Source organism: Ceratotherium simum, chromosome 17 (assembly GCF_057802395.1).
Source record: "Ceratotherium simum simum isolate JZ-2026a chromosome 17, ASM5780239v1, whole genome shotgun sequence".
Lineage (NCBI taxonomy): Eukaryota > Metazoa > Chordata > Mammalia > Perissodactyla > Rhinocerotidae > Ceratotherium > Ceratotherium simum.
The window spans coordinates 44328422-44400510 of record NC_141916.1 but is presented as its reverse complement, the minus strand read 5'-3'; the positions used below and the strand labels follow the sequence as shown (position 1 = coordinate 44400510).

The 72089-nt window shown below is 38.2% G+C and overlaps 1 protein-coding gene across 2 annotated transcripts; it reads left to right on the top strand.

Annotated features, from left to right (window-relative positions):
* Window positions 1-36588: 36588 nt before the first annotated feature.
* MGST1 (microsomal glutathione S-transferase 1) lies at window positions 36589-61475 on the top strand. Of its 2 annotated transcripts, XM_014791347.2 has the most exons (5): window positions 36591-36783; window positions 36906-36970; window positions 42539-42686; window positions 44871-44965; window positions 59866-61475. In XM_014791347.2, the coding sequence occupies exons 3-5, from the start codon at window positions 42561-42563 to the stop codon at window positions 60110-60112; spliced, it is 468 nt and encodes a 155-aa protein (XP_014646833.1). In that variant the 5' UTR covers window positions 36591-36783; window positions 36906-36970; window positions 42539-42560; the 3' UTR covers window positions 60113-61475. The 2 variants fall into 2 exon arrangements, with proteins under 2 accessions (XP_087298826.1, XP_014646833.1); XM_087442700.1 differs by lacking the exon at window positions 36906-36970 and having other exon boundaries at window positions 36589-36783.
* Window positions 61476-72089: the final 10614 nt, after the last annotated feature.

Sequence of the window (72089 nt, the reverse complement as noted above, 5' to 3'; positions counted from 1 at the left end):
GTCCTTCTGATAATAACCTTTCTGACAGGTGTGAAGTGATATCTCAATGTGGTTTTGATTTGCATTTCCCTGATGATTAGTGATATTGAGCATTTTTTCATGTGTCTGCTTGCCATCTGCATGTCTTCTTTGGAAAAATGTCTGTTCAGATCCTCTGTCTGATTTGTAATTGGATTTTTTGTTTTTTTGCTATTGAGTTGTATGTGTTCTTTATATAGTTTGGATATTAACCCCTTATTGGATATATCATTTGCAAATACGTTCTCCCATTCAGTAGGTTGCATTTTCCTTTTGTTGATGGTTTCCTTCACTGTGCAAAAGCTTTTTAGTTTAATGTAGTTCCATTTGTTTATTTTTGCTTTTGTTGCCCTTGTCTGAGGAGACAGATTTGAAAAAATATGTCTAAGACTTCTGCCAAAGAGCTTGCTGCCTATGTTTTCTTCTAGGGGTTTTATGGTTTTAGGTCTTACATTTAGCTCTCTTTAATCTATTTTGAGTTTATTTTTGTATATAGTGTAAAAAAGTGGTCCAGTTTCATTCTTTTGCGTATACTGCCTGGTTTTCCCAACACTGTTTATTGAAGAGACAGTCTTTTCCCCTTTGGATATTCTTGGCTCCTTTGTCACAAATTAATTGACGATATAAGCATAAGTTTGTTTCTGGGCTTTCTCTTCTGTTCTGTTGATCTATGCATCTGTTTTTGTGCCAGTAACGTACAGTTTTGATTACCATAGCTTTGCAGTATAGTTTGAAATCAAGGAACATGATACCTCCAGCTTTGCTCTTCTTTCTCAAGACTGCTTTAGCTATTTGGAGTTTTTTGTGGTTCCATACAAATTTTAGAATTACTTGTTCTAGTTCTGTGAAAAATGCCATTGGTATTTTGGTAGGAATTGCATTGAATCTGTAGATCGCTTTGGGTAGTATGGACATTTTAACAATACTGATATTTAACAATATTGGTATTGATATTAATGGTATCCGTTTCCATTTATTTGTGTTATCTTCCATGTGTTTCATCAATGTTTTATAGTTTTCAAAGCACAGGTCTTTCACCTCCTTGGTTAAATTTATTCCTAGGTATTTTGTTCTTGTTGATGCAATTAACATTGTTAATTGCTATGGGATTTTGTTTAAATCTCTTTCTTATTCTTCATTATTAGTGTATAGAAATGCAACAGATTTGTGCATGTTGATTTTGTATCCTGCAACTTTAGTGATTTCATTTATTACTTCTAATACTTTTTGGTAGAGTCTTTGTGATTTTCTAGATGTAGTGTTATGTTATCTGCAAATAGTGACAGTTTTACTTCTTCTTTTCCAATTTGGATGCCTTTTGTTTCTTTTTCTTGTTTGATTGCTGTGGCTAGGACTTGCAATAGTATGTTGAATAAAAATAGAAAGAGTGGGACTCCTTGCTGTGTTCCTGATCTTAGAGGAAAAGCTTTCAGCTTTTCACCATTGAGTATGATGTTAACTGTGGGTTTGTCATATGCAGCCTTTATTCTGTTGAGGTATGTTCCCTCTGTACCCATTTTGTTGAAAGTTTCTATCATAAAAGGATGTTGAATTTTGTCAAATTTTTTTCTACCTCTATTGACATAATGATATGATTTTTATCCTTCCTTTTGTTAATATAGTGAATCATGCTGATTGACTTGTGGATATTGAACCATCCCTGCATCCCTGGGATAAATCCCACTTGATCGTGGTGTATGATCCTTTTAATGTATTGTCGAATTTGGTTTGCTAATATTTTGTTGAGGATTTTGCGTCTATGTTCATCAGGCATCTTGGCCTGTAATTTTCTTTTTTTGTAATGTCTTTGTCTGGTTTTGGTATCAGGGTATTGCTGGCCTTGCAAAATGAGTTTGGAAGCATTCCTTTCTCTTCAATTTTTTGGAATAGTTTGAGAAGTATAGGTATTAACTCTTTTTTAAATATTTGGTAAAATTCACTTGTGAGGCCATCTGGTCGTAGACTCTTGTTTGTCGGGAGTTTTTTGATTACTGATTGAATTTTGTTACATTAATAATCAGTCTGTTCAGATTTTCTATTACTTCCTGATTCAGTCTTGGAAGATTGTATATTTCTAGGAATTTACCTGTTTCTTCTAGTTTGTCCAATTTGTTGGCGTATAATTGTTTGTAGTTATCTCTTTTGTGATTCTGTGATGTCAGTTGTAACAGCTCCTCTTTCATTTCTGATTTTAGTTATTTGGGCCTTTTCTCTTTTTTTCTTGATGAGTCTGGCTAAAGGTTTATCAATTTTGTCTATCTTTTCAACAAACCAGGTTTGGTTTCATTGGTTTCATTTCTATCGCCTTTTTAGTCTCTATTTTATTTCTTTCCACTCTGATGTTTAATATTTCCTTCCTTCTGCTAACTTTGGGCTTTGTTTATTCTGCATTTTCTAGTTTCTTTAGTTGTAAGGTTAGATTGTTTGTTTCAGATTTTTTTGTTTTGTTTTCTGAAGTAGGCCTGTATCACTATAAACTTCCTTCTTATAACTATTTTTGCTGCTTCCCATAGATTCTGAAAGGTTGTGTTTCCATTTTCATTTGTCTTAAAGTAGTTTTTGATTTCCTCTTTGATTTCTTTGTTGATCCATTGGTTGTTTAGTAGCATATTGATTAGCATCCATGTGTTTGTGTTTTTTCCAGTTTTCTTCCTGTAATTGATTTCTAGTTTCATACTGTTGTGGTTGGAAAAGATGCTTGATATGATTTCAATCTTCTTAAATTTAGTGAGATTTATTTTGTGGCCTAACATGTGATCTATCCTGGAAAATGTTTCATGTGCTCTTGAAAGACTGTGTATTCTGCTGTTTTTGGATGGAATGTTCTGTATATATCTCTTAAGTTCTTCTGGTCTAATGTGCCATTTAAGGCCAATGTTTCCTTATTGATTTTCTGTCTGGATGATCTATCTATTGATGTAAGTGAGTGTTAAAGTCCCCTACTATTATTGTATTACTGTCAATTTCTCCTTTTATGTCTGGTAATATTTGCTCTATCTATTTAGGTGCTTTTATGTTGGATGTATAGATATTTACAAGTGTTTTATCCTATTGTTGAATTTATCCCTTTATCATGTAATGCCCTTCTTTGTCTCTTGCTACAGTCTTTGTTTTAAAGTCTATTTTGTCTGATATAAGTATTGCTACTCCAGATTTCTTTTCATTTCCATTTGCATAGAAAATCTTCTTCTATTCCTTTACTTTTGGTCTTTGTGTCTTTAGATCTGAAGTAAGTCTCTTGTAGGCAGCACATAGACAGGTCTTATTTTTTATCTATTCAGCTACCCTATGTTTTTTGATAGGATCATTTAGTTCATTTACATTTAAAGTAATTATTGATATGTATGTACTTATTGCCACTTTGTTAATCATTTTCTGGTTGTTTTTGTAGTTCTCTGTTCCTTTCTTCTTCTCTTGGTCACTTCCTTTTTGATTTGATGACTTTCTTTAGTGTTATGTTTGTATTCCTTTCTCTTTATTTTTTTGATCTATTAAAAGTTTTTGGTTTGTGGTTACCAGGAGGTTCACATATAATGACCTATGTATATAGCAGTCTATTTTAAGTTGATAGTCACTTAAGTTTGAGCTTACTATATGTTTGTCGTTACCAGTGAGATTTTTTCTTTCATAATTTTCTTATTTGTAGTTATGGACATTTTTTCCATTTGAAGAAGTCCCTTTAGCATTTCTTGTAAGGCTGGTTTAGTGATGCTAAACTACTTTAGCTTTTGCTTGTTTGGGAAACTCTTTATCTCTCCTTCAATTCTGAATGATAACTTTGCTGGGTAGAGTATTCTTGGTTATATGTTTTTTTTATTTCAGCACTTTGAATATGTCATTCCCCTCCCTTCTGGCCTGTAAAGTTTCTGCTGAAAAATCAGCTAATAGTTTGATGGGGGCTCCTTACATGTAACTAGTTGTTTTTCTCTTGCTGCTTTTAAGATTCTCTCTTTATCTTTAACTGTTGAAATTTTAATTATAATGTGTCTTGGTGTAAGTCTCTTTGGGTTCATCTTATTTGGGACTCTCCATGCTTCTGTCTTGGATGCCTGTTTCCTTAACCACGTTGGGGAAGTTTTTAGCCTTTATTTCTTCAAATAGGTTTTCTGTCCCTTTCTTTCTCTCTTCTCCTTCTGGGACCCCTATAATGTGAATATTAGTATGCTTGATGTTGTCCTTGAGGTCCCTTAAGCTATCCTCATTTTTAAATGTATTTTTCCTTTTTGCTCTTCCGATTGTGTGATTACCACTATCCTGTCTTCCAGATTGCTGATCTTTTCTTCTGCATCATCTAATCTGCTGTTGATTCCCTCTAGTGTGTTTTTCGTTTCAGTTATTGTATTCTTCAGCTCTGATGGGTTCTCTTTTATATTTTCTATCTCTTTGCTGAAGTTCTCACTGTGTTCATTCATTCTTCTCCCAAGTTTGGTGAGCATCTCTACAACCACTACTTTAAATTCTTTAGCCGGTAGATTGCTTATCTCCATTTTATTTAGTTCATCTTCTGAGGTTTTATGTTGTTCTTTTGTTTGGAACATATTCCTTTGTCTCCTCATTTTGCCCAACTCTCTGTGTTTGTTTTTATGCATTAGGCATATCATCTACATCTCCTGATCTTGAAGAGGTGGCCTTATGTAGAGGTGTCCTGTGGCGCCTAGTAGCACAATCCTCCCTGGTCACCAGAGCCAGGTGCTCCAAGTGTGTCCCCTGTGTAGGCTGTGTGGGCCCTCCTATTGTGCCTGGGCTGCAATTACTGCTGGCATGCTCACATGTGGGGCTAGCCCCCTGGGCTGGAAGATGCTTTGGAGGGGCTCTAGTGCCAGAAGGGGGTGGGTGGGAGCTGCTTTGGAGGGGTGTTGGACAGGGTGGGTCCACAGGGGAACACTGAAGTTTGGCCAACAGTGTTAGCAAGGTAGACAGAGAGTGTGAGAAATGGTCCTTGGCAGAGCCAGGCCAGCTAGATAGAAGGAGAGTGAAAAAAAATGGCATCTGCCAGTTCTTCTGTACCCAGAGAGAGTTCTAACAGATCCCTGCCGCTCCCCACACACCCTAAAGTCAGTCAGTAATCTCCTTCACTTCACTCCAGGCACTTTTCAAACTGCTGCCTCCGCAAGGCGACTCGGAGTGAGTGAGTTTGTGCGTGCATCCTTTAAGACCAGAGTCTTGGTTTCGTATAGCCCTCCAGCTCTCCTGGATATAAGTCCCTCTGGTTTTCAAAGTCAGTTGTTATGGGGGCTCATCTTCCCAGTGCAGTTTTCCCAGGCTGGGGAGCCCAATGTGGAGCTCTGGCCTCTTGCTCATCCAGGAGGACCTTTGCAGTTGTGATATCCTTCTCCCTTCTAGGTCGCTGCACTGGAGGTGCGGGTCCTGACTAGACTACATTTGTGACCCTCCTACTCATCTCCATGTGGCTTTTTCTTTATATCTTTAGTTTCTTTATATTCTTAGTGATATCCTCCTAGTCTTCAGGTTGTTCTCAGCATTGGCTGTACTATGTGTAGTTGCAGTTTTTGTGTGTCTGTGGGAGGAGGTAAGCGAAGGACCTTTGTACTCTGCCACTTTCATCTCAGCCCTCCCTGGGGGTAACAATTTAAATCATTACCAGCAGTGTGTTAGAGACTCTCACATTGTTTTTGATTTAATTTTAATTTTTAATCTATAATCATTTTAATTTTCACAAAATTAATTTATCATTTCTCACTGTGGCTTTCATTTGTATTTTTCTGATAACCAATATGGATAGGCATCTTTTCATATGCTTAGATCTATTTGTGTTGCCTTTGTTGTGAAATGCCCGTTCACATTTTTGTTCGTTTTTCTATTGGGTTGTGTTTTTCGTATTGATTCTACATATAAATCTTTTGTTAAATATATGTATAGCAAAGTCTCTCACTCTGTGATTTGTCTTTTTAACTCTTTATGTCTTTTGACAAATACAAGTTTTAGTTTTAATGTAGTGAGATATTTTACTTTATGGTGTGCTGGGTTTATTATTGGTTAAGAAGTCTTCTGTACTTGGAGGTTGTGAAGATATTCTGTATTTTATTCTATAATTTCATTGTTTTACCTTTCATATTTATCTTAAATCTACGACTAGTAATTGATTTTTGGATATGATATGGGTTAAAAATCAAACATTTAATTTCCTTGTAGATAACCAATTATCCCAGACCCACTGATTGAATAACTATTATTCCCCTCACTGATCTCTAATTTGTGCTCCATATTATATGTGTGGGTTTATTTTAGAACTCTTTATTCTTTCCCATTATTCTGCATATCTAACCCATTCAAATACCACTTTGTCTTATAGCTTTAATAAAAATGTTAGTGTCAGATAGGACAAATCTCTCAGTCTCCTTGTTCTTCTTATTGAAGATTATCTTGGGTAGTCTTGTTTCTTTGTCATTCTGTCTCAATTTCAGAATCAGATTGTCATGTTGTTCCATTTTACTTGTAGATTCCATTGTTTTTATAGATTAATCTGGGAGAGCATTTGAGCATTAGTTCTTCATTCATTTCTAAGTTTACTTAAGCAACCTTTCTTTTATATAAGTTTCTCATAAGCCTGACTTTTATACTTTCTTATTTTATATCGGTTGTAATTTTGGTCCAACATTAAACAGAGAAATTAAAGAGGTAATTGTTAAAGAATTGTTTTAAAAAAGAAGAAGAGAGTTTTTGTTGTTGCTTAAAGGATAAATTTATACGCTCAGAAAAAAGAATACCTTAGATGGAAACAATGAAAGTGCAAGTCATAAAAGATAAACATGAGGAGCAAAGCATGTGCCTGATCTCCTTGAAGAGTGAAGTAAGGAAGTGGAGGCCATGCTAGCTACCACCTGGCCCAGATTGGCATAGGATGGCTCAGCTGCATTCTGGAACATTCCCTGAGGGAAAAAGCACAGGATTCTGAGGTAAATCTTGAGGGGGGGGAAGAATGAGTTCATTATGTAAATAATAGTTGCAAGCCAGATGTTCATAGCTTGGGTATACCTTACTTGCCTAAGGCAGTTGTACAATGCATTTTGAGCAAGTTTTCATATCCTCAGGGGCCTTGCTATCAAATTCCAAAATTACTCCCTCTCTTCAGACAGCTTTCCTCACAACTGCTGAAAAAAAAAGCTGTTAGGAAGCTCTCACATTGAGGAAATTTTGGTAAATTGAGGAAATTTTGGTAAAGTGTGTTACAGGCAAACAGGAAGAGAGTGGAAATTAAGCAATTCAGATAATTACTGTCATGAATGCTGGATGGTGTAAAAAAGAGAAAAGATTTTGCTTTTCACTGTGTATACTGAAGTACATAAAATGAAAAAAGAATGCCATGGAACTAATTTTTTAAAAACTAAGCAGACTTTTCGCTACTCAGATCCCATAAAAATCAAAAGGACGAATATGACCTAAGCTTTCTTTACTGAAGCAAATTTTCACAACCTGGTATTTAAATTGAGCTTTGGGGCACTCAAATAATCCCACAGGCATGTAAAATCTGATACTATATCTGCATCTGAGTATTCTGCTCTGGGATTTGGAATCCCAATTGGCAACCTGGGAAAACCACGTTACTTACACTTGCTCAAATAGTCTCTAATTAGTTCTTCTGACCCTCTTGTATACTAATAAATGGCCCATTACAGAACATTAAAACTGAATTCTTTCCATTAAAAATGATTTTCTTGTTAGTGAACATGATCTAGATTTAATGTATGATGTTAGTTAACATTAGATGGTTCTAATGTACAGTGAATGCTTTCCAGGATGAAGTGATTGTAGCACTAATTAGGCTTTACGGTTCAGTAAGTTAGCTGAGAGGGGCTTGAGTCTTCCTGCAGTGGTCTAAATATTGCTTATATTCTTAGTTTGTTTTTGGTCTATTACTTTTTGATCTAAAGAGCTAAAAACACTAATGTGAAATTGTATAATAAGCCTTGGAAAATTATGAGCCTAAAGAGACTTTTAGATCACCTCCTCAGGTCAATTTTCAAGTTTTATTTGGTTAGTGGTGTGAATAGGCTGATGCAATAGAAACTTCTTTTGGAATTCTGGCACACTCCTCATGCCATCCAAGGCTCCTTTGGCACCTAGTGCAGTGTCACACATGGTAGGTATCCAATGACTACATGTTAGATTCATGTTGTAAAATGCTTCTGAGTGACTGGGAATCAAAATTTCTGAAATTTTCATCTAATAAATCAATAAACACATATTAATTGAGCATCTCTATGTGCCCAGGATTGTGCATATCCATCTCTAAGGAAAATTTAAAATATTCATTAAATATGGCTTTGTGAAACAATATCATGAGGATTATTTTAGATAATTATAACCTATCTTAGATCACGAATATCCCAGAAAATCAGGCTATAGGCTCACTAACTGCAGGCTGTTTGGAATATTGAGTAGGAGGCCAGGGAAAGTTTTGATACAACCACCACATTTTTTTTCCTGAGTTGATATGGTGGGAATTTTATTTATAGAACTAATATTTATCGAGCATCTGTTGTGTGCCAGGTGCTAGGCCCTAGGCACACAGATAAAGCATGATGGTTGCCATTCAGAGGAGCATGGTCAAACGAGAAAGAGAGAGACATGCAAACAAATATCGTGGTAGAATGGAATAAGCATCATGACAGCTGTTACAGCAAGTTTAGACTGACTGACCCCATCTCCCGCTGAGCTGGGCTATGCCTATCCAGACGGAGAGGCAAGAATCTTTATGACTCAATAGCTATAGCAGGTGAGGCTGAAGAAATTGGTGAAGGATGTTGAATAAATAGGAACATGTACAGGTGAGAGGAAGTAGATGGAGGTAAGAGGAGATATTTGTTGAATGACGTGAAGTCTGGTGGAGCTTCGGGGACTTTGTGGGTACCAGTATTGCAAGAGCTTCCCAAATGCTCTTCTAATATTCAGCCTGAGCTCATAATTATCAAGTGAATCTTCTTTAAGATACAGCACATTTATGCCCTCCTCTCAAAGATCTCCTCATTTTTTAAGAAAATAAGCGCAGACCCCTTAATTTGACATTCAAGATCTTCTACAGTTTGGCCCCAACATACAATTTTGACTTACAAAAATAGCATTTTTATATGTTTTAACCACATGACTTTGTCTCTCCCTACTCTTCCACAAATGTACTTGACTTTAGTCAAGCTTGACTCCTTTATTGCCTCTGTGCCATTTTCAAAAATGCTACTCATTGCTAAAAGCCTTTTCTAATACTGCTTCTCTGTGAAGCTCTTCCTGGTCCTCCTTCACCCCCATCCACAGTATGATTTCTTCCTTACCTGAACACACACTGTAATTTGTCTCTCTATAGTGTCTTCTGTCTTATAGTTATTTATGTTCATATGTTTTCAACTTCCTTGATTATAAGAGATTCTTATTGTACTCAACTTTTGGTTTGTATTCTCACTTCTCTTACAGCAACTACATAATGTGAGACAATAAATAACAGTTACGAAGAACAAAATTGAGTGCTTGATGGAGTTGATAGTGAAAGACTTGAAAATCCAAGGCAGAATGAAACGTAAGAGAGACGTTGAGTTGTCATCTCTGGAGGACTGATTGAAGAATCTCTCTCTCTCATTCTCTCTGTCCTGTGTGTATGTGTATTTGAGGGTCTTCTAAACATTTAAATCGAGATCCGGAAGCCTCTCCTAAAAGTATTAATAACTGTGATTATGCAAAACCATTATAACTTCCCTATTTATTGTGTAATGTAATTGACAGCCTCATTTAAATATTGTGAATACTGCAAAATGTCTTTGTGGCGGATTCCAATGTACAATTTTCCCCACAATTTCAATTAATGAATACAAAGTATTTTCAATACCAGCGATTTCTGAGAATGAATTTGACCCTAAAGATTTTTGTCCCCTACTTGCATAATAGAAATTTTACAAAAAAATACTATCTTTTTTTTAAAGAAAATTAGTTAGGAGTGGAGCAAGAATATTTGTGGATACAAGTAGAAAATTTGAATTCAGTGCTTGTATAATGAAAGATAAGTATGAAAAAAGTAAAAGGAAAGATGAGTATGAAATAAAACACCACATACCTAACGTTCAAATAAATGATGCTAATCTACATTTGCTAATGTATTTCCAGCTACAGCTAGTTTACCACTCAGAGTGCTTGTCTCATACCTACAGGAGGTAAGCATTTTTCAGATGTGGAAACTGAGACCTAGAGAGATCATGTAATATCCTCCAATTTTCTTTCTTGCTCTAATTTTGCTCTCTGTCCCCACACCATTTAAAGAAAAAAATCCTTATGAATGAGGAACTCATTACTCTGTACTATTCATATATTTCATACTCCTGCTGTATTTTATTTGTCAATCTTTGAACCCCAGATCCTATTCTAAAAGTGAATTGTTCAGATGCAGACACTCCTATCTAATAGTTAGGCAAAATTCCTTTTGTTATTATCCCTTCCTTTTTCTGCTGTTCCATCTACCAGCGTTAAAATATTGCTACTGATCTTCATTTGATGTAAGCCTTATATCTGTATTATTATTATTATTCCTGTTTTTCTGATAAGAAGTATGAGGCCCAGAAAATTTATGAGACTTCCCCAAAGTCACTGGGATTCTGGGATTACAGATTAAATTGCACCCCCCCAAATTCAAATGGTGGGGTCCTGACTCCTAGTACCTCCAAATGTGACCTTATTTGGAAATATGGTCATTGCAGATGTAATTAGTTAAGTTGAGATGAGGTCATACCGAAGTAGAGTCGGCCCCTAATCTAATATGATTAGTGTCCTTTTAAAGGGGGAAATTTGCAGACAGACACACATACAGGAAAAATGTCATGTGAAAATGAAGGCAGAGATTGGGATGATGCTTCCATAAACCAAGGAATTCCAAAGATTGCCAACAAACCACCAGAAGCAAGGGAGAGGCATGGCACAGATTCTACCTCACAATACTCAGAAGGAACCAACCCTGCCAACACCTTGATTGTGGACTTCTAGCTTCCAGAACTGTGAGACAATAAATTTCTGTTGTTTAAGGTACCTAGTTGATGGTGCTTTGTTATGGTAGCCCTGGCAAACTACTACAGAGTCCAACCCAGACTACTGAGGTCCTGTGCTCTTTCTACTACATCACAGCTGCATTTTCTGAATAGATGTCACTTTGACTTGTGTCTTAAGGTCTAGGTTAAGTTATTGGGAAAAACAGAAGAGAAAGTGACTACTTCTGTCTGGTGTCCTAGAAGGTTTTATTAAGAAGCTATCATTTGTTAAAGGCCTTGATCAAAGAGTTGAAGTCCATCAGCTATAGGCAGATTGGTGAGGAGGAAGAATTCCACGTAGAAGGAATAACATATCTTGCACTCAAAGATAGAAAAGGGGGAGCACAGTAGATCAGAAAAAAAGATAGGGAAAGTAGATAGATTAGGAAAGAGCCCTAAGTAGGCTGCAAGGCATGTAGAAGTTTTAACATTTTAGAAAAATTGTAGGAAATTGACATGTTTTAATAAAAACAATTCTGACCACAAGGATAGACTTGAGGGGAGGTCATAGGAGGCTGTTGCAATGGTTATCGTACTAGACCCAGGTTATGCATCATCCCCCGTGCACTTAGCTCCACCTGTCCCCCAACCCAGGCCTCAGCTATTTGCACCTCTTCCTGGTCCGAGCAGCCCTAACAATGTTGCTAACCAGGCTCATGAGCCTCTACCACAGCCACAACCATCTCATCTCCCAACACCACCAATTGTCTCAGCCTCTTCTGGGGCAAGGACGTCCTCTGGCACAACCTTCATAGCACCTGTCATAGTGGAAACCAACTGTACATGGAGGCTTTGGCTTTCCCAGCAGCTGCCCAGAGGGGCCATGTGAATGCTCACCAGAAAGTGTCTACCTTAGCAGAGGCCATACATACCTATTTTGTGGCTATCATCCAGCACTGGTCCTTGATATCCCAGTACTTCGCTAATGGGCCTGTAGACAGAACGGCCATAGTGGCAGTGATGGAGTCTAAAAATGAGTTCAACAACAGGGCCTTCCTCTTACTAAGGCTAATCTAGCAAACAGCACTGTTAAACGCACAATTCAGCAGGAGCTATGACTAATACTTAGCCCTTATATGCCACCAGTTCTTGGAGCCAGCCACATGGTGGCAGGTCAATTACATTGAACCCCTTCCATCTTAGAGAAAACAGTAATTCATCCTTACTAGAACTGATAATAGATTGAAGCATATGAATTTGTCGATATATGACCATTTTTGTTCCACATAAATGACAATTTTCTGTGATTCAACAAAATATATTATTCTGGATGAGAACAATACTGCCTCAATCCCAAACATGTCTACGTCCTAATCCCTGAAACTTGTGAATATGTTAGGTTACATGGCAAATGGGAATAAAGGTTGCAGACGAAATTAAAGTTCCTAATCAACTGACCTTAAGATAAAGAGACTATGCTGGATTTTCTGGGTGGGCCTAATAAAGGTCCTTAGAAGTAGAAGAGAGAATTGGAAGAGAGAACCGGAGAGATGGCAGTGTGAGAAGGACTCAGCTCCACTGATGGCTTGGAAGATGGAAAAAGGGGACCATGAGCCAAGGAATGTGTCAGCCTCTAGAAACTGGAAAAGGCAAGGAAATAGATTCTCCAGTAGAGCTTCCAGAAAGGAACACACCCTGCCAACACCTTGATCTCAGCCCATTGAGATCCATGTTGGACTTCTGATCTACAGAATGTAAGATCATTAATCTGTGTTGTTTTAAGCCACTGAGTAGTGGTGATGTGTTATAGCTGCAATAGAAAATTAATATGGTGGGTTTGTTTTTCCTGTTTGCAGTGCTCCTGCCAGCAACACCTTCCAATCCTTTACAGAAAGCCAGGCTTGTCCTTCGACATAGCATCCCGTACAATATTGCCTTGGGCTAAGAAAGCCATTGTTAGGGAAACGAGGTAAAACATTGGGCTCACTCCCATGAAATTCATGTGTGTGCCTCATAACTTGTAAGTAGGCAGCTTGGTAAAACTTGGAATAGTCTGTTGAAGGCTCATTTAAGCACCAGCTTAGGAGTAGCCTTTGAGGGGGTAAGGCAGTATGTTTATTGCACTGACAATGAGTATTTGAAGCCGTGTCCCTGACAGAAAAAACATTTAGGATGAAGAATAAAAGGATAGAAGTAAGATTTGTCTATTTTCACTACACTTCCATTCTCCCATTTACTTCTTAGCCTAGAAAATTTAGAATCTGCGAGGTTAGAACTGAAAGCGATATATACTGCTTGGCCCTTATGGAGTTTCTGTGTCAGCAGATCAGCAGGCAAAAAGGAGTTACTCTACAGGCCAATTGACCCTGACTACTCTGGGGAGCCAGGGCTTCTACTACAAAATTAGAGCTGGAAGGAACATGTCTGGAACTGAGGGATTCATTGGGTCTTCCCTTGGTGCTTCTGTGCCCTCTGATAGTTGTGAACAGGCTATTGTAGCAATCACAACCTGACAAGGAAACTGCAGCTCAGATCCTTCCAGAATGAAGGTCTAGGTCATCTACTAGGTAAGAAATACAGACCAGCTGGAGTTCTGGCCACAAGTGGTGAAATCTAAAATGGGTAGGAGAAGAGAGGTATGATAAATGTCGACATGGCTATAGGATCAGCTAAAGCAGCAGGGAATGTAGCTTGGGTTGCTAACCCTCTTTAAGTGCTTTTAGGAGATGGCAACTGGCACAATCTTGGATGACTGGCTTTGTACCTCTCCTCTGGGGAAGAAGTGAAGGCATCTTATTTACATATAAGATCTGTATATTATTAGCAGTTGTGAGCAGGCCTAAGTGAACTCTATCAGGACTCAATTTGTGTCATTCCACCTCAGCTCGCCTCCCTACCCCAACCTCAGTGATTTGCCTTCCTTTCTGTCCAGATTGGTCCCAGCAACTGCTCACACCATGCTGTGCTGCAGTCTCAGTTACCTCATCTCCTAATACCTCCAAGTGTTTATACCTTCCCCAGGAGGTGAGGGCCGGGCTGCAGCACAACCTTCATGCCACACACTGCGGTGGGGGAGCCACAGTAGCTTTAGTACTTAGGTCCTACTTGAGTTGATACCTAGGGGCTCCAACTTCTCCAGAGGCTGTCCAGAGGGACCCAGTAACCAACATGGAATTGTGGGAAAGTTAAAGCCCCAAGGGGTGCTCTTTGACCAATAAAAGATGGAGGACAGGACCAGCAGATAATCTGCTTACCCTCCCTCTCCCGTAGATTCTTTCTATGAGTGCTTTCATTCTGCCTTGTGGAACTGAAGAATTGCCTAGATTACCCCGAGAAGCTGTGCCAGTTCAGCAGCGGATCATCTTGTATTTGCTTTTCCTTCTTCCATGCCTCACTTTTCCTTTCCCCTCACTCTTCTCCTCAATGAAATGTTAGCACTTTGGCTTTGCCTTAAACTCAGATTTTTGGAAAACCTGGGCTGAGATATTGCACTTGATACGTTGAAGACTTGAACTACATGAGTCACATTGCAGGTGGTAAAGAGGAGTAGATGTGTGAGATAATTAGGGAGAAGAACCTGCTGTATTTGCTATCGCGTTAGATTGGAAGTGGAGAGCTGAGTGAGGGTAAGGGAGGCAATGATGAAAACTTTGAAGTTTATAGCATTGGCAGTTGCTGAAATGATGCATTAACTGAGATTTCAAATATTAAACGTTTGGAGAGAAGGTAATGAGCTGAATTTTGAATATATTCTGCTTGAGGTAGCTGTGGGACATCCAGGTGTTGAAGTCCAGGAGGAAGTTGGAAATGTGTTTTTGGAGCTAAGGCTGTGGCTTTAGTAAATGAAAGGTTGAGGTCAGCTCGCTACAGTGTAAATTTTTTATACCCACAGATTTTTACAGCCACATTTCTGGCAGACATGTAGGTGTGTTTCAGCAGTGAATATAACACCTTTTGGAAAATAAATCATCCAATAGCATTTATTTGAATGTCCCTTGCCCTAAAACATTTTAACACTCCTGTCATTTATTTCTTCCAAATCATCTATCATTTATCCTTTCCTGGCTAAAGCCACATTTATCCACAGGGCTGGCTATGATGTGCTGTCAGAGGTACCAGAAAGGCTGCTCTGTTTCAGGAAGTAGCTCTTCTGCTGCCTTGCTCAAGTTTGATTTTCACAATTAGTGGTTCTACTATTGAAATGAAAGATGTAACTCATCAAAACTTGGTAGGTAACATTAGTGGGTTTGGAGAGACTGAGAGTAATAGATACTCCCTAAGGGAAGATATTTATTGTAAGGAGAGGTGAATGTGTATGTATATGTGTGTATGTGTGTGTGTGTGTGTGTGCGTGTGTAAGAGAGATTGAGAGAGAAGGAGAGAGTGTGTTAGGGGTGTCATCAATAGTTAAATAGTGGTTCTATTTAGGCTCTGTGTCAAGTCACCTGGGTTAGATCCCAGCTGTGTTCTGCCTGGTTCCATCATCTTGGAAAAGTTATTTCACTGAGATTCCATTTCACTGCATCAATAAAATTGGGCATAATCATAGTAAATGCTTGTAGGGCTGTTATGTGAATTAAATGAGAAAATGGATGAAGGGCACTTAATTTATAGTCAGCTCTCAAAAATTATTAATATTTTTTAAAGTATGGATTGTGAAGCCAAAGACAAATATTAGCTACTTTATAATTCCGTCTGGAAAAGGCTTTTTTGATCATATATAATTATTTTGTTAGTAAATTTAGATTTGGGGTCCAATTTTTTTCTCTTAATTCATTTACTATATAATTTAAACAAACAGGTTGGTTTCAAGAGCCACCTTCCTCATGCCCATGAAAGTCTCATCGACCTGCCTCACTTCTTGGTTCACTGGAAAAGCAACTTCTCAGTGTTATGGTGCTCATCCATTTACCTGGAAGGGGTACTGTATGCCATATCCGTAAAATACACCTTAAATTGTCTACCTCTCATCATCTACATGGCCTTGACAACAGCAGTGATTTCTTAATGAGAATCCAACTTTCGTTGTTTTCCACTACAATCTGTTCTCCTCTCAACACAGAGACCATATTGAGAACCCTTCAGTTGATTTCTGTTTTGATTAGAGTAAAATCCAAACTCCTAACCATGGTCTCCAAGGCCTCCCATTAGCAGATTCCTGCCACGTCTCTCACCTTATTTTATACCAGCTATAGGGCTTCATTCTATTTCTCAAAATATCAAGCCCTTTTGCTTCTTTCTTGGTTGCTTTCTTTCTTAAACCTTTTCACTAGTCTCACTGGCCTGAAATGCTCTCTTGCAGCTCATAATATGTCCCAAATTTGTGTTCACAAATGATCTCCCTACTGTGATTTGCAATTACAATACCCTTTTCATTTTCTTCATAGCTCTCATAGTACAATTTTCTTGTAATTATCTTGTTTCTTTATTATTTTGTTTATATAAGTCTCTCCCTTCTATAAGAGCCTCATGAGGCTAGACACCTTATTCCTATCTGGTTTATCATTGTATCTCCCACATTAAGAGCCTGGCATAGAGTAGGTACTTAATAAATGTTTGTTTAGTGAATGAATGAGTGAATGAACATAAGAAAGTATTATTGCCCATCCACGTCTCCATGACTAACATAGCCAGAGAATGAGGTGACAAAGAAGACCACCCACATGACGATAATATACAAGGCATCTCTGTGACTATGGGTAGTTGAAAAGAAGTAAATATGAAGGTTTTAACAGTTGAGAAAGTGCATATTAATAGCAAACACATTTTGTTTGATTGTTTGTTTGCCAGGGATTGTTGTAATAAATATAACCATATTAACTCATTTAACTCTCACTATAACTCTACAAAGTAGAAGCTGTTATTAACATCCTTATTTTATAGATGAGGAAACAGTCACAAAGGAGTTGAGTAAGTTGATATTCAAGATCACATAGTTAGCAAATGTCAGGGCAGGTGTGAATCCAAGCAGTCTGGTTCCAGAGCCCACGCACATGACCACCCCGACACTATGGCTCTCTAAAGTAGCCTAACGGGCTCATCAATATGACGTTGATACTAGATGATGAAAGCAAAGACCATATCTTATAAACGTTTATAACCACTCACACTTAATTCATTGCCTTACCTGAGATGGTCGTGTGTCAGATTGAACCACATATCGAAGTCCCCGAAATGTCAGTGGGTAGGTTAGGAAAGAAAGATTCTAAGCTAGGTGTTAAATATCAACAAGTTAGTTGGGATAACGTTCTAGAAATTGGCAAGAAAAAATGATTAAATAAAAATGGGGAACATGGTGATAATAAATACAAACAATAGGGTTTTTATGGAATCCAGAAAAAAAAGTACGGTAGGAATGAATGTGTTTCCAGGGAAAGAGTGGCATTTAAAAGAGAGAGGATAATCTGATGAAAGAATACAAATACATGGTTAAATTCACAAACATAACCCTTCAGTGGAGAGGAATGACTCACAAGGCTTCAGAGCTTGACGAATATATCATCTCTTGAGACCATGCAATTTCCATTTCTCTGATTCCATATTTACCAAGCAACCTTTGAATTTAAATTCAATTTCTCAATGTTTCCTGACCTGGATAAAAAAGTACTAAGAAAAAAAACAAAAACACAAACAAACAACCTCTCTGGTTTAAAGCAAAAATTTTCATGGAGAATTATTCAGTTTTCTCTGGACGATCAATTCAAGCAATGCTGCTTGAGCACTTAATCTACGCAAGGGGCTCTTCCAGGCTATGGGGAATTATGCAGCTTGATCTCTCTCTCTCTCTCTCTTTTTCTTTCTCTTTCTCTCGCTCACGTACACACACACACACTCACACACACGTACACACATGCGTGCACACATACACACACGGTCTTCTCCCAGGATACATTATATAATCTTCCAATTTTATTATTCCCCTAACACAGACTGCAACCACATACGTCATATGGGGTGAGAATTGGGGAAAGGAGCATGGACATAACATTATCTTGAAAGACTTGAATGAATTTGTTTACCACTGCAATCTTCACCCTTTGTCCTAATTGTCAGCTCCTAACATCTTATGATTTTCAGCATTACTCCATAAGCTTTGGTGCATTGCTAATGGTAATAAGTTAACATAAAAATACTCATAACTACATAGATCTTAAATATCAACTAGGATAAAGATAAAGCACATTCTAAGACAAAGGGAGTGGAGTTTATCACAGAGCAGCTCTGTTTAACAGATAAGGAATACAGGCTGCATGGGTATAACATTGCTTTGTACTCTTGTGACTATGACCTTGACCCTCATGCTTAAGTACAAGGCCTCAAATCCTCCTCAGTCTTGATTGAAATCAGTCTAAACTAAACATGAGGCTTTTTTCTTCTCATCCCCTTTTCTCCTCCGTTCCATTACTTTTTCATAGTTAATGTCTATGTGGAAGTAACTCACTGCGCTGTTTTTCAATTCCTACTCCCCAAAGCCTCCTCTGGAGTCATAAAACCATGAATAAGAGAAATTAGCAAACAGAAAGCCTATGATTTTAGAGTATCTGGGGTAAATGGGAATATAATTAGGCTGGTGCTGGTTTACAATTAGGAGAGGGATTATATCTGCCTTTACTCACTATCTATGAAGGTAACCTGGAGAAATATGACTAATTTGCAGGAGAATTATCATGTTAGCCCATAGCTCTAGGTCAGCCTCTCTCTCCCCCAGCTGTGGTAACCCTACAGGCCCCTTCTTACAGAGAAAGCTCTGGCTACCACCCCTGCTGCTTTATAAATGCTCTCTTCAACCTGAAGGGATTGTGCTCACAGCACAGTGCAATTTTCATTTAGAAATGGGCTTCCAATTGTGTTGACACACCTCATTAGCTAAGCCCTACCTCTCAAGTCAGAGACTTTCATACAGGTGTTAAGTACTAGAGGAAAAAAAACTAACATGTAAATGAAGAAGAGTTTCATTCTTCACCCAAATAAATAAGGGAAGACAGCGTTCCTTATTCCAAGTCCCTTGTACCGTGTCATTCTAAGGTTTATTGTTTTCTTGCTATTGTTTTATTTTATTTCATTTTTCTTCACTCTAGGGTAGAAAGTCACATTATTTGTAGATGATGAGGGTGCTGTTAGATATGGGTTTGGCTTTTGAAAATTATAGAAAAATTGCTCAATATTGTTTTTCTCTCTGTGGCTTCCCCTACTGTGCATTCTCTTTGTCAGGTGTGCCATTTGGAAGTATTCCATTAAATTTATTTAAATGTTTTATTTTATCAGCCTCTGCGGAGGGTATGTTTGGCACTTTATTTTACTTATTGGTTTATCTGACAAGTCGCTTCTCAGTTATCTAAGGGAATATGTGTACTGATAACTGCAGCAGGTGTTTAAGCGTTTGGCAGAGTTTGTCACTTGGAGGAGAACCAACCCAGCTTGGGCCATGTCCTGTGCTAGTAAATTTCAGCTCCATTGTAGGTTTCTCTCGCTCATCGATGATTTACATGTCAGGAAGAGCATGTAGGAGGTTCTATTGGGTTAGATAACTCTGTTGTCCTCAGAAATATTTAACGAAGCAGTTCCCATTATAAGACCAGGCTGGAGACAGTTGCTTGTCTGTTCTGCTCTTTTTCTTCCTGTTTCTTTCTAAGCCCTTTCCTGAGAAAGAGAATTACATCATAAACCTACTGTGTGCAATTAATATGTGATACTTGCCTTTTTCTGGACCCCTTTTTGTGTTTAATGATTAGGTTTTGCTAACAACAGAAATGAGAGACAGAATGTCAAGAGAGAGAAGCTACTGAAAAGGCTTTATGTGACAAACCATATTGTCAAACATTACCAGAGAAAACAGGCTACAGGATGGTGACAGCGAGCATGGGGAAAGCACCAATGGCCACCACAGGTAACAACATATATTTAATTTCCTTTAAGTTCTTTATTCACAGGTTACGATTCTGCAAAGTATATTCTGGAACGCTCTTTGGGTAAATTGATAATTTTTACAGCTAGAACGCTTTTCTTAGTGAACTCAGTACCTCCTTTCTAGGTTATTTTTTGTTTTAGCTCTCGTTCTATATCCTTTTCATTTGACCTATTCATACTGTAATCTTGCTTCCTTCCAATTATTGGCTGTCTCTAGTGATGGTTCCAGAGATGTCAAGGAATGGTTCTACTTTTGAATTGTACCACCCCACCTAAAACAACCAACAAGTAGCCCACCACCTGAAACACATACCCTATTCTCTTCAATAATGTTTCCTACAATTTCAGAAATTGTGTTACATTACTTACTCATTTAAAACATGGAGATATCACAATAATTCTAGTCGGTCTCAAATTATGCTCTGGAAAAAATGCCCTAGTGTGGTATTTCCAAAGCTTGAATAACCATAAAAATTACCTTCTTGAAAATACAGATTCTAGCCTGAAACTAGACTGGTGTGGATCAGAATCTCCAGAGGGAGGGGCCCAGGAATCTGTAATTTTGACAAAAGCTTACTTTTACTATAAGACAAGTTTGGGAAGCACGTCTCTGCATCTATTAGCTGCTGGTGTAAGGGAAAGAGAATGGTCTACGAAGACAGGCAGACCTGGGTTTGAGTCTCTGCTGTATCGTTTAGTAATTATGTGGCCTTGGGCAAGTAAACTTCTCTGAGCTTCACTTTTCTAATAAGTACATTAAGGGTAATACTAACAGTCAGGGGCTGATATTAAAAATATTTGACTGCCAGAATGGCATGGCAGCAACCAATCAGAATCAACACTGGCCAGAGTGCTGTGCCGGGCATCAACCTTTTAATTGCTGGGTCACGGGAAGGGGGAAGGCAGGTGGTAGCAAGAAAGTCTGAGTAGCTGGGGAACCAGGTGGGGGCACCTAGAAGAAGTCAGTGGCTGTTTACTAACCCATGAGAAAGCATTAGAGTATTTTTTCAATTGGGAAGGCTATATTCATATGCATATCAGCAGACTATCAGCCCTGTATAAATTAAAAGGTGGTTGTGACTATTAAAATAATGCTTGAAAACACAGTGCCTAGTACTTCACAGGTATTTATCTAACAGAAGTTACTATTATCATTCACGTTTTTTTTTATAACTTATATGGCACCTGTTGTACTTGGGGCATGGAGCTGAACAAGACCAAAGAAGGTCAGGACCAGAAGTCCACAGACACTCCAGGGCTTCTAGAATAAGATTGTAACCAGATTATTAATCTAGCCTCTAGGACACGGATGAGAATACAGATAGGGAATCTAAAATTGGGAGATGACTCCAAGAGGAAAGACCAGCTGGCATATGAACCAAGGTTACAGTGAATCTCATGTGTCACCTTAAGAAGAGATGGGGCAGGTAGTTATTATGGGGTCTACAGAGATCTCTACAATCTCTACCATCTCTGTAGAGAGATCTGGCAGAGACCCGAAGAGGCAGGTATTCAGATATTCAGTAGGAGATGTCAAGAACCTAGATGCAGGGATGGGGTGCAAACCAGGTGAAGGACCAGGTAATAAAGATAGCTCAGGGACAGGAACACAGCCTTGCGGAAACTTAGTTACACTAGTCACAGTGTCATGATAGCAAATTGATTTAACGTGGAAATAAAACTTCTTAAATATGAACTCAAATTCTCTTTGCTTTAGGACTAGGCTCATTGCACTGTATGGGGCAAGTCTTACCCTATAGATGGTAAGTGGACATTTTTCCAAGCAATACTCTGCTCTACGTGGCAAGAGGCAAGCACATCATTGCAAACACTACCGAGACACAGAGAAAGGAGTGAGTGAGAGACTATGGCCATGATTTGCAGAGGATCAGGCCTGGGAAACAGGAGAAGTAAGCAGGCATGGAAAATATCCTTTGGTGACATGTCAGTCTTTTTCTTCCCACACTCACCAGCTCTCTCTGCCTCTAGCCCATTTTTCTCTTATCCATTGTCCTTTGCTCCCCAAATAATGTAATTGTGTGGAAGCATATCTCCATTGCCCTAGGAAAGTATTATATACATTTGTTAAATGGAAACAGAGCTATTTGTAGAAAACTTAACTGTTTCTTTTTTTTTAATTGAAAATACTACTCTTAAGGTAGTGACAGCAGTGTAGACTGCAATCCTGTCAGTGAATTACTGCTGGAAGGAAGAATCCTTTCCAACTGAGAAAACTTCATGTTTCATAACCCACAGCAATATTGATTATTCTCTGCTGCCTTCTGTGGGAACCAGAAATAATTGTATCAAGAAGGCTGGCCAGGGGCAAGTAGAAAAAGGGGTTTCCAAGTAGTTTAGGGAGCACCAGGGAGGGGAGCATCTATCGACTGGGAGCTCTGTGTCCCAGGCTGCCTTTTGCAACCTGCCTCTTCCTCTGTTTACCTCTGGCCAGGGTTGATGTGGAGTAATCGGGAACATTTCTTCATTCCATTGTCAGCAAACTTCAAAGGGAAGTCTTACCAAACTGCCTTGTTGTTGCCCTCATTTCTCAATTTTGAGCTGGTGACTAGAGTTACTTACAAGATGGGTACCTCGTACTCAATGACTTCAATAATGCATATTTATTTATATCTTTAAATATGTTTCTTTAGGCCTACCATTTTAACCTACTGTTCTAAGAACTGTCACAGTTAAGCTGAAGAGAGGGTGAGTTTGGGCTGGAAAGACAGTTTCTGTTTCTTGAATTTAAATTACATCCTTGACATTATAAAACATTACAGATACATTACCATTGTCGATTGTGTACTGTTCGTATGTTTTTGCTGTTGCATTATTCAGAATTAAGTTAAAAATTCTTTTTATTGTGTCTTAATGTTTCTGGGTTGTGGACAGATCAATATTTCTAGCCTGTGCACACATTCTACCTAAGGGCTGTGAGTCATATTTGCTTTGAAAGAAATAGTACTTAAGAACTGTCAGTCAAGTCAGTTGTAAGAAACATAGAACTCTTTAAGAATTACTCTGCCTCCTCCTCACATCTAAAGATAGCTAACTGGTTGGAGTGTCTAAGGAAGATAGCTAAGCTGTATTTTATAAAATAGTGCAATTGCAATTAATCAATGCAAATAAAAAACTCAAGGTCTTTTTACCTGTACATATCAAATATGTAATCTTCACTAAATTAAAAATTTAATGAAGTAAATGCTCCAATATGAGTAAGGAATATATGTAAAGAAATGACCCAGTTTACTAAAGTCATTTGTATGGCAATATTACAGTATTTTGTTTTAACAGGTCCCTATGCCCTGGGTGGGACAGCAGTGGGCAGGGTGTGTGAAGATGAGGTTTCTCATCTCCGTTTGGCGATTGCTTAACTGCATGACCTTTAAAAACTACCACCTTCATCTCTTCCTTCCCAAGGTCTGCGTTTCCTTTCAGGCTACAGGTTAAGGACTACTGTTAAGAATTAACTGTACGTTTTCAGATTTACTTGCTGTGTCTCAATGAGAAGTTGGAGTTAATATCAATGCAGCTTGATAGAGAAGAAATCCTCCTTTAACATTACAACTGGCTTGCCTAATTAAGATCTGTTTACTGTTCCTGAAAGTAAATAAAAGCAGAATGGTTCCTCTGGTATCTAATATACTAATAATGTAACAGCTATTTATGCAGTGACTGCTTACCTTAAGCTCCTCACTGTGCTAGGTGTGTGTATTTAATCTTCTCCTTGTATGAGCTTCCACTCACCTATCACATAATTTATATTTGCACAGTGATATTTGGATTCTTCTGGCACATTACAGCCAAGAGTGCCAATAAAGGAGCCACACTGTGCCCTAATATCCCTGATTATATTTGTATCTGTGTCTGCGGAGGTTGGATCCGCAGACAGAACAATGGACTGTACCATTAAATTAGCACAATTTTGCAGCATCGCCTGGCAGAAGCTCACACTTAATCCAAGAGGTTATTCAACCCTATCCAATATGATTACTCTATAAATATTTGCCCAAGCTCAGCACCAGCCGTTATATCACTAATCACACACAGGTTTGTTATAGCGAAGACCCCCAGTGTCAGCAATTTGAAAAACAAAGCTAATTAGTTTTGATTTAGGGATGGGAAGACTTATTCAGTTGAAAGTGAACAGTTGGCATAGTATAGAGGCTATTTAGAGCACATATAAATATGAAGGAGATTTACTATTGTTTGCACAGGATTTTGAGAAGGAATGGAAAGACTGCTAGGCTAAGAATACAGGCATATGTGACAACCAGTGGCAACAACCAGTGGTGGCTGGAGTGAGGAGTGGGCAATAGAATAGCCCCCTTAAAAATACTACTTCAGGGGCCAGCCTGGTGGCATAGTGGTTAAGTTCTTGCCTGCTTTGGTGGCCTGGGATCATGGGTTTGGATCCCAGGTGTGGATCTACACACCGCTCATCAAGCCATGTTGTGGTGGCATCCCACATACAAAATAGAAGATTGGCAGAGATGTTAGCTCAGGTCCAATCTTCCTCAAAAAAAAAGAAAAAAGGAAAAGCAAAACCTACTTCACATAAATACCCATTAAGTAAACAGTGTACTGTCTATGCAACCAACTTTAGGATAAGTCCCTGGTTTCCCCTTCCAAACAGATCACCGTTCCTAAACTCCTCTAATAGAGAATTCTGGTAACAACAACAGTGTTGACCCATATGGTTTGGTCTTGGGGGAAGAGTAGCAAAGGAGCCCCTTATCCTTACATCCCTCAGCTACCAATCTACCGTGGTACTTGAGGGGTTTACTTTTTCTTATTATAATGTTTACATCCTTTAAAAAATGTTCTGAATTGCAAAAATTTTACTTAGTAACATATATCTTTATTAGCACCAAATAATACAGTACTATTTACTCCAGTTTTTGAAAGGCACTATTGTTCAATGGAAAGATCTCTACTCTGAGACACAAAAAGAAGAGATCTAACATTAACTGAGCCCTTAAATTGGGCCAAGCACTGTGCTACCCTCTTTAAATATGCTTTCATTTAATTTAATAATCATAACAATTTTATTAGATAGGGCTCATAATTTCCCCTTTAAAGATGAGGGGACTGAGACCCAGTGGGGTTAAATAACTTAGCTGTGGTCACCTCACACTGTCTCCCATTGACAACCAGATTCTTCTATTCACAGCAGAGATCTTGGGTAAATTGTTCCTTTCTTTGAGGTCACTTGCCTCCTCTGAAGTAAGAGGAGTAGTCAAGGTCACTAGTCTCTCAACTTTTAGTGAAAAAAAAAAATCTTTGAACATTTACCCATTAACATAACTCATATATATACTATTATAAATCATATATATTTATATTATTATGTCATATACATACTGTGAATCCATTCGTTAAATAATAAGCTCTTTTTTTTCTTAAATTTTTTGCTAAAAATACATAAAAAATATAAATCCTAATTTATATCCTGAATTTCCTTCAACTGAATGAATCAAGATTCCTCTGCACTCTACTTTGGAAACTACTGGACTAGATGATCTCTACAAGTTCTAAAAATCTACAATTCTAGGTTTTCTCTTCAGCTTTGTAAATGAGAGACAGAACGAATTGATGAAAATCTTATTGGCATGGGTAAATTCTGATAGAGGAGCCAGAGGAACCTGGAAAAGCTAGGCCAGGAAAGTTCAGTTGAGAGCCCTGAGCAATGTAATGTGGAGAAACTGGGAACTCAATAAATGGGAAAGAAGAAGTAGAGATCAAAGGAGGTGATGATAATAGTAGTAATAAAATGATAAGAATAATAACAACACCATAGAATATTTTCTGTGTTTCAGGCCATGTTTTAATCATTTCACATGTATTTACTTTTTTAAATCATCACAGCAACCCTATGGGATAGGTACAATTATTATCTCTAAATGAGGAACAGAGAGGTCAAGTAAACTACTAACAGTTATATATTTAATGAGCGACAGAACTGAGATTCAAACCCAGTCACTTGGTTCTAGAAATCATCTATAAAAGAAAGCAGAGAGGACAAAAGGTCATAGAAAATTGCTAGATCTTAGTAAATATTTGTTCATTGTCTTGTTAGGAGCCAAGCCTCACTACCTCATTCCTAAAGCTATTCTCAAGTTTCCCAATCAACATTTGGATGAAATTGGCTCCCATCCCCAATTCGGAAGGTAGGCCTACTCAGCAGTTGTATTAGTCGGGTTTCTCTAGAGAAATAGAATCAGTAGAATAGATAGATAGAGAGAGAGATAGATAGAGAGATAGATGGGTTTATTATAAGGAATTGGCTCACACAAAAATGGAGGCTGAGATATCCATAATCTTCAGGGTGGGCTGGCAGCTTGGAGACCCAGGAAAGCTAATAGTGCAGATAAAGACTGAAGGCAGCCTGCTGGAGGACTCCTTCTTGCTCTGGGAAGCCAGTCTTTTTCTTATATTCAGGTCTTTAACTGATTGGATGTGGCCCACCCACATTATGAAGGACAATCTACTTATTCAAGATTCACCAATTTAAATATTAATCTCATCCAAAAACACCTTCCAAGTTGACACACAAAATTAACCACCACAGCAATGTAAGCCACTCAATGTATTTCAGCTACTTGATTTCAGAGATAGAGATTTGACCCAATTAACACCAATTAGGGCCAAGAAAACTTCCCTCTGTGACTTAATGTGTTTCTGGGGACAGGGCTCCCTTATAAACACAAGTGAAGAGGTTGCCTGAATGCAGCCAACACAGAAGAAGCAGAGCAGAGTTATAGAGAGAGATCTCAGTTTCATTTTAAGAAACTTGCTCCAAGTCCTTACAGAAACTAAATATAGCTATGGACTACCCAATTATGTAAGTTAACACATCCCTTTTAATTGAATTTGTGTTCGATATTCCCATACTTGCAATGTAAAAAATTGTAACAAATATACAGAGAGAAGTTAGGCAGGGAAGGAGCCCAGACTTTTTGAGATCAACCTCAGGTTGTAGGCAGCTACCATGCACTTTCATAAAGGGACCAGTGCAGCTGACTGTTAGATCCAGGATAGCATTGCAGACATTTTCTTGTTTTTCTAGCTGCAGAGAAAAGCCTGGCTGACCTTTTCTGCCAGATGAACTATTGCCTACTTCATGGTTTCACCTAAGGCTCACTTAATGACTAACAAATAAAGAGAAGGATGCGGCTTTACATCAATTAAATCAAAACCAGAAATCTTGAAGGATTTGTGACTAAAATTCTCTTAATATACTCTTAATATACTTTAAAATAATTCATCATAAACTCTGGTGAAAAATAATCTTGCAAGAATCCACTGTACAAACATTTTACTTTTTTCGCAATCCAGGTCAGTCTCCCTATATTTCTAACTATTCTTTTGCTCACATTGTTCCCCTCCTAACCCTCTATTCAATGGTACCCAAAAGTGCTGTCTTCTTCAAAAGCATTTTCTTGTCTCTTTTCACCCATGTTGATCTTTCCTTTCAAAACCGTCGAAGCTGGTATTGCCTGTTTTACTCATTTGAGCACTTAGTCATTTGTTGTCTTACATCATTACCTTGTAGACTTGCGTGTGTGAAAGAAAAAGAGAGAGAGAGATGTGTCACTCCAATTCATTCTTAGAAGATCAAGGTAGAATGTACTCAGGGATTATTCCCTATGGGTTGGAGGAGGCAGAGAAAGCAGTATAAGGGGAAAATCTAGATGTGTTGCTCAGCCTGGGAGTGGTAAACTTAGAGATAGGCATGTGGAGGCTGGAGTGCTTTCAACTGCAAAATCAGGCCAAGTGTGGAATAGATGGAAAAGATGTAAGTACCTTCAGGGTCAAACAAATATTCACTATCTGTCACAGGAGGAGCAACACAGGTGATGATCACATGGTCAGATAACAGGCCAGGCATTGCAGACAAGTCCTGAGAAGTCAGGAAATAGCCATTGGGTGAGAGAGATTCTTGACAGGGAAGCCTTCCCGGCAGTCTAGATTAAAAGCAGGACTCTAGACATTGAAGACTAGGATGTAAGCAGAGGGTGGAGACTCTAGGATTCAAACTGGATGTATGTCACAATCTGAAATTAGATCAGGGAAATGTAATGCTCTAAAATAATCACAAACAAGGATCAAGATAGGATGCTATAATAGCCAGAAGCTTAGACTAAGAGAATGTAGGTTCTAGTTACTAGCTGAGTGATCTTGGACAGGTTATTATAAACTTTCTGTGTTTCAATTTCCTCTCTGGTAAAGTAAAGGGATTGGACTAGATGAACCCCAAGGTTCCAAGGGGTTGATTCAGGGGTTTTCTAGCCAAGGAAGTACATATTTGTTGCAATCACTAAGGATTTTAGACCATCTGAGAAACCTGTACCTTGCTGTAAATTACTTTAAATATTCAAGTTCTCTGTAAGATTTCATTTGAAATCAGAATTCAGAATTCTGCTGGAAAAAAATAGTTTGAAAACCACTTGAACTGATGCTACTAGGTTTTGTTTTTATTATGCGAACACGAGAACTAAGATTATTTATCCTTCCAGCAACTAACCCTAGATGGTAAGTGATTTGTGTTTTATTGACATCACTTGAGGGTATCTTTTGAGAAAAGGGCCTAAAGTACCTTTGGCAAAGGAAGTAATCAAATATTTGGATTTCTAATCAAATATATTTATTACTGTACTTTAAAAAAGTCTACAAATTATATTAGTTGTTTAACCAAGACATGGCTGTTCTCAAGGGGCCCCTACCATCCCGACCTGTTTGTTGGAGCCCAGCTCAGCAACTCTCATGAGTTCCCGAAGGAAAATCAACTCCCTAAGACTTTAGAGAGAGTTGAAGAGGAAGGTTACATTACACACCATGCCCGCGATTCTAATGAAAATCCTCACTAGCCACATCTGTTCTCCCTCTGAAGTTCCTCTTCTTCACCAGCCACCTTGTCCCTTTCTCAACCCTTGCCCCAACTGCTCCTGCTGACTGACTGGCTCTGGTTTGTAAGCCTTCTGCTCCAGTAACCCTCTCCTCTTTTTATCTCTCCTCTCTTATATAGAGCTGTTTAAACTCGCTCTCTTTTTTAGTTCCCAACTTCTTTTGAGGGTGTCAGGAAATTGTAAATTACGAATTTTCCCTAATACAAATTTTACAAAACTACGTACCGATACTAAGATTTATTGTTTGTTTTCAAAATGTCTGCTTAGTGATTTTCAACAAATCCTTCATACTCTTTTCAAAGACAGAAGCTTGAGTTATACAGAAGTACTCCTTTGGCTACTGTTAGAACTGGGCGCAGGTCCAGCTTACCTCATTATTACAGTCAAGATTTTGACATCTCAGAAGTTGACCAAGCCAGGTAAGAAAACTCATTCCATTTCCCAAGTACTTTGCCTTTACTGCACTATGATGTATGCTCCATGTGAGACTGGAAAGGTAGACCAGTTGAAATCATTAAGTTTCTTAAATTCTACTATGAGTTTCTAGTAGAGGAGTGTCTTGATCAGAGCTGTGCTTGAGAAAGTCCAAATAGGCAGTGCTGGGTAGGCTGTTGTAGGGAGGAAGACTATCCTCTACCCACTCTGGTTCCTTTCTGGCTGAGCTATGAATTAAATGGACATGAGACTGAATAGCAGGAGAAAATCAAACAAAGCTTTATAACATGTATACGTGGGAGAGACCTGGAAAAACTGGGTAACTTGACAAAATGGTGGAGCTTCTCATCTTAAATACTATCTTCATCTAAAGACAAAAGAGGATGTTGGGTGTGGGGGAAGTCAGTTATGGGAGATTACCAGAAAAGCACAGTAAACAAGAGTAAGGTTATTATGCAGATTTAAGGCCTTGCCTTCCGCATTGATAAGTTTCTAGAGATGAGGTCATTCTCTCTTCTTCACTGTACAGAAAGGGAGATACATTTACAAATGGAGATTTCCCTTACAATGTAAATGTTCTGGCAAACAGAACTTTGATAAGAATGGGCTTAGCAAGGACCCTCCCAGTCCATCCATACCCAGAGTTATTTGTGGTGATGGCCTGTCCTGGGGACAGGCCTTCTATCTTAAATCCTTTTGGGCAGTTAGTGGAGGGGGAGGTCAAAATTTCTTTCAGAGTCATCTGAACCTTTATTTTCTTCCGCTCGAAATAATCCATATACCAGAGTAGCACATCTTGGGGTGGCCTGCCCTAAACTCCATCACTGTACTGGTGGGAAGAGAGGCTAAAATTGGGGAACTTAGTTTAAAAATTATGGTAATATTTCTGTCATCCCTTGAAAGATATCCTCTGAAGGAAACCTGAGATAATTCTCCAAGTTCTACTATAGCCTGGATGAGGTACTTCCTTTGTTTTGGACAATTTTTATTTCTCATTTTGTTTTCCACCTAGGAAGGGAGTTCTTTGTAAAGTAGATATGAGTAGTCTGATCAACAGAAAGGCAGAACTCTCCGCTTTTACTTAATAAATTAGAATTCTGATTTATAAATCAGCAATAATCAATATGTTAGTATGAATTCATTTTGGAGAGCCTGAACACTTGCCTGGGCCAATAAAAAGGAAATATTTAAAATATTATAATCATAAATTAAATATGTAAATATGAAATATTTAAAGACAGAGGCATCTGCGAGGCACCTTAGTCAGCCATCTTCCACCCTCCTCTTTATTTTTTAATTACCACATGACATTTCAAGGTCATTTCATCTTTGTTCTTCAGTTTTCTAATCTATACAAGGAAGATAATACTTGTCCTAAAGTGTTGTTTTAAGAATCAAATTATCAGTGCAAGTCACTTGGAAAAAAATTAAAGTGTTATAAAAATTTAAAGGGATAAAAGATCAACTGGGTAAATAGAAATTGTTTGGCCTTATGTTAGTGGTGGACCATTTCTGGCTGTGCTGAAGGGGTAAAATACATTTAATTTACATAAAATACGTGTCCCTATCTATTCATGTTTGCTATAATGTGCTCCATTCTTGGGCTTTGTAAAATGTTGAGAAACATTTGTATGAGATTTATATTATTTCCAGGATAAAAATTTTAGTTGGTATATTACTGGTAATGCCATAAAATTTTTCTTGAATAGTTGGAAAGAAGTCCAAGTGAGACGAGCCAGATCAGATGTTCTCAGTTTGGAGTAAATTCTTCTCTGTTCACCATAAATATAGTCCTTCTTAATAACATTAAATAATCTCAGTGCCCAAGTCTCCCTTTTCCAGCACTAATGCCATACCTCAGCCTTGCTTGAAAATTTGTGCTGTTGCTACCAGTGATATATCTGTTCTAGAAAGAAACAAGATTTCATTTCCAGGACTGTCAAATCAGGAGCTTTCACAAGAACACAAAGATTCACTCTCTTATTGCACATCATAGAACTCATGCCTGTAGCTTGAAAACAGAAGCCTTTGGTGTAGGCATTTGCTTGTTTGACAGTTCTGTTCTAAATTTTGAAACTAGTGGTACTGTAAAGTGCCTGTCTGACAATGGTGTACCAGAGCTTAGTCATGCAAAATAATTATTGTTCACGGTTCCTTAGCTGAAGTCAATAGCTCCATGCAAAACACAACATAATGCAGAGATCTAAAGTTGCTAAATCAAAACTGAGAAAAAGAAGAATTTTAAACAGGTTTGGCGGAAAAAAACAGGTTCTACAAGATTTGCCAAGTGATTTTTCTCAGCACATGGAAGGCCTTAATATTTCTAAAAGAGGCTTTATGATAGAAATGATGGTAACGTACGTTAGTACATTCTGGTAATTGTCAATAAGCTTATATGATGTCAAAGAAACAAAAGCAATTATGGAGATATTAGCAAATGGTGCATAGTGCTTGTTTTCTAAATCTGAAATAATATTTTCAGGTTTGCTTCTGTGAATTCAGTGTTTTACAACCTCCAGTATATCACCTACACTGAAGAGATTGATTAAGTTATCCTAAGTGTATGTGTGTGTGTATATATATATATATGTAACTAAATTTTTGTGACTGGATTAGCAGGATGCCTCCCCTGGCCCTATAGCGGGGTCCATGAATCAGTGTAGCGGTGTGTTCTGGAGAAGTCAACACTCAGCCCACAAATAAAGAATTATGTCTCCATGTTGCCCAAAACATTTGCCAGAGAATCTTGGCAAGATTGGGTGTTGCTGCTTGACTGCTTGAATGAAACAGATGATGTCCTTCTTCACCCTTGGCAGACAATTGCACTTAAGAATATCCCTCTTCTGGGAAAAACTAACAACAATACCCATCGTTTCCTTAGAAGAGGGAGAAACACACAAATAAACTAGGATTTCACAGACTGTGTTATATTTACCTACATTTTTTCTTCAATACTTTCAATCCAATATTAAGATGGAATTGATAGAGGTGAATATGTAATTATTTTAGGCTTAGCTCATTGCCACTTTTCACAGAGTTCATGAGTTTTTTAAAATTAGTTTGTTATTGAAGTATAATTTAGATACAGTGAAGTGCACAGATTTTAAGTTCAATGAGTTTTGACAAATGTATACTCTCCTGTAACTACTATCCTGAACATTTCCATCACTCTAGAAAGATATCTTATGCTCCTTTTCAGCCAATCACCATCCGCATCCCACTAGAAACAACTGCTTTTCTCATTTCTATCATAGATTAATTTTACCTGTTTTTGAACTTCATATAAATGAAATTGTACAGTATGTAGTCTTTTGTGTTTATTTCTTTTACTTAACATAGTATTGATATTCAGTCATGTTATTGTGTGTATCAGTCATTTATTATTAATTTTTTATTGTGATTTAGTTAGTATTTTTATATGAATATTCCACAATTTGTTTTTCCATTCTTTTGCTGATGGAAGGTAGGTTTTTCCAGTTTTTGGCAATTATGAATAAAGGTCCAAAGAAATTTTTGACCAATCCTTTTTGTGCCTATATGTCCTCATTTCTCTTGAGTGATACCTTGGAGTGGAATTGTTGGATTATAACATAGGTCTATGTTTATCTTTATAAGAAACTACAATACAGTAGTTCTTCCTAGTGTGGGTATTCCATTCTATACTCTGACAAGCAACATATGAGAATCCATTTGCTTCACACACTCATCAATATTTGATTTTGTCTGTCTTTTTAATTCTTGCCGTTCTAATGTTTGGGGAGAAGTATCTCGTTGTTTTGATTTGCATATCTCTGGAGACTAATGACATTGAACATCTTTGCATATGCTTCTTAGCCATTCATATGTCTTCTTTTGAGAAGTGTCTGTTCAAATCTTTTGCATATTTTTCTATTTTTAATTGCATATTTTTGTCTCAATTATTGCTGTCGGTGTTCTTTATATATTTTGCATGCAAGTTCTTTGTCAGATAAATGTATTGAGAATATTTTCTCCCAGTGGGTGGCTTGCCAATTCACTTTCTTAATGATGTCTTTTGATGAGCAGAGATTTTAATTTTGGTGATGTCTAATTTATCAATTTTTTTCTCATAAATAATGCTTTTTGTGTCTGGCTTAAGAAATCTTTGCCTACCCCAAGGTCATGAAGATATTTTCCCATGTTTTCTTCTAGAAGTTTTGTAATGTTAGCCTTTAGGCCTATGATCCATCTTGAATCAATTTTTGTGTATATGTGAGCTAGGAGTTGAAGTTCATTATTTTCCATATGGTTATTCAGTTTTTCTAGTTCCATTTGTTGAAAACTTTCCTTTCTCCATTGAATTGCTTTGGCACCTTTGTTGAAAATTAATTGACCAATTAAATGCGATTCCATTTCTTGACTCTTCTGTTTTCTTGTCCTACTTGCCTATCCTTATACCCTTACCATATTCTCTTGGTTAGCTTCATGAGTTTTATCATTTTTTAGTCCTCTCTCTCTTGCTGTGGTACTTCTACCTCCTGCAGGTATTAGGTTCAGAGTTTATTTCAGAAGTTAGTACAACTTCCAAACTGTTCTGGATCTGTGTCCATCTATGAAATAGGAAAAATAAGAATGCCATTATAGGGTTGTTAGAAAAAGTAAACAATCTAGTATACCTTTAAAAAGTATATTATAATCTTAAAATAATATTTGTATGTTTAGAATGTTGCTTATTTTTACTTCATTTTTTGCTTCCCTTAATTTTTTTTTCTTTTTTAAGGTAAAGATGGGAGTTCATATGTAAGATGTGTCATCATCAGGGCAGTGAGGGTGGCGGGGAGGGTAGCAGCCAGTCTCTTGGTGTTAAGTTCCTCTATCTCGTTTTTTTTTTTTTTTGAGGAAGATCGGCCCTGAGCTAACATTTGTTGCCAATCTTCCTTTTTTTCTCCCCAAAGCCCCAGTACATAGTTGTATATCTTAGTTGTAGGTCCTTCTAGTTCTTCTATGTGGGACACCGCCTCAGCATGGCTTGATGAGCAGTGAGTGGGTCTGTGCCCAGGATCCAAACCCATGAACCCCGGGCTGCTGAAGCAGAAAGTGCGAACTTAACCACTACGCCACTGGGTCAGCCCGGCTTCCCTTAATTTTAAGACATGTTCTCATGTATGTTGACTAAAATCTCCAAGAAGGATATGCATCATTAGTTTCAGATTGTGGGGGCACTAATTCTGTGGATTTAGGGAAAAACAAAGATCTAAGATAATTAGAAGAAGTGATGGGCACCAGATGCCTTCCCACTTACAAGAAGCCTAGTCTAGTGGCAACAGTAATCCTTTCTGATATTTCTCCTTTGTCTATTTTCCAAAAGGCAAGAACTACTAGGCTTCTAATGCTTTATTCTTCCAGACCTTTCTGATTTGATCTTCCTTTTCTTTGCTGTGGCAGCTACTCTTTGCAGAATGACCTTTGCTCTCCCCACCCCAAATCAATGACATTTTAAACTCTTTTAACATTTAGTAGAGAATTGCTTGTCCCAAAGCTTGGATCAAGTTTCTCTAAAAGATTTCATTATAGGCTTAAAATGGTGTAAAGAGAAGGATTCAAAGTCTGAACGCTTCCCTTTACCCAAACACAACAAGCTGAATAACAACTCTTTCTCTTCCTCACTCATCCGAAAGCATATAACAAAAATAAATAGAAAATGTAAATTCCTTCACAACCATTTTCCTGTTACTGCCCTAGTTCATACCCCAATTATCATTCTCATTTCTAAACTGAAATCTTTTCCTCCTCAAGTTTAGTGGCACCTTCTTACTTTTTTGGTCTTTTTTGTTAAAACTCCTTGAGCACAGTTATTTGATGTTATTTGTCTTAGTTTCAGATTTCAGCATCAAGCTAAGTGCCTTGTACTCACTTCATAAATCTATCAAATTAAATTTATTACAATCAAGTGCTGATATTGCAGCAAAGAGAGTGTCATATATATAACAGACAGACAATAATTGTTCGTGGTTTATTGATAGCAGGAACACAGTATTTATTAATTGATTGGTTAATAGTTTGAATACATTTTATAATTAGAGAATCAGAGGAGCCACGAGCTCCTTTCTTTTCAAAAACCTGTTAGAAGTGTTCAACTGGCATTCTATAGATCAAATTACTTAAATAATAGCTCTTTGTACTTTTTTCTGTAATAGTATCCATAAGATTTGAGCTATATCACCTTGTAATAAACGAAAAGCCTCTTAAATACTTGTAGTACTAAACTCCCTTGGCAAGAATTTAGAATAGACGTCTCAAATTCTGTCCTATTCGTTAGTGTCACAGCCAGGTTCCAGTGTACTTTACCCAGATAGGTGAATAAATATAATTTTCAAAAGATACAGGCATGAAAATGAAGCACCAATGTCTTCTGATGCTAGATTTTCCAATACTCATACTGATATGCTTATGTAGAAATTCTTCTCAGGTCTGTGATTAATTTCTGTCTCCTAGAGCAAATTGTTAAGTCTTGCTTCCTTTTTTGGTAGAACATGGACTTGTCTATCAAATCCAAACAGCTAGTCCTGGGGGCACCTTTTAAAGCCTAGAGGAGGTAAAATTAGGACAAATAAAAGGAAGTGTTATTTACCACACTCCACATATAGCAGGTGGTAAATATGTGAGAAGTATTACTATGAGAGAAGTAACACAGATTGAAAATATAAATGCTTAAACATTTTTAGATAAAGCCATGGAGGCTAGATCCATAAATATTGTTGTGGGGACCAGGACGCTTGGAAATGCCCCTAATCTAGTTATTAATATTAGAATTACTACACCTTCCTATACGTCCCTGCAAAAACCATGCTAAGCTGATTGTGTAATGAACTGATCCAATATAACCTCTTCCAATTCCCTTTTGGACATCAAACAGTGGGTGACAGAGTGAGGAAGCAAATTGGTATCACAGATCTGGAAGGCTATAGGTGATTCTTACTAAACATTACCTTGTGTCAATGCCAGCCTTGTAGGCAGGGCTTGTCACAGGTGCAGAGAAAGTAAAGAAGGTCAACGGAAGGTAATTTTGTCAATGACTTCTAGTCAGTTTTTTTTCCGAGAGATTTAAATTTTCTATAAAGCTTTCAAAATTCAACATTAAGATCTTTTAAAATTGTTTCCAGTATAATGTTTCCAACATTAAGATCTTGTTAAATTGTTAACTATTTATTTAACTAAATAAAAGTTAGCTGCCTTGCCCTTCCACCCCACTCCCAAACCTGAAACGTTGGAGGATAGAGAGTACAATCGCTAACGTCCCCGCCCCCACTGATTCTGGAAGGAGGGCTTGTACAGGCGCCAAATAAAAGGGTTCAAAGGGCTGAACCAGTAGACTGGTTCAAGTGGTAACTCGCGCAGAGACGATAAGGAGATTGAGAGGAGGGGCTTGGCGAGTTTGGGAGTGTACTTTCAACGCTGCAGAGCAAATTAATAGGAAATTAGGCAGAGACGGCGCGGTCTCTGCGTCCCGCCCGCCGGCGCCGTGCAAGTCACCGCAGCGCCCGCGCCACCCGCCTGCTGGGACAAGTTTGCTGCTACTTCTGCTCGAATTCACGGTACGTGCCGAGGAGGGGGGTGGAAGGAGACGGTGCGGAGAGGGTGGCGGGCGGGAAGGGGAAAGGGGTGGCAGATGTGGGCTTGAGAGGTCTCTGCCAGCCTGAAACTTTGCTCTGTTTAGCTGCTGAACGTTTGCTTTTCAAGCGATTGCTTCTGAAAGGGAGCTGTGTTCCTGCATCCTTGTAGGTAAGTTTTCCCCTTGTCACACTCCAGAATGAAACTTGAGCGAATAAGTCTTTTCATGTTTAAGTGATGATTTACTCACTTTTTATTCTCAAGCCAAAGTAGCATCCACTTTGAAAGGCCCCCCCTTGAACTTTTGGGGAATAAAACTTAGGTGCAAGTTGCAGTAGTATATGAAGTCGCTGCAGTTTAAGCAACTTCTGTTCACCCTGAGGGGGTAAAATCCTGCAGGGGCTCTGATTTCAAGGACAAATCGGCCTTTGTACCTCCTGAAAGACAGGACTTGCTCCTCTCAGATAACTGTGATAGGCAAGAGAAACATCAGCAAAGTTAAAATAATCATAATAATAATGATAAAACAACAACAAAGTGCAGGAGGACATAGATTAGATGTTGTGACGTTAATTATGACCATTTGACTAGAAAACTAAAGATGAAACTCCCTGGGAGGTTTACAGCCCCCTAATCTGGAAGAGGAAGCATGTGAAAGGAGTAAAAGAAAAGGGAACCCTTCTTTGGGAGTTAAGGCCTTAGATATTACAGCTATTGCTGAACTGGAGCATGGAGAGAAGGGTGCATGCAAATCTGCCATCTCCCTGCTTCCTTTAAAATAGTCCCAAGGCCTCTTGGTAGTCTGGGCACCACTTTTATTTTCTCCTTTTCCTTCTCACTGCTTTCTCTCCAAGGCAGTGCCAAGTGGGCTGCAATCAAGCATTGGTGAATGCCAAATGGAAACTTCCCCAGGCCCCCAGCTAAAAGCCTTTAAGCCAGTCAAGCCTAGAGTTCTCAGGGCCCTAGCCTGCTGAGAATACCAAGCTAGGCACACCTTTTGCGTCTCCTGGGGGTTTACTATCCTGGGAGTTAGGGTAGTATTGGGCTTTGCTGTCCTCTTCTGTTTCCAAAATAAGAGGACTTTGGTCTTTTTTTTTTTTTTTTTTGTGGTGAGGAAGATTAGCCCTGGGCTAATATCCGTGCCCATCTTCCTCTACTTTATATGTGGGACGCTGCCACAGCATAGCTTGATAAGTGGTACGTATGTCCGCGACCGGGATCCGAACCCGTGACCCCCGGGCCACTGAAGCAGAGTGTGTGAACTCAACCACTATGCCCCTGGGCCGGCCTCTAGGAGTTTGGTCATTTTTTAAAATGGCAAATAAGTCCAAATTTGATATAGCTCTCTGTGGCAGACAAGTACAATTTTTCTAAGGGTTTGTTTTAGAGGGGAGTTTATTCCTCGCTCGGGTTGGGAAAAGACGTCAGCACAGTCCTCTGAGAACAGCCTTACCCCACATCCCTCCAGAGCCCCAGCATTTTCCTCCCAGTACCTGGGCTCTGAAGCACAGGAAGCCAAGCCTGCAGTCACCTCAATCCGTTCAGGAAATTCTAGAATTCCTAAACAGCCATGAGGCTACTGAACTATAATTATTCTTTATCTTGTGGGTGGTGTTCTGTTGGTTTCAGAAGATACAAAATTGCAGAGTCATGGCCCTGGGGATGTATGCCCACATTTTGTGTGTTTCACAATATTGATGTAGCCAAGCCACCGTAAATAAGAGAACTTTGTTCTTCTTGGCGAGAAGCCTGTAAAGAGAAGAGGAATATTCCTCAGTTGTGAGACGAAGACTCACTTGTGTGTCATAGATTCTATAGGAATGCGGGGTGGGGTTCAGGTTGGGGAGAGGACAAGATAGGAATGGGATTTGGCAGAAAAAGGTCCTCAGAAGACCAGAACAGTCTAGAATTCTTAGCCTTGATGGTGGATAGTCCATGAGTTAAACACTCGAGAAAACTAGCTTCCAATCTTGTCCCTCTGCTGTGAGTTAGGGTCAAATTACTCATTCTACCTCTCCAGGCCTCAGTTTCCTTGTATGTTAAAGGTAGAGACAAATATTATTTGCTCTGACTACTGTAGAATTTTCCAGATCCAGTGAGATAATGTGAAAACTTTTTGAAAACTCTAAAATTGTGTCCTCAGCGCCTAGAACAGCGCCAAAGAAGGAGCTCAATACGTAGGTAACACCAGGGCCCAGGGCTTTTCTATGTAGTTTGTACTTTACTCATTGAATGCTCACAAGAATCCTGTGAGGTAGGAAGTATTATCAACCTCAATTTACAGGGAAGGCAAGTAGACCCCAGAAGTTAAATCACACCTAGTAAGTGGCAGAGTCGAGATCCACCTGGATTTCAATCTAGTTCCAGAGTCTGTGTGTACTTAACTCTTTGCTCTTTGTCCTCTGAAACGCAGTCACCCCCACGTTAGAGGACTGAGCTCTGCTCTCTGGCTGGATAGATGGAGGTATTCTCTGCTATGCCAACCAATGATGGCCAATAAAAGGAACAATGCACTGTATAGTGTAATAGCTTATTTTCTGTAATTCAAAACCAAGTTTCATGTTTTGCTCTGCTTGTTTTTCTTAGATTATTTCTACCGTATTCCTAGAATATTCAAATCACCTAACATTTTACTCTGTTAATTACTATTACTACTATACTGCCCTCCTCCCTCCTGGTGACTTTTCCTGGTAAAAAGGTTTCAGTAATTTTGTTTTGACTGCAGGGCCCAGCCATGATGCAGGCTCAAGGCAACTTATTGACAAATCAGCTTTGAAAAAAAAGTCTAGACCGGTATCACCTATGCCATGCTATAAATGACTTCTATTTGTTCATTTCTGATCTTTACTGCTCCTCACCCGGCCCTCCCGTGTGCTCGGAGTGGGAGATGTTGGTTTCCGAGAGGCGGGTCATGGACCTATAGGGTGTGGTATCAGACGCTCAGTGTTAGCCCATCTCCCCAAACCACAGACTTGAGGAGTTCAGCCACATTCTTGGTGATTAAGAAACCCTCTTTGTGTGAGGTGCATTTTCAATATATCGTTTACATTTAAAGAAAAAAGGCCTCCCATTGCTCTTGTCCAACTGCTGACATTTTTCTGTTCTTTTCCCGCCAACAGTTCTGGAAGCCTTCCGCTTCTTTACGCTTTCAATCCCAGTTTTCACGCGGAGAAAACCATTCTCTGGACTCTTATTCCATTGCCAAATAAATTTCATTCTGGGAACATCAGTAGAGACCTACAGAAACTGTTTTAGTTTTAAAAATATTGTTAAGTAGAACACTTCCTAGTTGATAAACTTTTCTTAATTTTCTTTTTTCATTAACATCCCTGCTGTGTTTCTTCAGATCTCTTTCCAGAGGCATAGGATTCAGGGATCCCTTATTTATGTGTTTATTTTTTTGTGAGGAAGATCAGCCCTTGGCCAGCATCTGTTGCCAGTCCTCCTCTTTTTGCTGAGGAAGACTGGCCCTAGGCTAACATCCGTGCCCATCTTCCTCTACTTTATATGGGATGCTGCCACAGCGTGGCTTGACAAGCGGTGCGTCAGTCCATGCCCGGGATCCGAACCTGTGAACCCAGTGCCGCTGAAGCGGAGCACAGGAACTTAACCGCTAGGCCACTGGGCCGGCCCCATAGGGATTCCTTATTAAGCTAATTACTTTGCATGAGTTCTGAAAGATAGTCAAGTTTGTTCATAACTTTCACCCCTCAACACTAGAACAGCAGCAGATACATTAAGTGATAGTAAAAGTATTATGTTGCACTGAAGACTTATCTAACATTTTGTACTTTCAAGACTACTGACTTGTGGAGGTAGATTAATTTATCATATGCATTTTGTTTTGTTTTTTAAATTAGAATATATAGTTTCTGTTTGCTTAAATCCAAAGAGTACATTTTTAGCCTACCTTTTAAAATAGGGGTTACTTAGGAAGCTTTGGTTTCTTTATCTGCAAAATGGGAATAATAATACCTATCTTGTAGCATAATTGGAAGAGGAAAGAAGATAACAGATGTAAGGGATGCCAGCAGTGCCAGCCACAGAGTAGGCATTCAATCAATGTTAGTTGAATCAGAATTAAGCAGTTTGCAGTCTCTTGAAGGAGACAGTGCAACGTGGTTAGTATAGCTGATGCGAGGTCGGAGAGCTGGGTTTGCGTCCTAGCTTGGCTACTTAACATCTCTAATTCCCGTTTCCTTCATCAGTAAAATGGATCTAGTTATGAGGATTATAATATTATAGTTACAAAGATTATGTAAGGCAGTGCACATAAAATACATGGCATAATTGGATGCAGAGTGAACTCATAAAATTAAATATATATGTACATGTATGTGGTTTATATCACATTCAACAGCAACACACAGACAACTATATGACCAGTAACAGAGTATAGAAAGATATATAGATTTATAGACTACTGGTAGATGGATAGAAGGATCAGAATTTGATAGATGTCAATCTAATAAGGTTGCTTACAGGGGTTGAGTTTTAAAGGCAGGAACGGACATCATCTAGAAGAGACAGCACTGCATGCTAAGCAGGTTCAATAGCGTTTAAGAACGCTATTGTGTTCAGTGTGTTCTGTGTTTTCTCTGTTTCTGTGAGAAAAGATGTGTGTTTATGTAGAAGAGATGGAAGAAGCAGACAGCAGAGCTGATAATGGAACAAGAGGAGGTTAAAAAGAATGGCTACCCGGTTAGGGTGAGGAGTTGGCATTTTCAGCTTTACCCTAATTCCTACCCATTTGGATGTCTGTATCACCAGTCTTTCCTCCTGAGCACATTTCCGGTATACTTCCAACTCCAGACTCAGATAGCTACGTTGAGTGGAATGTGCAGTAACCCGAGGAGTTATATAAAGCCATCCTCCTTTCCTTATTCCTTCTATGCAAGTACCGTATATACCCATTTCTTACTTTGCATGTGCAAGCCTGTTATTTTATATTTATCCTCCTTCTCCGTCTTCACTTGTGTTGGTATTAATGATGACCAGGATCACGGTGATAATGATGATCGTGAGAAGGACATAGTAAGCTTTACTGGAGGTTTTTCATGGGCCGGGTGCCACACTAAGTATATTCCACATGTTATCTCAATTAAATCCTGACAACAACCCAATAAATTAGGAGTTATTACTATTCCTATCTTATAAATGAAGAAATTCAGTCTCAGAGAGGCCAAATCTCTCAACCAACGTTAATAACCAAATAGTTGGACTGGAATTCAAATCCTGGAGCATGAGATCTTGAATACTACTGAAATGACGAAAAGCTGTAAATTGGGTTTCTAAAGAAGGGTATGTGTTAGACCTTAGGCATTCCTAATCAAACGTTAATGGCACTACTATGTATGTAGTTTGATGTTTCTAAAGAGATCAATCCATGAGTTCTGGTCTTTTGTATCCAACTTGTGGTTCATCTTGATGTAAAAGTATGATTTTAGTCTATCTTTACAGCATTTTGCCTATTTATTTTTGCTTGTAATACTTCCTGCCTTTTCATTTTCATTCTGTACTCATTTGATGTCTTTAAGCTTAATGTTATGGAGCTAGAAAAAACATAATACTGTTTATTTTGAATTGTAAAAAACTTAGTGATTATTTCTTCTGCAAATAACCCAAGATATTTTTAGGAACAGTATGGTTAATGCTGTAATATAAGCACACCAAGTGACCATCAAGTTATTTGGGATATTTATGTCTGCTTTTTCCTATCTTGTCTAAAATCTTTTTAAGATTCCAGACCAAAAGTGAAAAAATGGTTGACCTTACCCAGCTAATGGAAAATGAAGTATTCATGGCCTTTGCCTCCTATGCAGCGATCATTCTTTTAAAAATGATGTTCATGAGTTCTGCAACTGCATTCTATAGAATGACAAGAAAGGTAAGAACTTTGGAGGCAGTATTTTCTTTTAAGAGTTGAAATTCTGGAAAGCAATTTTCTTAATTTACTTTTTTTTTTTGGAAAGCCCAATGATACATTGTTTAATGCTGCAAATGAAGGATGCAATCATTCGGTACAGATGGATCTGATATATTTATGGAACATATGCTTTCTCCCAGAAACTAGTAAATGGTTTTTTCATTCTGGTTTTTACCTTTTGTCATGCGGCTTAGCATATGAGATTTCTAGAGTATCAAAGTTTGCAAGGAAATTTTCTGTAATTTTGAAGTTAATTTTGCCAACTAGAGTTTGGAAAATAATCATTTTCTAGACAGTTTGGTGTTTTCAGCTCTATTACAGGTCAAGGATATGCTTTTGGGAAGAGAATGAAAGTTATTATTATTATCAGTAGAGCCTCTTATGTTTGGGACAAAGCATTTGAATTTTGTGTAGTTCTGACTTCTTAAGTGGATAATATTTCTACCCAGCATTATAAGAATGATTTTTTTTTTTTTTTTTTAACTAGAGGCTTGGGGAAGGTGGTAGAAAGATTTGCATTCAAGCAGGGCTTATGACCCAGGTTCCTTGACAAAATTAAACTGTTTTCACTGGGATGGTCCCTGTGCCTATTCAGCAACTTCCTCTTCCTGGAAACCACCTATTCTCTTAGTACCTGTCCTGAGTTTTTGTTCTCCAGAGCGTTACTTTTATCTAGAGATCACAGTCCTCCCTAAAGTATTTCCTTGTTACTGTCTTTAAGGGTAATTCCTTCCCAAGGATATTTGCATTTTAATGGGGACACATACCCACATGTTTATATGTCTAATGGGGCAACGTGTTAGAGCAGCAGGCTATAAAGTGGCTGCCTACTACCAGCTCCATACTGTCTTCTAGAAACATAGTGTCACCAAGCATAGCAGAAATGTACCCTCTTATGAGAAAAGAAGAGGTGACTTCAAGTTTGTGGAGTGCCAGTGATATGTGCCAGGAGACCTGATGTTCTTTATATGTGCCAGATCACGGAATCATTTTACATAATTGTTAGCATTATCATCTGAGATGAGCATTAGTCTCCCCATTTTATAGATGAGGAACTGAAAGTTGGAGAGGTTAAGTAGCTTACTCAAGGTTACACACCAATTAAAGGGGAGGCTGAGATTTAAATTCAGATTGGTTTAAACCCAAATCTCATGCACTTTTTATTGTAATACATTTATTTACTTATTTAAAATGTATTTATTGAACATCTAATGTGTACCAGACATGTATTTAGGAACAGGACAGACAGACCTGACCTCAAGAGCTGATACTATATCACATTCCTGCCCATCAGTTCTCCTGAACATTTATATCTGAAATAAATGCTCATGTCATGTTAAGAAAAATATTATAATATTTATGAGATTTCTAAGTTTAAATTATGGCTAATTTTGTAGTTTGTATTTTTCTTTATTATAAATTGTTAAACAGTGGAACATACCTAAATATTTTTTAAATGCATGTTTCAAGTGTCAAGGGATGGGGAAATCATTTTAGACAACATAATAATTGCAGGAAGGAATACATGAAAATATGCCCTAGAACATGTACTTGGTATTTATAGGAATGTAATTCAACTTCTTATATTTCACTTTATTATTCAACCCAAAGATTTAGTTAATTCAGAAAAAGAAAAGAGAGGTACACATATCCTAACAGAATACAAAGTACTTTTCCCACCCGTCACTCTTTTATGCTTCTTACCTGTTCTTTAATATCCTTGGCAAGTAAACTTACTACTTTCACATGAGCCAATCAGTTGGAAATGTTAATATTCTTGAGGGAAGGTGCATCAGCGTCACTATCAAAAAATGCCAGTTCACCATAGTAATAGTCAATGACAACTTAGAATTACTCTCTCTTCCATTTTTGCTTCGTTTTCACTATTTTTATACATTGGTTTTTATTTAAGTTCTTGCTTATGCTTCTCTTTTTAAAAAAATTTGCACTGTTAATAAAAATTCAGATTTAAAGTATAAATGCTCTCCTTTCCCCCGTGTTTGAACTATTGCTCCAAATTTTCTTTCCATAAGGCCAACATGGATTCCCATATTTATTCCATTAAAATGCAAATAAGTTATCTGTTAGACTACCCCTATGTTATTTGGCATTTTAAATAGGTTTATTTCTTGGTATTTGTAATAGGTTTTTGCCAACCCAGAAGACTGTACAGGCTTTGGCAAGGGAGAAATTGCCAAGAAGTATCTTCGGACAGATGACAGAGTGGAACGTATACGAAGGTAAACCCAATGTCTACTGAATTTATTTACTTGATCAGAGAATTTTGGTCAAGGAGTTCAGTGAGGATGTTGGGGTCTTGAAGAGGAAGGAAGTCAGTCATCTTACCTGGTTTATATAATAATTACAGAAAATTAGGGATCTAGAAGTTTCTAACTATCACTGCAATTGCACATATTGCCAGTTTTGCTATACTTTTATATGCACTTTGTTGGGGTTAATGACTTTCTCCTGTATAGGGATATATCAAAAGTAATGAGAGGTAGGAGGGAAAATGAGGACGGTAGATTCTTGCAGTTTTGACATCTTTCTCCAGAGGTGGGACTGTCAGCTTGTGTAAAAGGTTGAAGAACTAGGTATTTTTGCATAGATTCAAAATATGAATGTGGGAAATCTCTCTCACCTCTCTCTGTGTCTGTCCTTTGTAGATATTATGTTTAATGTACTGAGAATTCAGTGAAAAATGAAAAGCAATAAGCCAAGATAACATCTACATAGCTTCCTAATAATACAGTTAATAGACTTATTTTAAAAGCACATGGAATTCTAGTTCCAGAGATGTTTCTTAGTACTTGTCAGAAAGTCATGTAAATTGCAAACATTTTTTTCACCTTTACTGAGGTATAATAAAATTGTAAGATATTTAAAGTGTATAATATCATGATTTGACATACTATGCATTGTGAAAGGGTTCCACCCATCAAGTTAATTAACATTCATCACTGCATATATTTACCCCCCCCGCCTTTTTTTTCTGTGAGGAAGATCGGCCCTGAGCTAACATCTGCCAATCCTCCTCTTTTTGCTAAGGAAGACTGGCCCTGGGCTAACATCCATACCCATCTTTCTCCACTTTATACGGGACGCTGCCACAGCATGGCTTGCCAACTGATGCGTCCGTGCGTGCCTGGGATCCGAACTGGTGATCCCTGGACCGCTGCAGCGGAGCGTGCACACTTAACCACTTGCACCACCGGGCAGGCTCCCACCTCCCCCCCTTTTTTTTGATGAGAAGATTTAAGTTCTACTGTCTTAGCAAATTTCAATTATACAATACAGTGTCATTAACTGGAGTCATCATGTTTTACATTACATCCTCAGATCTCATCCATGTTATAACTGAAAGTTTGTGCCCTTTTACCAGCCTCTCCCCATTTCCTCCACCACCCCAGCCCCTGGCAACCACTTTTCTAATCTGTTTCTATGAGTTCAACTTGTCCTTTTTTTTAGATTCCATATGTAAGTGATACCATGCAATATTTGTCTTTCTCTCTCTGGCTTATTTCACTTAGCATAATGCCCTCCAGTTTCATCCTTGTTGTTGCAAATGACAGAATTTTCTTCTTTTTTAAGGCCAAATAATATTCCACTGTATAGGGCCAGCCCCATGGCTTAGTAATTAAGTGTGCACGCTCCGCTACTGGCGGCCCGGGTTTGGATCCCGGGCGCTCACCGACACACTGTTTGTCTGGCCATGCTGAGGCCACGTCCCACATACAGCAACTAGAAAGATGTGCACCTATGACATACAACTATCTACTGGGGCTTTGGGGGGAAAAAAGGAGGAGGATTGGCAATAGATGTTAGCTCAGGCTGGTCTTCCTCAGCAAAAAGAGGAGGATTAGCATGGATGTTAGCTCAGGGATGATCTTCCTCACAAATAAATAAATAAATAAATAAATATTCTGTTGTATATATCCATATCACCTTTTTAAAAATCCATTCATCTGTTGATGGACATTAGGTGGTTTGCATGTCTTGACCATTGTGAATAATGCTGCACTGAACATGGGAGTGCAGACATCTTTTTAGGATAACATTTCTTTTCCTTTGGCTATATATACTCAGAGGTGGGATTGCTGGATCATCTAGTACTTTTATTTTTAATTTTTTGAAAATCTCCATACTGTTTTCCATGGTGGCTGTACCAGTTTACATTCCGATCAGCAGTGTACAAGGGTTTCCTTTTTTCCACATCCATGACAGTATTTGTTATCTATATATTTTTTTTTTTTGTGAGGAGATCAGCCCTGTGCTAACATCCGCCAATCCTCCTCTTTTTTTTTTTTTGCCGAGGAAGACGGCCCTGGGCTAACATCCGTGCCCATCCTCCTCCACTTTATATGGGACGCCGCCACAGCATGGCTTGCCAAAGCAGTGCGTCGGTGCGCGCCCGGGATCCGAACCAGCGAACCCCGGGCCGCCGCAGCGGAGCGCGCGCACCCAACCGCTTGCGCCACCGGGCTGGCCCCTGTTATCTATATTTTTGATAATAGTCATCCCAACAGGTGTGAGGTGATATCTCATTGTGGTTTTGATTTGCATTTCCCTGATGATTAGTGACGTTGAATACCTTTTCATGTACCTATTGGCCATTTGGATGTCTTCTTTGGAAAAATGACAATTCAGGTCCTTGCCCCTATTTTAATTGGGTTATTTTTAATTTTTGTTTTTTGTTCTTGTTTTTTTGCTATGGAGTTGTGTGAGCTCCTTGTATATTTTGGATATTAAATCCTTATCAGATATGTAGTTTGCAAATATTTTCTCCCATTCCATAGGTTGCCTTTCCATTTTGTTGATGGTTTCCTTTGCTGAACAGAAGCTTTTTGGTTTGATGTAGTCCCATTTGTTTATTTTTGCTTTTGTTGTTTTGCTTTTGGTGTCAAATCCAAAAAACCATCGCCAAGACCAATGTCAAGGAGCTTACTCTCTGTGTTTTCTTCTAGGAGTTTTATGGTTTCAGGTCTTACATTCAAGTCTTTAATCCATTTTGAGTTGATTTTTGTGTATGGGGTAAGATAGGGTCAACTTTCATTCTTTTCCATGTGGAAATCTAGTTTTCCCAACTCAATTTATTGAAGAGACTATCCTTCCCTATTGTTTATTCTTGGCTCCTTTGTCAAAAATTAATTGACTTTATATGCATGGGTTTATTTCTGGACTTTCTATTCTGTACCATTGATCTATGTGTCTGCTTTTATGCCAATACTTTGATTTGATTGCTATAGCTTTGATTGTTATAGCTTTGCAATATAGTTTGAGATTGGAAAGTATGATGCCTACAACTTTGTTCTTCTTTCTCAAGATTGCTTTGGATATTCATGGTCTTTTATGGTTTCATGCAAACTTTAGAATTGTTTTTTCTATTTCTCTAAAAAATGCCATTGGAATTTTGAGAGGGAATACATTGAATCTATAGATTGCTTTGGGTAGTATGAATATTTTAACAATGTTAATTCTTCCAATCTATGAGCATGGAATATCTTTCCATTTATTTGTGTCTTCAATTTCTTTCATCAATGTCTTATAATTTTCAGTGTATAGATCTTTCACTTCCTTGGTTAAATTTATTCCTAAGTATCTTATTCTTTCTGATGCTATTGTAAATGAGATTGTTTTCTTAATGTCTATATCTAATAGTTTGTAATTAACATATAGAAATGCACTGATTTTTGTGTATTGATTTTGTATCCTGCAACTTTACTGAATTTGTTTATTAGTTCTAACAGTTGTTTTGGTGGAATTAGGGTTTTCTGATATAATATCATGTCATCTGCAGGTAGACATGATTTTACTTCTTCTTTTCCGATCTGGATGACATTTATTTCTTTTAATTAATTAATTGCTCTGGCTAGGACTTCCAGTACTATGTTGAATAAAGTGGTAAGTGTGAGCACCTTTGTCTTGTTCTTAGTCTTTGAGGAAAAACTTAACAGCTTTTCACCCTTGAGTATGATGTTAGCCATGAGCTTGCCATATATGGCAGTTATTATGTTGAAGTATGTTCCCTCTATACCTGCTTTGTTGAAAGTTTTTATCATGAAAGGATTTTGAATTTTGTCAAATGCTTTTTCTGCATCTAGTGAGATGATCATATGATTTTTATCCTTCATTTTGTTAACGTGGCATATCACCTTGATTTGCAGATGTTGAACCATCTTTGCATCCCTGGAATAAATCTCACTCAATAATGGTGTGATCCAGATAATCCTTTTAATTAAACTGTTAAATTTTGTTTGCTAATTTTTTTTGTGTGTGTGAGGAAGATCAGCCCTGAGCTAACATCCGATGCCAATCCTCCTCTTTTTCTTGAGCTAACATCCATGCCCATCTTCCTCTACTTTATATGGGACACCACCACAGCATGGCTTGACAAGTGGTGCATCCGTGCGCGCCCAGGATCCGAACCTGCGAACCCTCGGGCTGCTGCAGCGGAGCGCGTTCACTTAACCAGTATGCCACCTGGCCGGCCCCTGGTTTGCTAATACTTTGTTGAGGATTTTTGCATCTATGTTTGTCAGGGATATTCACCTATAGTTTTCTTTTCTTCTTCTTTTTTTTTTTTTTTGTGAGGAAGATCAGCCCTGAGCTAACATCCATGCTAATCCTCCTCTTTTTGCTGAGGAAGACTGGCCCTGTGCTGACATCCATGCCTGTCTTCCTCCACTTTATATGGGACACCGCCACAGCATGGTTTGAGAGGTGGTGCGCGCCTGGGATCCAAACCTGCGAACCCTGGGCCGCCGCAGCGGAGCACATGTACTTAACTGCTGCGCCACCAGGCCAGCCCCAAGTAGTTTTCTTTTCTTGTAGTGTCTATGTCTGGCTTTGGTATCTGGGTAATGCTGGCCTCATAAAATGAGTTTAGAAGCATTCTCTCCTCTTCTACTTTTTGAAAGAATTTGAGAAGGATTGGTATTAATTCTTCTTTTAATGTTTGGTAGAATCCACCAGTAAAGCCATCTGGTCCTGAGTTTCTTTGTTGGGAGGTTTTTGATTAGTGATTCAATCTCCTTACTAGTAATTGTCTATTCAGATTTTCTATTTCTTCGTGATTCAGTCTTGGTAGGTTTTATGTTTCTAGGAATTTATCTGTTTCTTCTAGGTTGTCCAATTTGTTGATGTATAATTATTCATAATAGTCTCTAATGGTCCTTTATATTTCTGTGGTATCAGTTGGAATCCTCCTCTTTCACTTGTAATTTTATTTGAGTCTTAATTTTTCTTGGTAAGTCTAGCTAAAGGTTTGTCTATTTTGTTTATCTTTCAAAAAACCAGCTCTTAGTTTCGTTGATCTTTTCTAATGTCTTTTTAGTTTCTATTCATTTTTTTCTACTCTAATCTTTGTTATCTCCTTCCATTTACTAACTTTGGGCTTAGTTTGCTTTTCTTTTTCTAGTTTCTAGAGGTGTAAAGTTAGGTTGTTTGAGTCTTTCTTTTTTCTTAATGTAGGCATTTATCACTGTAAATTTTCTCTTAGAACTGCTTTTGCTGCATCCTATAAGTTTTGGTATATTTGTTTCTATCTTCATTTATCTCAAGATATTTTTTTGGTTTCTCCTTTGACCCGTTGGTTGTTTAGTAGCATGATGTTTAATCTCCACATATTTTTGAATTTTCTAGTCTTCTTCTTGTAATTGATTTCTAGTTTCATACTGTTGTGGTTGGAATAGATTCTTGATATGATTTCAAGCTTCTTAAATTTATTAAGGCTTGTTTTTTGGCCTAACATACAATATGTCCTGGAGAATGTTCCATGTGTGCTTGAGAAGAATGTGTATTCTCTTGCTCTTGGATGGAATGTTCCGTAAATGTCTTTTAGGTCCACCTGATCTAATGTATAGTTTAAGTTCAATGTTTCCTTATTGATTTCCTGTCTGGATGATCTATCCATTATTGGAAGTGGGATGTTGAAGTCCTCTACTGTTATTGTATTGTTGTTTCTCATTTCAGATCTATTAAAATTTGCTTTATATATTTAGGTGCTCTTATGTTGGGTACATGAATATTTACTAATGTGATATCCTCTTGATGAATTGATGCCCTTTATCATTATATAATGACCTTGTTTGTCTCTTGTTGCAATCTTTGGCTGAAAGTGTGTTTCGTCTGATATAAGTATAGCTACTCCTGCTTTCTGTTGGCTTCCATTTGTATGGAACATCTTTTTCCATCCCTTCACTTTCAGTTTATGTGTGCCCTTAAAGCTGAAGTGAGTGTCTTGTAGGCAGCTTATTGTTGAGTCTTGTTTTTTTCATTCACTCAATCATTCTATGTCTTGTGATTGGAAGGTTTAGTCCATTTTCATTTAAAGTCATTATTGATATGTATGTACTTATTGCTATTTGTTGTTTCTGGTTGTTTTGTAATTCCTTTGTTCCTTTGTTTCTCTCCTCCTTTGTAACTTGATGATTTTCTCTAATAATATGCTTTGATTGCATTCTCTTTCTCTTTTGTGTATCTACTACAAGTTTTTGCTTTGTGGTTACCCTGAGGCTTATGTAAAACATCTTATATTTATAACAGTTTATTTTAAGTTGATAACTTAACTTCAAATGCACACAAATGCTCTACATTTTACACTCCTCCCCCCAACTTTATGTTTTTTATGTCACAGTTTACATCTCGTTATATTGTGTATCCATTAACAAATTATTATAGTTATAGTTGTTTTTGATACTTTTGTCTTTTAATCTTTGTACTAGCGTTATAAGTGATTTATCTACCACCATTACATTAGAGTATTTTGAATTTAACTATATATTTACTTTTACCTGTGAGTTTTACACTTTCACATGTTTTCCTCTTACTAATTAGTGTCCTTCCGTTTCAGCTTGAAGAACTCCCTTTAACATTTCTTGTAAGGTTGGTTTAGTGGAGATGAACAATTTCAGCATTTGTTGGTCTGGAAAACTCTTTATTTCATCTTCAATTCTGAAGGACAACTTTGCCGAGTAGAGTATTCTTGGTTGGCAGTTTTTCCTTTTGGAACGTTGACTATGTCATCCCACTCCCTTCTGGCTTGCAAAGTTTCTGGTAAAAAAATCTATGGATAGTCTTATGGAGATTCCCTTGTATGAAACAAGTTGTTTTTCTCTTTCTACTTTAAAGATTCTTTTCTTATTTTTAACTTTTGATAATTAAATTATAATGTGTCTCAGTGTGGATCTCTTTGAATTCATCTTTTTTGGTACTTTCTGAGTTTCCTGGATCTAGAAATTTGTTTCTTTCTCCAGGTTAGGGAAGTTTTCAGCCATTATTTCTTTGAATAAGCTTTCTGCCTTTCTGTCTCATTAAGATCTGTTTCTGCAGATTTATCTTATTCTTTTGTTTGGGACGTATTCATTTGTTTCTTCATTTTCCTTGACTCTCTGTGTTGATTTCTGTGCATTAGATAAAACAACCACCTCTCCCACTCTTGACAGAGTGGTCTCATACAGGAGATAAACCTTATCAATCAGCTGGCCTGAGCTCTTAGTTGTCTCTCAAACTCTTGTGATTGTCTCAGCTGCCTTCTTTGTGTTTACTGGCTCCCAGTAGTTGAGGGTGTGCTAAGACTTGTCAAGTGTTCCAAAGGGGAGGATCCCAGTCAGCACCTAGGTGCAGACTGATTGGAAGCCACACCCTCAGGCAGCAGTTGGGAAAGTATGTAGTTAAGCCTCTTCCAGGAAGAAACTGGGATTTGGGCATTTTTGCCTACTACCTCTGTGCTGGGCTCAGGTGTATAGCTGCCGAGAGAAGGGTGCTCCTTCACCCATTAGGAACTGCTTCTTTGTTTGCTACAGTCCTGTGGGAGTTGTGACTAAAAGCCCCGTGGGCTATCAGAGCCAGGTATTTTGGGAGCCTGTCCCTTGGGCAACAGCTGAGAAAATTGGGGCTCCTGAAGTGTGTACAATCTCCTTCCAGGGAGATACTGGCAACTCAGAGCAGGCTACAGGGATAAGGTGAGACAAGTGTCTGCTGGTTTCCCTGGTCTCCGAGGAGGTTGTAGCCAGCCCCTAGATGCATACTGAATTAGAAGCCTGACCTTCAGGCAGCAGCTTTTAAGGTGTGCAGACAGACCCCTTTTAGGGAAAGACTGGAAGATGGACATTTTTGCGTGCTTCCTCTGCATTGAGCCCTGAGGGTGGGGAGCGTAGCTGCAGCAAATGCTCATTGTATTTCTGTGGGACTGGTGAGTGGTAGCACTGCTTGCTATCAGAGCCAGGTGATCCGGGGACCCTTCTCTTGGGCTGCAGCCATAAAAGCTGGGGTGCAGATGTGTGTATAAGCTCCTCCAGGGAGATACTGGTGACTTTGAGTGGGCTAGAGGAAGAAGGTGGGAGAGGTGTCTGCTGGCTTCCCTGGTCCCTAGGAAGGACCAAAGCCAGACCCTAGATGCATACTAAATTGGAAGCCTCAGGTAGCAGCTTTTTTAAAGTACGCAGCTGGATCCCTTTCAGGGAAGGCCTGGGAGATGGGCATTTTTGTCTGTTCCCTCTGTGCTAAGCCCTGGGGTGGGGTGGGGGGATAGCCAGTTAAGAGTTCCTTCTTTATTTGCTACAGTCCTATGGGACTCATGAATGGAAGCCCAGTTGGCTCTCAGAGCCGGGACATCCAGCGCCTGTCCCTTGGGTGGCGGAAAAAAGCTGAGGTGCAGAGGTGTGTACAGACTCCTTTCAGGGAGATGCAGACACCTTGGAGTGGGCTAGAGGGAGACAGTGGGGAAGGCGTGTGCCGGTTTCTCCAGTCTCTGGGGAGAACCGCAGCCAGATCCTAGGTATGTGCTAAGTTAGAAACCTGACCCTCAGGCAGCAGCTTTCAAAGTATACAGATGGAGCCCTTTCAGGGAAAGACCAGAAGATGAGCAACTTTGCCTGCTCCCTCTCTGCTAAGCCCTGGGGGAATCGCCACAGCAAATCTCCTTCATCTGTTAACAGCTTCTCTTTGGTCTTGTGGGTCTCAAGGATGCAATCTCATTTATTTTCAGAGCTAGGTATTTTGAAGACCTGTTCCTTAGGTGGGAGTCTTAAATGTTGGGGTGCTAAATGTGGAGTCCAAACCCTTTGCTCCACAGGGAGAAGCCAGGAATTGGGAGTTTCCTCCTGATTGTATGGCACTGTGCCAGGAGTGGGGTTTATGGCAAAATTGTGGCTCAGCCTTTCCTACCCATTTTGATATGGGTATTTTCTCATTCACTCGATGTGTAGAAGTCATTCAGCTAGTTTGTGGATTTCTTTCAGAGGTAATTGCTCTGGTAGCTGTGCATTCAATGTATCTGTAGGAGGAGGGGAGTTCAGGAGCCTCGTACGTCACCATCTTGGTTGACTCCTCACCCCCGCAAAATTTTTTATATTGAGATTCCATTACCAATCCATTAGTTACCTTCTTCTAATGTATGAAAGAAATATTGAAATTATATACTGTCTTCTCATTTAGTATTTTCTAGTGCTCATCCAAATTTTGGTACAATTCTAGACACATTTCAAAGAATAAGTAAAATTATATAAAATTAAAGAAACAGTAAAGAGTTTTCATAGCCATACTTAAATGTACAGATATTTAGTTTTGCGATGAATAGTTAAGATAGGAAACATCATGAGTATATTTGACTACACTTCTTTAATTTTGTGAGTATGAGTAGATAATGAAATGAAGGCAGGAAGAAAAGAATTTTACTTCTATAATTCGGGTATCAGCTGCAGTCTCATATCCCTTCAGGATCTAGATCATATTTGCAATATCACTTTTCTGGTTCCCTGTGAAAGTCCAAAGCCCCTCCTAAGATTTCTGCAGTTTCCCTTATGGTATATAGTCTCAAGATTAACTCTCAGTCTGAGTTCCTACATTTGTGCGTGTTTTCATATTCTGCATTTTGTTAGGCGGATGTAAACTTGGCGCTTTCCTCAACTCTCTCAACAAATCAACTAAAAAAAAATGTGTATAAAAATAGATTTGACTAAATTGAGGTGCAGATTTTACAACACAGCAACACAAACATTTCGAGTTGTATGTTAGACAGTACTCTCACAGTGTCCTCAGACCTTCTCCCTGGAGAATTTTGCCGTACCTTCTTCACCTCCAGTAATGCCCAGCATTACACCATTTTGCAGGCTCATTTTTTGCCCCATCTACTCTTCTAGAACTGAAATTAAATTCAAACTTTTTGCTTATGCAAAAATGTGTAACCCCATGTTATTTATCAAGCAAGAATGTTTTTCTTCTAAGGGGAAGTCTGTGCTAGATAGTTAGAATAAGATTTTAGCTTCTGCCTCACTTAGTTGTATATTTGTTAATTCATCAGTCCTATTGAGTAAATCAGCCAGTCTTGAAAATGGATTGTGCCAAGAATAGGGATCTAAAATAGGTTCAGGACAAAGAATCAATGTGAGAATTTCAAACAGTATCAGAGGAAAATTATAAGTGTTATGATGAAAAAGAATAAAAATTAGAAAAGGTGAGTAAAGCTTTAGTAAAACCTCTAAAGAGACATTAAAGAGTTTAAAACTTTGTCTTCCCCTTTTTGTGCATCCCTTCTAGAGCATGCATCCCTTCTAGAGCATGCATGGTGCTAATCATGACCCTGTACTCATAAAACTGCCCAGGATTTGAAAGTGATAATAATTAGACTCTCAGTAGCATTCATGGGTTTGGAAGGAAGATCCAAGTAGGTCTCATGTGGGAAAGCTTAACAAAAGATATTTTATTTTTGGATTTTAGATTCCTCCCCACTCTCCCACTCCCTTCTTCCACCCTCTCATGCCCATGGAATTGTACTTCTAGAGGAGAAAGCCATCATCTAAGCTGATTTCCAGTCAGGTTGTGAACAACAAATAGATTTTAATAAGAACAATTGACCTTAGTCCTGAAAGGAGTCAGTGTCCTTCAGGAGGTGCTGCAACTGTGTGCACAGCGCCCCCTGGTGACCAGACACTGGCTTTTCATTGTGGCAGGAGAAGAGAGTCTCCAAGAAAGACAGGGTGTTTAGTTTCCAGTTGTATTTTCTGAGACCCTGTTGGCCCCGCCAAAAGAGTTCCTGATAACAACTCACTTTTGGAGATACTTTTCAGAGAAAGAGTTTGCAGAATCTCCCGTTTCCATTTTTAACCCAGACTTTTTCTTTTTCACTACTTCCACATGTAATTGTAAAGTTATTTCTATTAGCATATTCAATGGCAGGGACCAAATGGGGCCACAAATGACGTGAAAGGTATGCTTTCAGGTATCCAATATGGAGAAAATTAATACATACAAATATGGAACAACTAGTTAAAAACATAATGTAACATATGTTGAAATGTTAAGTGGCCTAAAGTAAGTTATTTGTGTTCTGGGCAGGCAGAAATCAGTGATGATTAGAAAGTATTTTACATATGTATTTATTTAATCCTATCTCATCTTGTTCTACAAAGAATTCAAGAGCATATATATTCAATATGATAAGATAAAAGAAAGTTGTAAGGTAATCAGGGCAACTGGAGAAATAAAGGGAACCATTCAAAAGAAAAAAAGGAAGGCCTGGGTACAGTATTTAGGGAAGAAGAGATGTTTAGAATATACTGATTCAAACGTAGAGAGGAGTGTTCAGTGGAGTCTAGGCGACACTTGTGGGGTATTCTCTCAAGGGACTGAAGCATCGGCTAGCAATTGAACCAGATGACTTCCCGTCTGGCCCCAATGCATGAACAAAGCATTTATTGAGAGATTATGATGTGTGTATCACTGTCAGTTCTACTGGAATGCTGTAAAAGAGCTTTGAGACTGGGTTCCTGCTCTTGAGGGGTTTATAACTTTTACCCTGAAAATAAGACCAACATGCGTTTAGTAATTAGAGAATTATTCAAAGCAGTCTCCCATTAGATGTTAAGTTGTGGGGTACGTAGTATAAATTCCTAGGGTATTTGGGAATATTTCATGAAGGAAGAACTTGAAGGATATTAGGATTTCAAAGGAGGAAGAGAAGAGAAGAGATCATGTCAATTTGGGAAAATTTCTTTGTAGGAATTTGGACACATTGCTGTATGCTGAGCATGAAGAACTTGGGCTGAGGTTAGGGAGTCAGGAAAAGTCTGGTGTGAAGCTCCTTTTGTAGTTGGCCACCTCCTGACAATTCTCAAAGATGTATAGCACCTCTGGTTGAGGTCAAGTTGATGCTGAGATCCAAGTGGTTCTGATCTGAGGGAGGGAGATGTCACTGGAACGTCATGAGCACTAAGCAATACTGGTGGGAAGGTCAGCCACAGAGCAAGCTTGTACCAAGGTGCATCGGTCCAAAGGAGAAAGGAAAATGAGAACACGAATCATGAGGTGGGGGAACAGACCCAGGTAGAGAGTGATCACACATAAAGACTGATGTTCACCTGTTAATAGATTTTGGTAGCTGTCTAGAAATGACACAAAAGTGAAGGAAGCCGCCACTCTAGGATGAGCTGTGTCATTCAAGCGGAGAAAGAGTTACAGTGGAAGGGGATATTGAGTTACAGCAGGTACTCACTGGGAGAGCTGGGTAAGTGTATGCCTGAGGCAGGGTCTAAAAAGAACAGCGTATAAAATGACGTAAATTAACCTGGAGTATGAGGGTCTGTTGAAAACAAGCCTTACCAGGACAATAAGGAGCATTATTTGTGAGAACATTTTGAGGGCTGCTGACAGGAAAAGAGAATTGAAAAAGAGAAATAAGATAAAGAAAGAGCAGGGGCCGGCCCGGTGGCACAAACGGTTAAGCGCACGCACGCCACTGCGGTGGCCTGGGGTTCGCCGGTTCGGATCCCGGGCGTGCACCGAAGCACCGCTTGTCAAGCGATGCTGTGGCGGCGTCCCATATAAAGTGGAGGAAGATGGGCACGGATGTTAGCCCAGGGCCAGTCTTCCTCAGCAAAAAGAGGGGGATTGGCAGATGTTAGCTCAGGGCTGATCTTCCTCACCAAAAAAAAAAAGAGAGAGAGAGAGAGAGAAAGACAGACCAGAAAAAAATGCGGGGACCAGTAACCTCCAAGGAAGTTTTGCCTCTGACCTTCCTTCCCTCTACCCCCACTGAAGCTTCTTACCCCTTATTGTCCTTGACTTTCTTCTGTCTTAACTCTACCTTCTATTTATCAATTGCTTAATATAGGCTTAGAGGTGGACATTGTTTTCCACAAGGTCTCCCTTGTAAAGGTTCTTCCCCAATTTTAAAATGTCTGTCCTTTTAGAATGTTGTGAAGGAGAAAACTAACACGCCCAAGATTGGAGGCCCAAGATTGGAGGTGAAGATGTATCTGTGGTCTGGCAGGAAAATCCAGAGGACCAAAACAAATACCGTTGGTGCAATTGGTGAAAGGGGCCCTTCTTTAGTCTCTGCTAAATACTAATACTATAGTATTATTGTATTATACTATAGAAATACCAATACTATAGTATTATAGTATTATACAATAGAAATACTAATACTATAGTATTGTAGTATTATACTATAGAAATACTAATACTATAGTATTTCTGTCCTTTCTTGCCCACCTTCCCCTCGGTAGCCCTTGGGTTGTTCCATGAAAGAGAGGGGACGGGGACACTCATACTTTTCTGTCTTTGCTTTTATTCAGAAACATGTAGTTCTTTATTTAAATCTTTCAAAACCCTTACTTATCTAGGTTACTGTCACCTTCTTCGTTTCCTATGTCGTCATCATCTTTATAAGGCAACCTTAGAGGGAGTCTATAGAAAACAGGAGAAAGGAAAGGAGGTGAGGACAATGGTGATCACTGAGCAGGCAATATGTAATATATTTTTTGCCAGAGAGAAGAGGGTAACGTAAAAATTTTGCATTTTGAAATATGTATCGATAGCTGATAAACTCTGTCAAAATCTCAATTTCTAGTCTAGATTCTAAAGCAATTTTTAATTCTGGAGACTTAAACAGGGACATCAGATTCTTATTTTTATTTATTTATTTATTTTTATTGCGGTAACATTGGTCTATAACATCGTATAAATTTCAGGTGTACATCATCATACTTCTATTTCTGCATAGATTACATCATGTTCACCGCCCAAATACTAATTACAATCCATCACCACACACATGTGCCTAATCATCCCTTTTGCCCTCCTCCCTCCTCCCTTCGCCTCTGGTAACCACCAATCCAATCTCTGTCTCTGTGTGTTTGTTTGTTGTGGTTTTTATCTACTACTTATGAATGAGATCATACGGTATTTGACCTTCTCCCTCTGACTTATTTCACTTAGCATAATACCCTCAATGTCCATCCATGTTGTCACAAATGGCTGGATTTCATCGTTTCTTATGGCCAGATTTTTAAATTAAGCACTTAAAAAAGTATCAAGCCAATAATAGATGTGCCTTGTATTCATAATCCTAGCCAGAGAAGCCCGAGTTGCCAGGAATTGGAGGAAAACTTGTAGCTAAATCATTTTTTTTGTTTGTTTTCTTCTAGCTGTGGTATAAAGATAAAATTTAGGAAACATATCTTTCTTTCTCTTTATTGTTTATCATTTTTGTGTATATTTTTTTACTTTGCACTATCATTCACTAATTCCTTTTGTAATTTGAGGATGGGTTGGCTAAAATTTTACCCATATTTGAAAGGCTAGTTATGTATTTTGTTATTTGGATGTTGCAAACATGAGATTCTTGATATTAAATTGGTAAATGAATTCTTGGCAACCTAGTGGTTTGGGTGAATGGGCAAGGATTGTCTCAGTAACCATTTTGCAGACTAGCAGAAGTGAGGGAAGAATCTTAAGAAAGATCATAACCAAAAGGATTTTCTTACTTTGGGAAGAAGAGTTTTTATAGGAAGAATCTTGAATTGCTTCGTATAAGCTTTGGAAGCAAGAGTATTTCATATCTACAGAACTGAAGTGTTTTATTATATAGCTGTAGGTTTGAAATTCTTGAAAGTGCAAAATGCCTTCTCTGTTATGTGTTCAGATACACTAAAAATAAAAAGAAACAAACATAATGAGATATTGTAAAGAAAAGCCAAGTGGATAAGGAAGGAAGGCAAATTGAGAGAAATAAAATGAGTCTTACTTCGCATTTTTAAGATCCATTAACACTTATATTTTGTTTTAGAAGAGAGGTAAAAATGAATATACTTCGACTGATTTTGAAGTTAGTGCTTTACTAGTCATCTTTTTTCCACAGAGCCCACCTGAATGACATTGAAAATATCGTGCCATTTCTTGGTATTGGCATTCTGTATACCTTGAGTGGTCCAGATGTCTCTACAGCCGTCACGCACTTCAGAATCTTTCTTGGAGCACGGATCTACCATACGATTGCATATTTGACACCCCTTCCCCAGCCGAATCGTGCTTTGGCTTTTTTGGTCGGATATGGAGTTACTTTGTCAATGGCTTACAGGTTGCTGAAGAAGATATTGTACCTGTAAGGGATAATCATGCAACTCATCATCCAATTATCTTCCAAGAATTCTGTACTTCCAATTTCTAAGGAATACTTCTTTAGACTTTAACTGGGAGGGGAACAGAGAAATAAAGAATTGGGGAAAACCTATTTTGAATATTAATATTACCAGTATCCTTTATTCTTGTTTGATATTTACACTAGAAATCTAACGTAATTCTTCAGTCTTTTGTCTTATTCTTAAAGTACTGTGTTGTAAATTTTGATTATAATTTGCAACATTCATTCAGCCTTTCATATTTTAAATCCATAAAAAGAGTGATTGTGTATATGATAAACCTATATTTCAGTCTTGCTGAAATGGGCATATGAAATAAAGAATTTAAAGAATAGTTTTATTTGGTTTTAATTTTCACAACTTTTATTTTCAAAAGTTTCAAACCTACAGAAAAGTGAAAAAGTATGAACCTCTATCTATCTTTTACCTAGATTTACTAATTGCTAACATTTTGCTGTGTTTCCTTTAGCTCTATCACTTAATGTTTTTTCTGGACAATTTGAAAGTACATTACAGATATCATGATACTTCACTCCTAAATACTTTGACATGTACCTCCTATGAACAAGACAGTCTCCAAATAACCACAAATAACCACCGTTACCACACCCAAGAATTTTAACATTAATACAATAATATTATTTAGTATATATATAGTTCATATTTAAATTCGCCCAATTTTTCAATAATGTCCTTTATAACTGTTTTATTTTTGATCCAAGAATCAAACAAGGACCACACACTGCATTTTGTTATCATTTCTATTTAGTTTTCAATAAAATGGAAGAGTTCTTTCACTTTCTTCCTTTTGTTTTTGTCTTTTGTGACATTGACATTTTTTGAAGTGTATAGGCTGATTGTTTTACAGAATGACCCTTAATCTGGATTTGTTTTGTCTATTATTTTTTCATTCTTAGATTCAGATTAGACATTTTCAGTGATGTTGTGTCCTTCACATTACAACACATTAATAGGCATGTGATGTCAACTTGTCCCATTATTGGTGATGTTAAATGTGATCAATTTAGTATCAACCAGATTTGTCCATTGTAAAGGTATCTTTTTATCTTTGTAATCTTATATGGAGTGCTAAATTGAGACTGTGAAAATCCTGTTCTCCTACAAACTTTCATCCAATGGGTTTAGCATCAAATGATGCTCAGTTTTGTTTCTACATAAAAATATATAAACATAAAAATGTGTAAAATGTATATAAGTATACAGACCTATGAATGCTTATTAAATCCACATGAATTTAGATTATTTTGTCTTAAATAGAATTATATGTACTTAAATCTTTATAATAAAGGATGAACTTTTAAAATATCAATATTTTTCTCACACTTGCCATCCAATTTATGTTATTAGTTTTCCTTTCTATCTCTTGGTTAGTCTTAATTTTAAATATGTATTTCTTTTTTTTTTTTTTAAAGATTTTATTTATTTATTTTCCCCCCAAAGCCCCAGTAGATAGTTGTATGTCATAGCTGCACATCCTTCTAGTTGCTGTATGTGGGACACGGCCTCAGCATGGCCGGAGAAGCAGTGCATCGGTGCGCGGCCGGGATCCAAACCCGGGCCGCCAGCAGCGGAGCGTGCGCACTTAACCGCTAAGCCACGGGGCCGGCCCTGTATTTCTTAAATAGTGTTTTTAGTGGCTTTCATGTTGTTCCATAGGGTTTACCACACAAGAGAAAAGTCATTGTGTAATATTTTAGGTTTCATAATTTGAGCAACTCTTAAGTCCATAAACTAAACCTTTTGGACAATCAACTATGAAGAATTCTGTACAAGTTTCTCTTTACTTCTTTTCCTAATGTTAAAAGCTGCTTTGCATATCCTGGTCTTGGCTTCAGGAAAACTTTGTGATGTAATTAATGGAAAAGACCATGAGCTCAGATGTGAAAAGTCCAAAATTCAAGGATTGTATCTGCCTGCATCAGCACATGTGTGCACACATACACACTCACACAAACACACATACACACACTCCCTGTTCTCTGGATTTGGGCAACCTACTTACCCTATCTGATCTGTAGTTTCCTCAAACTTTTTATGAGGTTGTTTGAAGGTCAAATGATCTATGTATGTGAAGCATATGAAAAAAGTATGTTCTAAACAATAAAGTGTTCTCCATGTGTAAATTATTTGAGGCATCTATCAATCATAAAGATTCAGTTCGCTGAGTTTTTCCTAGCTGTGTATGAAATATTTGTTTAACCTTCATAACTTCTTTCATTGTTTTCTTAAAATTTCTACATTCCTGGTAACTTTTTTGTGGTTATTGTAATGGTTAGCCATTTAGCTACTAATAATTCATATCCATTACTAGATAGCTATCAGGAATAAAGGACATGTAAGTTTTATATTCTTAGAGATATAACAACTATGTATATGCACAGAACATGCTTAAGGAAAAATGAAAAAGTCTAGAGATTACCTACTTCAATTTCCAAGTTTGAATAATAGTGGTAAAGACAAAATGTTTCTAACTGTATTTTCACTCACAAAAGAAGCCGTAGTTGTTGGGGGATTTAGTAGCGAAAATTTTAACCAGAGAGGGTGGATGAAGGGGAAGAATATTTACTGGTGTAGCAGCATCTCCTGCATCAAGGAATGCCCTCCTGACCACATGACAGACTGGTCTATAGAGTGAAGTCTGTGTGGTAAGTGACTTTAACCTGTGATGGGACAGACTTGGAGAAGAGATTGCACAGTTGACATTAACACTGTTACCTGTGAGGGGTACAATGGATATGCTCATGTTTCTGCCACTTACTAGCAACTCTTTCAAAGCAAGGATGATATTTTATTTGTCTTTGTATATGTATTCTCATTTATGTACAGAGAGATACACATATGCATTCACGCAAACACACACACTCTCACCACAGTCACACACACTCCACACTCACCACATACACACGTGTGTGCGCACACACACATACATACACCCACAGAGTCAGTACCACCAACATCACCAATACTAACCATTATAGATACTTAGTAAGTAGGTAGCACATTACTTCTTCAAATTTCACCATCTCCCTTCACTCATGCCTTGCTTTCTCTTCACTTGCCCTAAACCAACTATATCATAAGTAAAGCAAGATCCTTCTGCAGAAATCAGAAGATATTTGCTGTAATTCTTATAGACATATCATCTAGGACAGTGATGGGAGTTTTTTGGGGGCGAAGGTGCAGTGCCTCTTAAATGGGGCTGGAGGGTGGGACAGGTTTATCAAAATCTCTGTAGCTAGGGTCTATATACACACATATATGTGTATATATACTGAATCTATATTATTTAGGATACACTCTATTGTTTTTTTCATATAATATTACATAAAGTAGAATCTTCTTAGCAGGTGGGGACATCTGTCTACAAGATGTATTTATTTGGCTTGGCCGTGTTGAAGGATCGTGGTGGGACATGAGAATTTCATGTATATCAAAAGGCTCTGTGGTTTAAAAAAGGTTGAGAAAACCTTATGCAATCAACACCAAATGGATGAATTTCTCTGTTTTGAAGGCTGAGAGATCTACTCTCTAAGGGTACAGGTGTGATTAGGCTCTGAGAGATAGACTTATAAAGACCAAAATGTAAATGAGATTGAAGTGTAAACCAGAATGACAGAGAATTCATCAAAACTCAGAATTATAACTGTTCCATGGTCTGGTGGTCTGAATTCCCAAGATTGGTCCATTCTGCCTCTGTAGTTAATCTGCTTTAGAAGCTAAATTGTGATCAGAAAGCTTCTGTTGATTTTCTCTGAGGGAGCACTGACAAAGGTACCAAAATTACTTCATGACTCAGTGCTCTGCACATTGTAAGTAGGCTTGTGTGACTTGGCAAGCATGGATTTAGACCAAAGAGAGTTAGATGAGTCAAATGCTAAATGTCATAAGACTAAGATAATCTGATTCATCCATTTCAAGATAGAGATGATCCCATGAGTGGGACTGAAAATACTTATAGTCCGTTAGCCACAGCACCCCACATTCATCTCCATACTTGGAACAGCCTTACGAGTGGGACTTGCAAGACCAAGTCTCATGACACAGGCCCCTCACCATGGTGGGTGCTTAGACGGGCACAGTCAATGCTTTTCTTTGTATTCTTTTTCTGTTTCCTTGGCTGTCCAATCTCTCTTCTGACTGAAAAATTCTTCCTTTCACCATATTAAAACACAAAGAGGCTACCTCTTGGGTCTTATTACCTGGAAGCTAGCGACCTGGCATGTCTATGCAGTGTTCAGCAAGGAGGTTAACTGTCTGAGGTTAATTGTGCAAGGCTGGTTCCTAGTCGTTAGTGGCACCTTGAGGAACGCCTAAGCACTGCTAACAGCTACCCTCCCACTCTAACATTCAATGATTCTAAGGCCAGACATTTCTCCAGGCAGTGAGGAGAAGGGCGTGGAGTTTCTGGTGCCCAAAGCATTAAACTTTAAGGTAAAGAGACTCAAGCCTAGAGAATCCCGTGTGGGTTCTATAAACCATTCACCTGAGGGTTCTACTTTACCAAAAAGAAAAGTTTTTTTGAGCTGCATAGTTACATCACAGAGACTCTTCTTGGAGGCGGATGGTGAGAAGTGAGGCAATTTTCCTTGAGAGTCTCTACAGTCCATTTAGAAACAGCAGCACAAAAATCTTATGATCATCTCCCCCGTGCCAGCCTGAAATGTCAGCCCGTGGGAAGCTGATAGGTCTTCCTGCTATCAGCGGAAGCAGCACTTCTACATTCGTATCTTTCAGAGTACTTTATTCACTATACATCCTATGTAAACTGTTGGATTTGACAAGGAGGAGTTGTCAAAGGCAGACTACTGGGAAGGGGTTATGTTGAGTTGAATTTGGCACCAATCTCTCATACTTGACAGCTCAAGTACAAGATTGTGGATGAGCTATAGGACCTATGAGCCTCCTCAGTCAGCAAGCGCGGGCCCTAAGTCACATTTAATTCGGAAAGCCCTGACAGCCCTGAATAAAATGGGAGCAGTAAAATGGAGAGATAGGAGAAGTATGCAAGAGTAGACCATTTAAGTTGTTGCCTTTCACTGAAGTTTTGGAAAATATGAACCAAGACAATATAGACTATGATACCCTATGATGGGATCTGCATTAGCAATTTAAAGAAAATAATCCAAATTTCAAGCCAGGGTGACATGGTTTTTAATAGCTAAAATCTAGGAGGGGAAACAGTAGAGAGTTAGAAGCTGCCTAAAATTCTTCATCCTTTAGCCTAAATTATACATACCTATAACTATATTTCTATATAAACAAAATCACCTAAAATGGAGAGAAAAGTAAAGGATTGCAGTATTTTTGTAATGTGAATAGAACACTGGATGTGAAAATACCTATATCTGAGTTTTGGCTCTGACACTTTCTGGCTGCCTGAAATAATGACCAAGGGATTTAACCTCTTTAAGCTGCACCCTTAATTCTAAAATGGCAGAATTAATATTTTACCTACTGTATTAATAATCTTTTGCCACAATAATTTTGTGTAACAAATCACTCGTGATTCAGTGGCTTTGCAAATGATTCTGCAGGGTTGAGCTGGTTTTGGCTGGGTTTGCTCATGTGTCTGCTTGTAAGCTACAGGTTGGCCAAGCAGTTTTGTTGGACATGTGTCTGGGCTGTCTCATATCTGGGAATTGGCTGGAGGTCGGCTGATTCCAAGTGATCTCAACCAGGATTCTGGGGGAAACTCAACTCTATTCCATGTCTCTCATCCTCTAACACAGGGGTCGGTAAACTATGGCTTATTAGCCAAATCCAGTCCACAGGCTGTTTTTATAAATCACATTTTATGGCAACACAGTTGTGCTCACTCATTTTCATATTTTCTTTGGCTACTTTCATGCCACAATGGAGGGTGAGGAGTTGAATAGTTGCAATAGAGACCACATGGTCCACAAAACCAAGAAGATCTACTATCTGGTCTTTTACAGAAAACGTTTGCTGACTCTTCCTCCAATAGGCTAGCCTAGGTGTGCTGTCATGGCCATGGCAAAGAATAAAAAAGGAAATGAAAATGTGTAAGCACCCTTTCAAGATTCTGCATGCATCAAATCAGATAATATGCTATTGGCCAAAGAAAGTCATATGTCTGACTGCAGTATTAGAGTGCTGGGAAATAGACACAACCTCCTTAGTGAGAAGAGCTGCAAAGCCACATGGCACAGGGGTGTGGATGATGGAGAGATGAAGAATTTAGGCCATTTATGCCATCAATGTACCACACCTGCCCACTCTATGATCACGTTATGAAGTTCAATTCAGACACTTGTAAAGCACCTTATAAACTCTACAACATTATGCAGTTAAAACAGCATTTATTCTAACGTGTTATAATTTTATCAGATTAGTGGTAATCTGTTATACACTCAGTATGAAAGCAATAGTTATAACTAAATAAAAAATGCGATACTGGGTGTGTGAACTTGGCCGTCTCCCTCTCATTTGCAATATGCTGCCTTAGGGAGACAGATGGGACAAGGAACAAATATTTGGATAGCCTTCTCGCCTCTATAATCAAGTTGGTTCCCAAACTGTGCCCAGTCTGTTCTCTTGAAATTATCATCTGCACCCTGCTTTCAACCAAGTGTTTCATCAAAATGAATCAATTTCTGACTATTGGCGTATTGAATGTTGAACAGGCAATGTTATTGGCCCAAATGTAAAATTTCTGTGTTAATATTTGCTGAAATAAATGTATTTATTATGTGTTATGTATTATGAAATAAGTTATTATCTTTCAATGGGTTGTATTAATCATGAAAATAAGGGCCGTGCTAAATCCTTGTCTGGGCTACTACATCTGTAAACTTGATAACTAATGGAATATAATTTACTTTTTCTTTATAACTCATTTTTCATGACTACATACTTAGAGTTGAGAACCAAGTATTGGTTCTAATGATAGATTTGCCACTAACTGGCATGAGACACACAGGCAAATCACCTATTCTTGCTCTCTCCATTTCTTCACATTTAAAATAAAGAGACTGAACGAGAAAAACATTTGATATATCCTGGCTCAATCTACTTGTTCTGGCAGCAGGTGTTGCTCTCCTGTTTTTCCACTGATAAAATACGAATAGCAAGATACGGGAATAGTTATAGTAGAAAGCTTCTAGCCTCTATTAATGAGGTCAAAGCTAAATTTGTGTGTTAAATAGCATTTTGTGGTTTAATGTCTTAGAATAATAGTCTTTAAATTAATTTTTTCTGAATCACCAATGTGATGCATCAAAACCAAGTGTTTGTTAATCGTCAGAAAAAAATAGATAAATGTATTTAGTTACCCCCATTTTAAGATTTCCTTCTATTAACTTTTCTTCAGACGTTGAACATGCTACCACTTGAGTAGACCAGTCACTAGTAGTAGTGGTTGTTTGTGGAACAAGCAAATAGAACGCCCAGAACTAAGTGAAATAGAGTTCCTTGGTCTTTTTCGTTCTAGGATCCCAGAATCTTGACTCTGAGAGTCAGTTAGCTTCCACCTACTTCAAACATCTATACATAAAATAGCAGAAAATGTTTTATTCATTGCTTCATGAAAGTAATATTTACCGAGGGCCTCCTCTATACCAGGCAGTGTTCTAGGTGCCTGATATATGTCAGTGAATAGACAATGAAGATCCTTGCCTTGTAAGGATCACATTTTAGTGGGGATTCTTGAACTCAGGACTTGTAAAGAAAGCAAAAGGATTTGTTGAACTGACTGAACACATACTATAATGGGAATTATCTACACCAGAGGTCAGTCCACTGTGGCCAAATATGGCCTGCTGCCTGTTTTTTTTCGCCCATAAGCTAAAAGTGGATTTTATTAATGAACATTTGCAATAAATTTGATGATTGGGAACACTAACCTTAAACCCCAATTAAGCAAAATCTTATCCTTTGAATAAAAATTCCATTCTTCTCACAAGTAGATCTGAATTACAAAAACAAAATTACGCTCCATTATTACTGTTACCTTTTATGCTGTTCATCAATTAAAAAAAATGTGGAAATTTGTTTTCTCTGTTGTTATATAAGTTCCCACATAACATGCTTGATTTTGCCTCTTAGCTCACAAAGTCTAAATATTTACTGTCTGGCCTTTTACAGAAAAATTTGTCAGTCCCTGATCTATACAATTGAATAAAACAAGATATAAATGGATATAGAAATTTCTCTAGTTCTTCTTCTTCTTCTTTTTTTTTTTTGTGAGGAAGATCAGCCCATGCTAATCCTCCTCTTTTTGCTGAGGAAAACTGGCTCTGAGCTAACGTCTATTGCCAATCCTCCTTTGTTTTTTCCCCCAAAGCCCCAGTAGATAGTTGTATGTCGTAACTGCACATCCTTCTAGTTGCTGTATGTGGGACGCGGCCTCAGCATGGCCAGAGAAGCAGTGCATCGGTGCGCGCCCGGGATCTGAACCCGGGCCGCCAGTAGCGGAGTGCGCACTTAACCACTAAGCCACAGGGCCGGCCCCCTCTATTTCTTCTTTACTAAATAACTGTTTCCAGAATTTAACCAAAGTGACCAAGAAAACAACTTTATTTCAACATTGATCCTCTTGTATTTGACCCAAATTATCTATTTTTGTTCTAAATTATTATGTACTATATGGAATAATACAGGCTGGAATATTTGGTCATCTTTTAAGCATTTGCTCAATTGGTAAAGGACTGACATATTGTTAACTGACCTCTATGAAAACACAGCTTCTTACCAGTGTTTTGAGTCTGCATGTGCTCTCCCTGGTAGCTAAATTTTCTCTCTGAGATCAGCACTCTTGATGTTACTGTGATGGATATTGAAGTTTTAAAGCCCCTTTGGCTGGAAACGTCTCTTTTTGCTTGGAGTTATATAGAGAAATCATGACACTTCCAGTGTAACCCTATTAAATCACTCACTTCTCAGAAATGGTAGTTAAAATCATTAATGTTTAATTACTCCGTACCCAATGCCAAGTAATTTACACCAACAGAGAGCAGAATAAGCTTTGGCCAAATGAAACTGAGTGGAAAACTCAGAAACAGTTGATGAGGTCTAATTTAACATTTTTGTTTTTTCCTGGGACATTTATGCTCATGGTGGTGATTTTATATCACATACGTACAATATAGTCATGGTTATTGCTTTTAAAATTGCTCCTAGTTTCTTTGATGGATTTAAATTTATTACTATTTTATGGAGAAATAATATATTGTTCCACTAGGAAAATCACAACTTCTCATTGCTCTGCCACACAAACAAATTTTAATTCCACTAATTCAAAAATCACCCCAAACTCTTTACCAAAAACAAAAGCAATAACCATTATGTTTGGAATTCTGAGTTCAAGTTTTAAAATATATTTCAAAATATAAACTAGAAAACTTACATGTGTCTTATCTAAAGCAAAACAAAGATAACCATATTTTCTATCTGTGTCCACTGAAAAGAACTAGCAGCCAGATGCAGAAAATGTAAGGTGAATCTGATATATAACTCGTCATATCAGAAAATAAGGATGCCATTTAAGACTACTAGTGTCATCCAAAAGGACTCAGGGGCCTAAATAGAATAGATTCCCATGTCAAAGACATGATGCCTTGAGTATCAGTAAGTATAATAATTGCAATAAGTTGTAAGACATCAAAGATATTTAAATCCACAAGTTCATAAAATATATATACATGTGCACAGAAATACACATATCTGTGTATACACACATATTATATGTATATATAATACATAGAGAGGTCTTCTTTGTAGGATGTTAGGGATCTTACTATTTTTGAAAACTGTTAGAGAAAAAAAAAGGAGACCCAAGCATTTACCTCGCCTCTCCTATACAAACTGTACCTCAGCTTAACCTATCGTTGAGGGGGAAATGTCTTTTTGTGGAAGCATAGCAGCTAATAATTGAAGAAATAATTTCATCTTTTCAATACCTTAAGAATTAATGGATCTAAATAATGATTATCAATGGCTGCTAACATCACAAAACCAAGACAACCAGGGATTATTTATTCCTGAGGGTAGCATACAATACTACCTATGAAGTTGTCAGGACAAAAAAGCCGACATGAATCTCCACAAGTCTCTGATTTTGAATACAAATTTATAGGAGAAACAAAGGACAAAAGTCACCACGAGGATGAAGTCAAAAATGTTCCGCCTGAGGAAAACTTGATAGGACAAACAACCCATTTCTTCAACAAAAACTTGAAGAGAGAGAGTGAAAGAGACAAAGAGCAAAAGAGAAAGACAGACACAGAGAGAGAGAACCTATAGATGAAAGAAATTTGAGAGATTTATCATCTCTCAATGTATGGATGTCATTTGGATTCTAACTCAAAAAAACAAGGTAAAAACAAAGTGTGAAATGGTAAGCAATTGGGGAAAAGTGAACATGAATAAATATTTGATATTAAAGAATTGTTTTAACATTTTCAGGTGTGATAATGGTACTGAATATGCAAAAAAGATTCTCTCTCTTTTAGAAACTTATCTGAAATGTTTACAGATGATGCGACGTCTGAGAGAGTTTCAAGCGTCAGGGACAGGGTGGAGAGGGACCAGGTGTCAGTCTAAAAGAAGCAAGGTTGGTCACGAGCTGTGAGCTGTGGAAGCTTAGTGGTAGGTGCATGCAGAATTATTTTACTGCTCTCTCTCCCTTTATCTGTGTTTGAAATAAAATGTTAAAGCATAGAGGGTAAAGGTGAGCAAATTCTTCTAAGACCTAGAACTATAGCTTATCAAAACCTAGTTAATTAGATGCTGCCTGTTGAACTAATACTTTTAAAATATTTTGTACTCCAAAGAGGAAGATTATATATAAGCTGAGGTGTATTGAGTGCGTCCTTGTGATTAGCATCTTTATACATAGTAAAATTTTATATTATTTTCCAAGTCTAGATTTCTCTCTTTAAGTTCTTGTTAAGATGTTGCCACGTGGGGCCAATATCTTAATATAAAGGATTCTGTGTGTGTCTGTACATACATAAAGGAGATAGTATTTTGAAATATGTTCACAAACAATATAATCTCTCTCTTAAACCACAGGTTTTTGCCGTTAGCACGTGCCCTGAGATTTTATCACCGCAGGGAAGAGGAGAGTAGGTACCTTCCAGAACCAAGAGGCCCAGAAATAGGAAAGAGTGCAGATATGACATAGGTGAATTCCTCAATGAAGAGGAAGCACAGTCACTTCTGGTGCAGCGAGGAGGGGGTTCAGAAAGAGTGGTTGTAGGGTTGGGATGCTACTGGGGTCCCCCGAGGGGACCTACACACTCCTGGCCTTTGTGAGAAGACAGAGGCCCTGATGAGGACTATGCCACATGTAGTTGATTTAATAGTGGCCCCCCCCACAAAAAAAGATGTGTACAAGTCCTAGCCCTCGGAACCTATAATGTGTCCTTATGTGGAGAAAACATCATCCCCAAGCCAAGGAACACCAAGGGTTGCCGGCAGCCGTCCAAAGCTAAGAGGGGGGCGTGGAACAGATTCTCCCTCAGAGCCTCTAGGGAGAAGCAATTCTGCTGACAACTTGATTATAGACTTCTGGCCTGTAATTGGGAGAGATTAATTTCTGTTGTTTTAAGCCACTGAGTTTGTGATAATTTGCTACAGCAGCCCTAGGAAACTAATATACTCTGCTTCTCACGGTGAACTCTGGGAGAAACGTATCTCACAGGGTGCCCCAGTGCAGTATAACATGGGCAAGAGAGTACTAATATCAGTGTCATGTGGTTTGGAAGGGAGAGGTCCAGAAATAAGACCCCCCAAATCTCTCTTGGCTCACTTTCATAGATCATTTCCTGGAGTTCTGACCTGCTCCCAATGTAATAGCTGAGAACTGGTGGACCTGTCACAGACGTCTCTACAGTGAGGGATGACTAGTGATGGCTACAGCTGAAGCTGAAGGTAGAGGTAGATAGTAGAGGCAGAGACCTAG

Bases quoted from the DNA above. Each gene is read 5' to 3' on its own strand.
- MGST1 (XM_087442700.1), top strand. From the start codon at position 42,561: ATGGTTGACCTTACCCAGCTAATGGAAAATGAAGTATTCATGGCCTTT. The intron at 42,687-44,870 runs GTAAGAACTTTG...TATTTGTAATAG, and splicing joins TCTATAGAATGACAAGAAAG to GTTTTTGCCAACCCAGAAGA. The intron at 44,966-59,865 runs GTAAACCCAATG...TTTTTTCCACAG, and splicing joins AGAGTGGAACGTATACGAAG to AGCCCACCTGAATGACATTG.